The following is a 66,206-nucleotide window of genomic DNA, read 5'->3' on the forward strand; positions in this document are numbered from 1 at the left end:
TCCGTTAAGGGTTGCTCTGACGTTTTTACGTGCCCGGAAGCGAGTTTTCGTGTACGGATTGTGATGCGAAACTGCTAATAAAATCAGAATCAATCTCTCGGTTTAGTGATTCCCTAGTTATTTGTTTATTGTTGTTATTGATGTTCTAATCAGACTACTTGTCCGGTCGGGCAAGTAAAATTCTCTTTTACTTGTCCCTTCAAAAAAATCCACTTGTCCCGGACAAGCGTTAATGTCGAGCCCTGAATCTAAAAGAGGAAATAAAAACTGTGAATCGTAAATTTCTCCTTTTGTGGTGTGGAATGGGGTGGTGATGGCGCAATGGATAAGACACATGCCTTTGGTGTGAGAGACCCGGGTTCGAATCCACTGTTAGACACCAATGTGTCCCTGAGCAAGACACTTAACCCCTAGTTGCTCCAGAGGTGTGCGACCTCTGAAATATAGCAATTGTAAGTCGCTTTGGATAAAAGCGTCAGCTAAATGAATAAATGTAAATGTAATGTAAAAATGTAAATGTTTGAAAAAGAGAGAAAGTCATATGGCATTAGAACAACACCAGGGTGAGTAAATAATGAATTTCCACTTTTGGGTGAATTATTCCTTAAACAGCATGGGAAAAACACAAGGCCATTGGTTTATTTCCTCATTCATCAATAAATTAACTGTACGAAAAATGAAACTGTACGGTTAGATGAAAGAGCCAATTGCAGGCTATTTTGGTTAGTGTTGAAACACTTTTTAAAAACATTTAAATGTCAATATAACTTTGTAATGATCTACAAGCACTGCTAATGTCTCTGTCCATTACATGTATATGAACATGTTCACAGGAAGTGCCTATGATAATGCTTGATCAACGAACATGAGTTCAGACACAAGAAAGAACTACCTGAACTAGACTTCACCCACATTTATTGAAGTCTCTATATAAATACACATGCACATGTCAAATGTAAACCAGAGTGAACTCAAGTGCACGAAATCCCCGTATCATGCAAGGACGTCGGTTCAGTTTACAAAACCCACATAGGATTCAGCATCCTGTGAACGGATCCAAGCCACATTCAATGCATATTCTGCCTTCTTACATATAAATAAATAGATTTATTAAAAGCGCACTCACAGAGTGAACTCTTATGTACAGTATAAAGCAGTCAGTCAGTCAGCCGGTTCCCACAGAGAGAGATGAGAGACTGTGTTTGCCATCGCGATCGAGTACCGAGAACACTCACCGAGACCGAAGGCGAAGCGTGGGAACCGGGAGCGAGCGCGTGCACACCTGTGTCAGGAGCTCAAACCAGTGACGCACGTGTGCGAAGCAAAGGCAACAGTCGGAGAGTGCGGTTAAGGCTGAGGTGAAAGAAACCAGGAAAACCAAACTTCCCTCTTCAAGGACGGCTTGGAGAAACTGGCAAACGAGGGATTGTACAAAAAAACCTAGGATCCCTCCGTTCATTCATTCAGAGTTATTTACAGGATAAAACAAGCGTACATGTACATCTGTCCCTCGGGGACTCATGCGAACACTAAGGGCCGGGTGGGCTACATTGGCGCGGGTCCAGCTCTTCTTCAGCTGGAGTGGGCACGGCTCCGGGTGCGCTTCGCCTCAGCTGGTGTTCAGGGACCGGGGGGGCTCCGGCTGCTCCTGCTGCTGGTTGCTGTTGAGATCCTCTTCTTCTTCCTCGGGCTCGGTGCTGTCGGTGGGCTGGTCGGGAGTCTGTCGGTCCAGGGAGAAGTAGCCCGTGCCGCGCACCGTGTCCTGCCGCTGGTAGAAGAGCACGTACGCTGCTTTGGACTGCACACACACACACAGAGAGAGAGAGAGAGAGAAGGTCACTCGTCTGACTGCACTAATGAATGCTGAAGGAACGGAGGAGAGTCAGTGACGCGCTGGAGCTGCTCACCACGATCTGGTCCTCGCTGATGGCCGACACACTGCTGTCGTCAAAGCTGTACCACTTCTGCTCGTCCCGGCTCTCAGCGTACGCAGTGTCTGACAGGCAAACCAGTTACACTCAACAGTTCAGTTTCTGCTGCCGATAATATAATGTCATCTGTGTTCAGGCACTCTACTCACACTACACTAATACTGTACTCACACTCTACTAATCACATCATACTCACATCATCTTTGTTCAGACACTCTACTAATACTGTACTACCACTCTACTAATCACATCATACACACATCATTTGTGTTCAGACACTCTACTCACACTCTACTAATACTGTACTCACACTCTACCAATCACATCATACTCTCACGTCATCTGTGTTCAGACACTCTACTCACACTCTACTAATACTGTACTCACACTCTACTAATACTGTACTCACACTCTACTAATCACATCATACTCACATCATCTGTGTTCAGACACTCTACTCACACTCTACTAATACTGTACTCACACTCTACTAATCACATCATACTCACGTCATCTGTGTTCAGACACTCTACTAATACTGTACTAACACTCTACTAATACTGTACTAACACTCTACTAATACTGTACTACCACTCTACTAATCACATCATACTCTCACGTCATCTGTGTTCAGACACTCTACTAATACTGTACTACCACTCTACTAACACTGCACTAACACTACTAATACTGCACTAACACTCTACTAATACTGCACTAACACTCTACTAATACTGCACTAACACTCTACTAACACTGCACTATTACTCTACTAATACTGCACTAACGCTCTACTAACACTCTACTAACACTGCACTATTACTCTACTAATACTGCACTAACGCTCTACTAATACTGCACTATTACTCTACTAATACTGCACTAACGCTCTACTAACACTCTACTAACACTGCACTATTACTCTACTAATACTGCACTAACGCTCTACTAATACTGCACTATTACTCTACTAATACTGCACTAACGCTCTACTAACATACACTACTAACACTCTACTAACCCTAACACTCTACTAATACTGCACTATCACTCTACTAATACTGCCCTAACACTCTACTAATACTGCACTATCACTCTACTAATACTGCCCTAACACTCTACTAATACTGCACTATCACTCTACTAATACTGCCCTAACACTCTACTAATACTGCACTATCACTCTACTAATACTGCCCTAACACTCTACTAATACTGCACTATCACTCTACTAATACAGTACTAACACTCTACTAATACAGTACTAACACTCTACTAATACTGCACTAACACTCTACTAATACAGTACTAACACTCTACTAATACTGCACTAACACTCTACTAATACAGTACTAACACTCTACTAATACTGCACTAACACTCTACTAATACTGCACTAACACTCTACTAATACTGCACTAACACTCTAATAATACTGCACTAACACTCTACTAATACTGCACTAACACTCTAATAATACTGCACTAACACTCTAATAATACTGCACTAACACTCTACTAATACTGCACTAACACTCTACTAATACTGCACTATTACTCTACTAATACTGCACTAACACTCTACTAATACTGCACTAACACTCTACTAATACTGCACTAACACTCTACTAATACTGCACTAACACTCTAATAATACTGCACTAACACTCTACTAATACTGCACTAACACTCTAATAATACTGCACTAACACTCTAATAATACTGCACTAACACTCTACTAATACTGCACTAACACTCTACTAATACTGCACTAACACTCTACTAATACTGCACTAACACTCTACTAATACTGCACTAACACTCTAATAATACTGCACTAACACTCTACTAATACTGCACTAACACTCTAATAATACTGCACTAACACTCTAATAATACTGCACTAACACTCTACTAATACTGCACTAACGCTCTACTAATACTGCACTATTACTCTACTAATACTGCACTAACGCTCTACTAACACTCTACTAACACTGCACTATTACTCTACTAATACTGCACTAACGCTCTACTAATACTGCACTATTACTCTACTAATACTGCACTAACGCTCTACTAACATACACTACTAACACTCTACTAACCCTAACACTCTACTAATACTGCACTATCACTCTACTAATACTGCCCTAACACTCTACTAATACTGCACTATCACTCTACTAATACTGCCCTAACACTCTACTAATACTGCACTATCACTCTACTAATACAGTACTAACACTCTACTAATACAGTACTAACACTCTACTAATACTGCACTAACACTCTACTAATACAGTACTAACACTCTACTAATACTGCACTAACACTCTACTAATACAGTACTAACACTCTACTAATACTGCACTAACACTCTACTAATACTGCACTAACACTCTACTAATACTGCACTAACACTCTAATAATACTGCACTAACACTCTACTAATACTGCACTAACACTCTACTAATACTGCACTAACACTCTAATAATACTGCACTAACACTCTAATAATACTGCACTAACACTCTACTAATACTGCACTAACACTCTACTAATACTGCACTAACACTCTACTAACACTGCACTAACACTCTACTAATACTGCACTAACACTCTACTAATACTGCACTATCACTCTACTAATACTGCACTTACACTCTACTAATACTGCACTAACACTCTAACACTCTACTAATACTGCACTAACACTCTAACACTACTAATACTGCACTAACACTCTAACACTCTACTAATACTGCACTAACACTCTAACACTCTACTAATACTGCACTATCACTCTACTAATACTGCACTAACACTCTACTAATACAATACTAACACTCTACTAATACTGCACTATCACTCTACTAATACTGCACTATCACTCTACTAATACTGCACTAACACTCTACTAATACTGCTCTAACACTACTATTACTGCACTATCACTCTACTAATACTGCACTAACACTCTACTAATACAGTACTAACACTCTACTAATACTGCACTAACACTCTACTAATACAGTACTAACACTCTACTAATACTGCACTATCACTCTACTAATACTGCACTAACACTCTACTAATACTGCACTATCACTCTACTAATACTGCACTAACACTCTAATAATATTACACTATCACTCTACTAATACTGCACTAACACTCTACTAATACAATACTAACACTCTACTAATACTGCTCTAACACTACTAATACTGCACTATCACTCTACTAATACTGCACTAACACTCTACTAATACAGTACTAACACTCTTTTAATACTGCACTAACACTCTACTAATACAGTACTAACACTCTACTAATACTGCACTAACACTCTACTAATACTGCACTAACACTCTAACACTCTACTAATACTGCACTATCACTCTACTAATACTGCACTAACACTCTACTAATACAGTACTAACACTCTACTAATACTGCACTAACACTCTACTAATACTGCACTATCACTCTACTAATACTGCACTAAAACTCTACTAATACTGCACTATCACTCTACTAATACTGCCCTAACACTCTACTAATACTGCACTAACACTCTACTAATACTGCACTAACACTCTACTAATACTGCACTAACACTCTACTAATACTGCACTATCACTCTACTAATACTGCACTAACACTCTACTAATACTGCACTAACACTCTACTAATGCAGTACTAACACTCTACTAATACTGCACTATCACTCTACTAATACTGCACTAACACTAACACTCTACTAATACTGCACTAACACTCTACTAATACAGTAGTAACACTCTACTAATACTGCACTAACACTCTACTAATACAGTACTAACACTCTACTAATACTGCACTAACACTCTACTAATACAGTACTAACACTCTACTAATACTGCACTAACACTCTACTAATACTGCACTAACACTCTACTAATACTGCACTAACACTCTACTAATACTGCACTAACACTCTACTAATACAGTACTAACACTCTACTAATACTGCACTATCACTCTACTAATAATGCACTATCACTCTACTAATACTGCACTAACACTCCACTAAAACTGCACTAACACTCTACTAATACAGTACTAACACTCTACTAATACTGCACTATCACTCTACTAATACTGCACTAACACTCTAACACTCTACTAATACTGCACTAACACTCTACTAACACTGCAGTAACACTCTACTAACCCTAACAGTCTACTAATACAGTACTAACACTCTACTAACACTGCAGTAACACTCTACTAATACTGCAGTAACACTCTACTAATACTGCACTATCAGTCTACTAATACTGCACTAATGGTCTACTAATACTGCACTAACAGTCTACTAATACTGCACTAACAGTCTACTAATACTGTACAGACACTCAACTAATACTGCAGTAACACTCTACTAATACTGTACAGACACTCAACTAATATTGCACTAACACTCTACTAATACAGTACTAACACTCTACTAATATTGCACTAACACTCTACTAATACAGTACTAACACTCTACTAATACTGCACTAACACTCTACTAATACAGTACTAACACTCTACTAATACTGCACTATCACTCTACTAATACTACACTAACACTCCACTAATACTGCACTAACACTCTACTAATACTGCACTAACAGTCTACTAATCCTGCACTAACAGTCTACTAATACAGTACAGACACTCAACTAATACTGCACTAACACTCTACTAATACAGTACTAATACAGTACTAACACTCTACTAATACTGCACTAACACTCTACTAATACTGTACAGACACTCAACTATTATTGCACTAACACTCTACTAATACAGTACTAACACTCTACTAATACTGCACTAACACTCTACTAATACAGTACTAACACTACTAATACTGCACTATCACTCTACTAATACTGCACTATCACTCTACTAATACTGCACTAACACTCCACTAATACTGCACTAACACTCTACTAATACTGCACTAACACTCTAATAATACTACACTAACACTCCACTAATACTGCACTAACACTCTACTAATACTGCACTAACAGTCTACTAATCCTGCACTAACAGTCTACTAATACAGTACAGACACTCAACTAATACTGCACTAACACTCTACTAATACAGTACTAACACTCTACTAATACTGCACTAACACTCTACTAATACAGTACTAACACTCTACTAATACTGCACTAACACTCTACTAATACTGCACTAACACTCTACTAATTCTGCACTATCACTCTACTAATACTGCACTAACACTCCACTAATACTGCACTAACACTCTAACACTCTACTATTACAGTACTAACACTCTACTAATACTGCACTAACACTCTACTAACACTGCAGTAACACTCTAATGACCCTAACAGTCTACTAATACAGTACTAACACTCTACTAACACTGCAGTAACACTCTACTAATACTGCAGTAACACTCTACTAGCACTATCAGTCTACTAATACTGCACTAACAGTCTACTAATACTGCACTAACAGTCTACTAATACTGCACTAACAGTCTACTAATACTGTACAGAACCTCAACTAATACTGCAGTAACACTCTACTAATACTGTACAGACACTCAACTAATATTGCACTAACACTCTACTAATACAGTACTAACACTCTACTAATACTGCACTAACACTCTACTAATACAGTACTAACACTCTACTAATACTGCACTAACAGTCTACTAATACTGCACTAACACTCTACTAATACTGCACAGACACTCAACTAATATTGCACTAACACTCTACTAATACAGTACTAACACTCTACTAATACTGCACTAACACTCTACTAATACTGCACTATCACTCTACTAATACTGCACTAACACTCTACTAATACTGCACTAACACTCTACTAATACAGTACTAACACTCTACTAATACTGCACTAACACTCTACTAATACTGTACAGACACTCAACTAATATTGCACTAACACTCTACTAATACAGTACTAACACTCTACTAATACTGCACTAACACTCTACTAATACAGTACTAACACTCTACTAATACTGCACTATCACTCTACTAATACTGCACTAACACTCTACTAATACTGCACAGACACTCAACTAATATTGCACTAACACTCTACTAATACAGTACTAACACTCTACTAATACTGCACTAACACTCTACTAATACAGTACAGACACTCAACTAATATTGCACTAACACTCTACTAATACAGTACTAACAATCTACTAATACTGCACTAACACTCTACTAATACAGTACTAACACTCTACTAATACTGCACTATCACTCTACTAATACTACACTAACACTCCACTAATACTGCACTAACACTCTACTAATACTGCACTAACAGTCTACTAATACTGCACTAACAGTCTACTAATACAGTACAGACACTCAACTAATACTGCACTAACACTCTACTAATACAGTACTAACACTCTACTAATACTGCACTAACACTCTACTAATACAGTACTAACACTCTACTAATACTGCACTAACACTTTACTAATACTGCACTATCACTCTACTAATACTGCACTAACACTCCACTAATACTGCACTAACACTCTAACACTCTACTAATACAGTACTAACACTCTACTAATACTGCACTAACACTCTACTAACACTGCAGTAACACTCTAATAACCCTAACAGTCTACTAATACAGTACTAACACTCTACTAACACTGCAGTAACACTCTACTAACACTGCAGTAACACTCTACTAATACCGCAGTAACACTCTACTAATACTGCACTAACACTCTACTAATACTGCACTAACACTCTACTAATACTGCACTATCACTCTACTAATACTGCACTAACACTCTACTAATACAGTACTAACACTCTACTAATACTGCACTAACACTCTACTAATACTGCACTATCACTCTACTAATACTGCACTAACACTCTACTAATACTGCACTAACACTCCACTAATACTGCACTAACACTCTACTAATACTGCACTAACACTCTAATACTGTACAGACACTCAACTAATACTGCAGTAACACTCTACTAATACTGTACACTCTACTAATACAGTACTAACACTCTACTAATACTGCACTAACACTACTAATACTGTACAGACACTCTACTAATACTGCACTAACACTCTACTAATACTGTACAGACACTCAACTAATACTGCAGTAACACTCAACTAATATTGCACTAACACTACTAATACTGCACTATCACTCTACTAATACTGTACTAACACTCTACTAATACTGCACTATCACTCTACTAATACTGCACTATCACTCTACTAATACAGTACTAACACTCTACTAATACTGCACTATCACTCTACTAATACTGCACTATCGCTCTACTAATACTGCACTAACGCTCTACTAATACTGCACTAACACTCTACTAATACTGCACTAACACTCTACTAATACTGCACTATCACTCTACTAATACTGCGCTAACACTCTACTAATACTGCAATAACACTCTACTAATACAGTACTAACACTCTACTAATACTGCACTAACACTCTACTAATACTGCACTATCACTCTACTAATACTGCACTAACACTCTACTAATACTGCACTAACACTCTACTAATACTGCACTAACACTCTACTAATACTGCACTATCACTCTACTAATACAGTACTAACACTCTACTAATACTGCACTAACACTCTACTAATACTGCACTATCACTCTACTAATACTGCACTAACACTCTACTAATACAGTACTAACACTCTACTAACACTGCAGTAACTAATACAGTACTAACACTCTACTAATACTGCACTATCACTCTACTAATACTGCACTAACACTCTAATACTGTACAGACACTCAACTAATACTGCAGTAACACTCTACTAATACTGTACAGACACTCTACTAATACTGAACTAACACTCTACTAATACAGTACTAACACTCTACTAATACTGCACTAACACTCTACTAACACTGCAGTAACACTCTACTAACCCTAACAGTCTACTAATACAGTACTAACACCCTACTAACACTGCAGTAACACTCTACTAACCCTAACAGTCTACTAACACTGCACTAAGACTCTACTAATACTATACTAACAGTCTACTAATACTGCACTAACAGTCTACTAATACTGCACTAACACTCTACTAACCCTCACAGTCTACTAATACTGCACTAACAGTCTACTAATACTGCACTAACAGTCTACTAATACAGTACTAACACTCTACTAATACTGCACTAACACTCTAATAATACTGCACTAACACTCTAATACTACTGCACTAACAGTCTACTAATACTGCACTAACAGTCTACTAATACTGCACTAACAGTCTACTAATACAGTACTAACACCCTACTAACACTGCAGTAACACTCTACTAACCCTAACACCCTACTAACACTGCAGTAACACTCTACTAACCCTAACAGTCTACTAACACTGCACTAACACTCTACTAATACTGCACTAACACTCTACTAATACTGCACTAACACTCTACTAACCCTAACAGTCTACTAATACTGCACTAACAGTCTACTAATACTGCACTAACAGTCTACTAATACTGCACTAACACTCTACTAACCCTAACACTCTACTAATACTGCACTAACAGTCTACTAATACTGCATTAACAATCTACTAATACTGCACTAACACATTACTAATACTGCACTAATACTCTACTAACCCTAACACTCTACTAATACTGCACTAACAGTCTACTAACACTGCCCTAACACTCTACTAACACTGCACTAACAGTCTACTAATACTGCACCAACAGTCTACTAATACTGCACTAACAGTCTACTAATACTGCACTGACACTCAACTAATATTGCACTAACACTCTACTAATAGTATACTAACACTGTACTAACCCTAACCTAACACTCTACTAATACTGCACTAACACTCTCTCAGTACACAGACCAGTATACAGTATCAGAACAGTTCCTTGCCAGTTCCTCGCCTTTTTTGCCTTTGGCTTGCTTAGTTGGGGACATTTAATTTTATATTTAACAATATTATTACAACATTATTTTCCTGTTATCTCTGTAAAGCTGCTTTGAAACGATCTGTATTGTAAAAAGCGCTGTATAAATAAAGGTGACTTAACTTGACTATTAGTAGAGTGTTAGTGCAGTATTAGTAGTGTTAGGTTAGGGTAAGTACAGTATTAGTAGTGTTAGTACAGTATTAAGTGTGCCAGTACAGTATTAGTACTCTACTAATACTGTAATAAGACTAACTAACCTACTAAGACTACTAATACTGTACCGACAATCTACTAATACTGTACTAACCTTAACCTAACAATCTACTATCACTCTACCTATACTGTACTAACCCTAACCTATCACTCTACTAATACTAATAATCTACTAGTAATAACGATGAGTGAGGGCCGGCTGGGCTCCTGATACTCACAGTGTCCTCCCCCCATGCCTCCGTAGTGGTTAGAGACGGCGATGAGGTCATAGCGGCAGGGCCCGGCGTTGGGGTTGATGAGGAACTGGGACATGTCCAGATCACTGTGGGTCAACAGAGCAAAACCATTCACACACATGACTACACACACACACACACACACACACACACACACACACACTAAGCTGTCGCTGACGTACCGCAGAGGGAAATCCACCAGCGAGTCCAGTTTGTCCCTCATGTAGCGGCTGTAGGAGAAGCGCTTTAGATGGACCACCAGCACCGGCGGCACACTCCACAGGTCCAGCTTCTTCGTGGCCTGCTGGTGCTGCTTACAGGTGGGACAGTACCTGACACACACACACACACACACACACACACACACACACACACACACACACACACACACACACACACACACACACTGAGTCACAGCTAGAGTCAGAGCACCAGAGGCACCTTCCCTCTGATCAGGTCTCTGGATCTCGCATTGAGTCTCAGATATAGGCCCGTATCATGTTCTGTCACTATGTGAAGACTCGCTATCAAACTAAATGCTCAGAAAGCATCTCAAGTGTGTGCATTAATGCTGCATTAATACTAGGGCTGTAATGATACACGTATTCGCATTGAACCGTTCAGTACGAGGCTTTCGGTTCAGTACGTGACCAGTTTTTCCTGCAAGTGCAACCTTAAGTCCACAGATCATCAACATTCACCATGGATTTACTGTGGTAACACTCACTGTAACCATGGAAGTTTGGCAGAAATAGTCAAATGCTTTCAAGTACGTCACACATCTTTTTCCAGCACTTCAAAACTCAAATATCATATTTAAATGTTATTTTTAATGTGATGACCAAAACATTATTTGTTCATACTTCAAAGATTGTGTGAAGTCTATGTAGGGTTTTATTTTTAAATTTGTTCATTCCATTTCTTACTTGAATGGAATGAAAAAATAAAGCGCTGTTTATTTCGTTTGTATATTATGGTGTGTGTATGTAATGTGTATCTTTGTTCTCATTTTTTAATAACAAACCTTATCTTCGCCACTTTGCCCTAAATCTCTGCCATTCTTTTTATTTATACTTTGTTTTTAAAATAGGGAAATTAGTTTGGCTGTACCGCTCAGTCACTTGCAAAATAGAAAAACCAACATGAAAAAGAGTCGTGATTTTCCTGAAAGATTCGTGATATGATATTTTTGCCCTATGGCCCACCCCTAGAAGAAAGCTTGGCCTCACCACGGGTCTGCGGCTCCCAGCTTCTCTTTGGTGGTGAAGAGCTCAATGCAATCCTTCAGTTTGTAGAAGCTCTTCTTCTGGGGCTTGTACTCCATACTCTCGTGCTTATCAAAGTCCTGCGGAGGAAACGGTCAAGCATCTCAAAGATCTCACCACACCAACGACTTCCGACTGGAAGCAGGAGAGATTTACCTCAGCCACCGACTCGTTGAAGTATTTCCTCTTCGTTTCTGGTTCCCAGTCCAAGGAGAGATAGCATCTATCTGCACAAAAACAAGCAAAAGAGTCAGATGATAACTTTAAATAGCAGTGATCCTGGAAACACACGTTAGGCGTCTCCCACCGCTGAGTCTGGCGTGGTCCTCATCGAAGCGGATCTGCCGTGGCTCGCCTGCCCTGATGAAGTTGGCGTCGGTCTTCCCCATGTTGTTGAACTGGAATGTGAAGAGGCGCTGCTTCTGGCCATTGGGTGTCGGGGCTTTGCAGGAGTTCTCCAGCTCGTGGTCTCCGCCGCCCAGCGAGTCCTCCGACGGGCTGCTGTTGTCGTTCTCCGAGGGAAGCTCCTGGTCCTGGCTGGACTCGTCGTCCGGCTCGTCCGTCTCCATCTCACCTACGAGACAGACGAGCCACGCGCTTCAGTGCCTCAAACCTCTAAACCCACATCCTTCCCTCGCTTCAGTACCTCAAACCTCTAAACCCTCATCCTTCCCTCGCTTCAGTGCCTCAAACCTCTAAACCCTCATCCTTCCCTCGCTTCAGTGCCTCAAACCTCTAAACCCACATCCTTCCCTCGCTTCAGTGCCTCAAACCTCTAAACCCTCATCCTTCCCTCGCTTCAGTGCCTCAAACCTCTAAACCCTCATCCTTCCCTCGCTTCAGTGCCTCAAACCTCTAAACCCTCATCCTTCCCTCGCTTCAGTGCCTCAAACCTCTAAACCCTCATCCTTCCCTCGCTTCAGTGCCTCAAACCTCTAAACCCTCATCCTTCCCTCGCTTCAGTACCTCAAACCTCTAAATCCTCATCCTTCCCTCGCTTCAGTGCCTCAGACCTTTAAACCCTCATCCTTTCCCTCGCTTCAGTGCCTCAAACCTCTAAACCCTCATCCTTCCCTCGCTTCAGTGCCTCAAACCTCTAAACCCTCATCCTTCCCTCGCTTCAGTGCCTCAAACCTCTAAACCCTCATCCTTCAATCGCTTCAGTGCCTCAAACCTCTAAACCCACATCCTTCCCTCGCTTCAGTGCCTCAAACCTCTAAACCCTCATCCTTCCCTCGCTTCAGTGCCTCAAACCTCTAAACCCTCATCCTTCCCTCGCTTCAGTGCCTCAAACCTCTAAACCCTCATCCTTCCCTCGCTTCAGTGCCTCAAACCTCTAAACCCTCATCCTTCCCTCGCTTCAGTGCCTCAAACCTCTAAACCCACATCCTTCCCTCGCTTCAGTGCCTCAAACCTCTAAACCCTCATCCTTCCCTCGCTTCAGTGCCTCAGACCTCTAAACCCTCATCCTTCCCTCGCTTCAGTGCCTCAAACCTCTAAACCCTCATCCTTCCCTCGCTTCAGTGCCTCAAACCTCTAAACCCTCATCCTTCCCTCGCTTCAGTGCCTCAAACCTCTAAACCCTCATCCTTCCCTCGCTTCAGTGCCTCAAACCTCTAAACCCTCATCCTTCCCTCGCTTCAGTGCCTCAAACCTCTAAACCTTCATCCTTCCCTCGCTTCAGTGCCTCAAACCTCTAAACCCTCATCCTTCCCTCGCTTCAGTGCCTCAAACCTCTAAACCCTCATCCTTCCCTCGCTTCAGTGCCTCAAACCTCTAAACCCTCATCCTTCAATCGCTTCAGTGCCTCAAACCTCTAAACCCACATCCTTCCCTCGCTTCAGTGCCTCAAACCTCTAAACCCTCATCCTTCCCTCGCTTCAGTACCTCAAACCTCTAAACCCTCATCCTTCCCTCGCTTCAGTGCCTCAAACCTCTAAACCCTCATCCTTCAATCGCTTCAGTGCCTCAAACCTCTAAACCCACATCCTTCCCTCGCTTCAGTGCCTCAAACCTCTAAACCCTCATCCTTCCCTCGCTTCAGTACCTCAAACCTCTAAACCCTCATCCTTCCCTCGCTTCAGTGCCTCAAACCTCTAAACCCTCATCCTTCCCTCGCTTCAGTGCCTCAAACCTCTAAACCCTCATCCTTCCCTCGCTTCAGTGCCTCAAACCTCTAAACCCTCATCCTTCCCTCGCTTCAGTGCCTCAAACCTCTAAACCCACATCCTTCCCTCGCTTCAGTACCTCAAACCTCTAAACCCTCATCCTTCAATCGCTTCAGTGCCTCAAACCTCTAAACCCTCATCCTTCCCTCGCTTCAGTGCCTCAAACCTCTAAACCCACATCCTTCCCTCGCTTCAGTACCTCAAACCTCTAAACCCTCATCCTTCCCTCGCATCAGTGCCTCAGACCTCTAAACCCTCATCCTTCCCTCGCTTCAGTGCCTCAAACCTCTAAACCCTCATCCTTCCCTCGCTTCAGTGCCTCAAACCTCTAAACCCTCATCCTTCAATCGCTTCAGTGCCTCAAACCTCTAAACCCACATCCTTCCCTATATCTATATGGAGCAAATGAGCTGTGCTGCTGGGTCCTAAAGTCAGTTCATTCAGTATACATTCAGATGCACATGTAAACAAACATTTTTAGCATTTTTAGTCTGACTTTTTAGCATTTTTAGGTTTTTTTATGTGTACTGAAGCATTCCATTAATTCCGAAGAGGGTCAAATTGAGGATTTGTTACTTTTTAAAATTTCAACCAGAAATCCATTCAAATCTTTTTTTTTTGTCTAATCGTGGTTCAAGTGTGACAAAAATCCTAGGGTCCTGGACCCTCTGATGAACATTCAATTTTTTACAAAATTCAAAAACCAATTACGGGTCAAAATGACCCGAGGGAATGATGAGGTAAACAGGTCAACATGCGGTGGCGCAGGATGCATTGTTGGTTAGTGAATGCAAACAATGACATGAGTAAGAAGAGATACGGTCAAACACATGCTTACTAGGCCACCCCTCCTCCATTATACCATTGGTGGCGTTGCCGTTGATGGAGTGATGTTTGGGCGAGAGCGTCTCCTCAGTCTCCTCGTCCTCAGTGGCCGGCTGAACGAAACGACTGAAACGAATAAACATTCCCATCAACTTAACATTAGATGAGAGGGTCTGTTTTTGATACATCTATGTGTGATTTGGGCTGATTTCCTGATAACGTTAACCCTTACCGCGCTACGAAGACTCTAAAGGTATAACTTTACTAAAGGTGTACCATTTCTAGGAGTCTTGAACATGCGGCGCTACTATACTATAAAAACTATACCTTAGGAGGTTGTTTCAGATTTACCTTGAAATCAAGTCACCTTTTATATAGCGCTTTTTTACCAATATAGATTGTTTCAAAGCACCTTTACACTGATAATAGGAAATTCAAGTAACCGAGATTGTTTTGGCTTTACAGCAGCTCTAGAAAAAAAGTATTGTCCAGCTTAAGTTAGTTTTGATTGATTCACTTCCGTTGCAAAGATCATTAGTTATTAACTTAGGGGTCGCCTACACAACACCGTTCTAACAGAAAACCCTTAATGCACTCCGGTCCACTCATTCGCACAACAAAAGGGCCTGGTGGAAATAGGTTCCAAGGTGCAAGTTTTAAAAAGCATTTTGCCAAACGTTATCATCTCCGTGTAAACTTCAAAAACGTGAAATCTGTGAAAACGGTGACGTATTAATGGTAAGATACAGCTTAAGAACAGCGTAGCAAAGGGAAGGTTTAGGGAAACATTAACGGTAAGCTACAGCTTAAGAACGGCACAGCGTAGGGAAGGTTTAGGGAAACGCGTATTAGCGATAAGGTACAGCTTAAGAATGGCGTAGCATAGGGAAGGTTTGGGGAAACACATATTAGCGATAAGGTACAGCTTAAGAACGGCGTAGCATAGGGAAGGTTTGGGGAAACACATATTAGCGATAAGGTACAGCTTAAGAACAGAGTAGCATAGGGAAGGTTTGGGGAAACGCGTATTAGCGATAAGGTACAGCTTAAGAACGGCGTAGCATAGGGAAGGTTTGGGGAAACACATATTAGCGATAAGGTACAGCTTAAGAACGGCACAGCGTAGGGAAGGTTTGGGGAAACACATATTAGCGATAAGGTACAGCTTAAGAACGGCGTAGCATAGGGAAGGTTTGGGGAAAAACATATTAGCGATAAGTTACAGCTTAAGAATGGCGTAGCGTAGGGAAGGTTTGGGGAAACACGTATTAACGATAAGGTACAGCTTAAGAACGGCGTAGCATAGGGAAGGTTTGGGGAAAAACATATTAGCGATAAGGTACAGCTTAAGAATGGCGTAGCGTAGGGAAGGTTTGGGGAAACACATATTAACGATAAGGTACAGCTTAAGAACGGCGTAGCATAGGGAAGGTTTGGGGAAAAACATATTAGCGATAAGGTACAGCTTAAGAACGGCGTAGCGCAGGGAAGGTTTGGGGAAACATATTAGCGATAAGGTACAGCTTAAGAATGGCGTAGCGTAGGGAAGGTTTGGGGAAGCACGTATTAACGATAAGGTACAGCTTAAGAACGGCGTAGCATAGGCAAGGTTTGGGGAAACACGTATTAACGATAAGGTACAGCTTAAGAACGGCGTAGCATAGGGAAGGTTTGGGGAAAAACATATTAGCGATGAGGTACAGCTTAAGAACGGCGTAGCGCAGGGAAGGTTTGGGGAAACATATTAGCGATAAGGTACAGCTTAAGAATGGCGTAGCGTAGGGAAGGTTTGGGGAAGCACGTATTAACGATAAGGTACAGCTTAAGAACGGCGTAGCATAGGCAAGGTTTGGGGAAACATATTAGCGATAAGGTACAGCTTAAGAACGGCGTAGCGCAGGGAAGGTTTGGGGACACACGTATTAACGGTAAGGTACGGCTTAAGAGCGGCGTAGCGTAGGGAAGGTTTGGGGAAACATGTATTAACGATAAGGTACAGGTTAAGAATGGCATAGCTTAGGAAAGGTTTGGGGAAAGTATTAGCGGTAAGGTACAGCTTAAGAATGGCGTAGGGAAGGTTTGGGGAAACATGTATTAACGTACAGTTTAAGAACGGCTTAGCGTAGGGAAGGTTTGGGGAAACACGTATTAACGGTAAAGTGCAGCTTAAGAACGGCGTAGCGTAGGGAAGGTTTGAGGAAACACGTATTAACGGTAAGGTACAGCTTAAGAATGGCATAGCGTAGGGAAGGTTTGGGGAAACATTAACGGTAAGGTACAGCTTAAGAATGGCGTAGGGAAGGTTTGGGGAAACATGTATTAACGTTCATTTTAAGAATGGCTTAGCGTAGGGAAGGTTTGGGGAAACAAGAATTAACGGTAAGGTACAGCTTAAGAATGGCATAGCGTAGGGAAGGTTTGGGGAAACATTAATCGTAAGGTACAGCTTAAGAATGGCGTAGGGAAGGTTTGGGGAAACATGTATTAACGTTCATTTTAAGAATGGCGTAGCGTAGGGAAGGTTTGGGAAACACGTTTTAACGGTAAGGTACAGCTTAAGAATGGCATAGCGTAGGGAAGGTTTGGGGAAACATTAACGGTAAGGTACAGCTTAAGAATGGCGTAGGGAAGGTTTGGGGAAACATGTATTAACATACATTTTAAGAATGGCTTAGCGTAGGGAAGGTTTGGGGAAACACATTAGCGGTAAGGTACAGCTTAAGAACGGCGTAGCGCAGGGAAAGTTTGGGGAAACACGTATTAACGGTAAGGTACAGCTTAAGAATGAAGTAGCGTAGGGAAAGTTTGGGGAAACACGTATTAACGGTAAGGTACAGCTTAAGAATGAAGTAGTGTAGGGAAGGTTTGGAGAAACACGTATTAACGGTAAGGTACAGCTTAAGAATGAAGTAGCGTAGGGAAGGTTTGGAGAAACACGTATTAACGGTAAGGTACAGCTTAAGAACGGCGTAGCGCAGGGAAAGTTTGGGGAAACACGTATTAACGGTAAGGTACAGCTTAAGAACGGCGTAGCATAGGGAAAGTTTGGGGAAACACGTATTAACGGTAAGGTACAGCTTAAGAACGGCGTAGCGCAGGGAAAGTTTGGGGAAACAAGTATTAACGGTAAGGTACAGCTTAAGAACGGCGTAGCATAGGGAAAGTTTGGGGAAACACGTATTAACGGTAAGGTACAGCTTAAGAATGAAGTAGCGTAGGGAAAGTTTGGGGAAACACGTATTAACGGTAAGGTACAGCTTAAGAATGAAGTAGCGTAGGGAAGGTTTGGAGAAACACGTATTAACGGTAAGGTACAGCTTAAGAATGAAGTAGCGTAGGGAAGGTTTGGAGAAACACGTATTAACGGTAAGGTACAGCTTAAGAACGGCGTAGCGCGGGGAAAGTTTGGGGAAACACGTATTAACGGTAAGGTACAGCTTAAGAACGGCGTAGCGCAGGGAAAGTTTGAGGAAACACGTATTAACGGTAAGGTACAGCTTAAGAACGGTGTAGCGCAGGGAAAGTTTGGGGAAACACGTATTAACGGTAAGGTACAGCTTAAGAACGGCGTAGCGCAGGGAAAGTTTGAGGAAACACGTATTAACGGTAAGGTACAGCTTAAGAATGAAGTAGCGTAGGGAAGGTTTGGGGAAACACGTATTAACGGTAAGGTACAGCTTAAGAATGAAGTAGCGTAGGGAAGGTTTGGGGAAACACGTATTAACAGTAAGGTACAGCTTAAGAAAGCGTAGGTGTGGGGAAACCACTACACACCAGAGGCGCAGCAGGAGCAGGTTGTACAGCTTGTCCTCACTGAGGGTGCGTGGGACGCTGAGCAGGAACGGCTGGCCGAAGAGCGGCGTGCTGGTGTGGTTGAAACCCGACTGCTTGTACTTCTCCCGCAGATGAACAGGAATCACCACGTGATCGGTGTCCTGGCTGCCGGCCAGCTCGAACCTGCTCCACACGGACACAGACGCAGGGATCAGAAACACGCACTGACCTCTCACTCGCCTCAGTAACCACAGGAGCTCACACATAGATGGTGTCCCGCTCCATGATGCTGCTCAGGTTCTCGTTGCTGGCGAATATCCGATGAAACCTGTGGTTGTATATGTCCGTGACAATCATCTGGACAGAAAGAGGAAACACAGTGAATGCTGGGAAGTTGATCAGGCGAGAGGTTAGCTTCTCCATGCCCACGGTTACCTTCTGAGCCGGGACGCCCGACAGAGCCGAGAGCGACGCGCACAGGTCCGAGATGAGGCCCACTTTAGGCACCGTCAGCTTGTACTGAAACAAAAACAACAGCCACACCTGTAACACGTTTCAGCACTCCCAGGGTTTTTCCTGGATCAAAACGAAGCGGAGGTGGTAAAATTTTGGTCATGGCTGAAGAAAATACTTAACAAGCGCACATCCTGAATCTGCTGTTAAAAATAAATCATCCACACGCTAACCGCTCAAACATATGATATTCTCTGAATATCTGCAGCTGATCATCACATTACACTTATTCACATTCTCAGTGTTAAGCATGATAATATGAAAACAAATCACACTGAAGTAGGCTGCTTTTAAATGTATTTTAAATAAAAGTTCTTCTTTTTGCAAAATTACATTTCTTTAATAGATCTGTGCTGACAGACAGTACCTGCGTGGGTTTGGCCAGGGCGTCGAGCCACACCAGATACACCTCCAGCGTGCGCTCCTTCTTCATGGGCAGGGGCAGCGTCAGGTAGCAGAAGGGGTCGAAGGTCACCGAGACCTTGGCGCACACGGGACACACCAGCGTGGACTTGAACAGGCCGTGGAAGATGTCCACGATGATGGAGTCGTTCCTCTTTATGTGGTTCTCCCAGGCCTCCTCTGCAACCACCTGCAGGAGATCGAGTCACACACACCGTCAGCCGTCTCACTCACACACACACACACATGCACACACGAGGTACGTGAGGCGGGGAGGTTTCAACATCAAACATTCAGGTTAAAACTGAGATACAGCTGAGTGAAGGAAAAACTGCTTCTCAAGCTTTTATCTCTGTGATTTCACTGCTTTTCAGGCAAATCCATTTGACACACGAATGAACAATGTTTTTAGACCACAGGAGGATTTAAGCTACGATTAGCATTTGACCTTCAACAAACTAAATGGAGTCGACTGTAAGAATCGACTAGATCAACGATCAAGTTAAAACTGTGAATTTTTTGTATTAATATGACACATATCAGATTCAGTATTTGTGTCAGAGAAAATGTCTCTTTAAAAATTAGACTATTAACACTTTAGAACTGTGATTCCAAATAAACCCAATTCAATTCACATTTATTTGTATAGCGCTTTTCACAATACACATCGTTTCAAAGCAGCTTTACAGAAAATGCATGAGTCCACATTACAATTTAGAGTGCTCTGTTAACTGTCTTAGGTTATGCATTTCAGAAATGTAGATCCAAAGCAAAAGACCAAAACACTAAACACACTATTGTGGACCTGGTCGGGGCGTGTGTCGGTGTCCTTCAGCTAGATGTAGTGATGTGTGTGTGTGTGTGTGTGTGTGTGTGTGTGTGTGTGTGTGTGTGTGTGTGTGTGTGTGTGATGGACCTGGTCGGGGCGTGTGTCGGTGTCCTTCAGCTGGATGTAGTGATGTGTGTGTGTGTGTGTGTGTGTGTGTGTGTGTGTGATGGACCTGGTCGGGGCGTGTGTCGGTGTCCTTCAGCTTGATGTAGTGATGTGTGTGTGTGTGTGTGTGTGTGTGTCTGTGTGTGTGTGTGTGATGGACCTGGTCGGGGCGTGTGTCGGTGTCCTTCAGCTGGATGTAGTGATGTGTGTGTGTGTGTGATGGACCTGGTCGGGCCGTGTGTCGGTGTCCTTCAGCTGGATGTAGTGATGTGTGTGTGTGTGTGTCTGTGTGTGTGTGTGTGTGTTTGTGATGGACCTGGTCGGGGCGTGTGTCGGTGTCCTTCAGCTGGATGTAGTGATGTGTGTGTGTGTGTGATGGACCTGGTCGGGGCGTGTGTCGGTGTCCTTCAGCTGGATGTAGTGATGTGTGTGTGTGTGTGTGTGTGTGTGTGTGTGTGTGTGTGTGATGGACCTGGTCGGGGCGTGTGTCGGTGTCCTTCAGCTGGATGTAGTGATGTGTGTGTGTGATGGACCTGGTCGGGGCGTGTGTCGGTGTCCTTCAGCTGGATGTAGTGATGTGTGTGTGTGATGGACCTGGTCGGGGCGTGTGTCGGTGTCCTTCAGCTGGATGTAGGGCTTCTTGCGGATGCGGTTCAGGTCCTCGTGAAGCCCGTCCAGCAGGAACGCCAGCAGCTCGTGAGAGTCCTGTTGCTGATAACCCGAAAACTGAGGCGCAAACCGGCCCACCTGAGTCTGAACAAACACACACACACACACATTGACCTCAGCAACAACCCAACCACATGTGCTGCAACGTGCAACAGCCCAACAGTGGCCGTCAGGAAGACGGGTGGAAACGTTCACATCATAACACATGAAAATGGCTAAAATATCAGCTTTACAGAGACAATCAGGAAAAGAACAGAATCAATGATGCAAATAGAGTTCAATTCTCCTGTAAAGCAGCTCTAAAAGACAATAGTATCATTATTCCGTTCAGTTCATTTCATTTAATCAATTATGAAAATCAGTTTTCATTAAATAGTGTCAGCAGTTAAATCAACAATATGCTGGATGTCAAGTGTCTTATACAAAAAAGTTTCAAAAATTAACTAACTGAATGATTTTCTCTGGATTATCAGATGATGTTTTGATCTAGTTAGTGTTTTTGCAGCATGTAAATGTGCCGTTATGGTGTTCGTGCAGATGTTGGCTACGTTTACATGCACAACTTCTGTTTCAATCAGACTGAAATCATTCCGATTGATGAACCTGAAAGTAGTGTTTACATGAACGCTAAACATGTGATTGGGTTGATGTGTGTGTTTATATGTTCATTTTTCTGACATGCGCACACTGCACAAATATTCAGTTTCCCGATGTTTGCGCATAATAACTATTCTCCTACATTGGTTCTATATCTGTTTTAAACAGCAGACTTAATATTTATCCATTTCTGGTCATAATTAGGAGATAATGAGCGTATGAGCCGTTGTGCCTCTGCTGTGTGTGTGTGAGAGTGTGAAGCGAGCGCTGGTGGCGTCGTCCTGCTCCACTTCACACACGCAGAGAAAGCAGGATTATAGGAGGACGAGACACTCGTTTATACCACACTTTATTCATCAGGAGGACAGCTCGATCACCGCGTCATTCAGCTATATCTACGTCAGTACGCTATTCAACGTTATTCCGCTATATCTACGTCAGTACGCTATTCAACGTCATTACGCTATATCTACATCAGTACGCTATTCAACGTCATTCCGCTATATCTACGTCAGTACGCTATTCAACGTCATTCCGCTATATCTACGTCAGTACGCTGTTCAATGTCATTACGCTATTTCTACGTCAGTACGCTGTTCAATGTCATTACGCTATTTCTACGTCAGTACGCTGTTCAATGTCATTACGCTATTTCTACGTCAGTACGCTATTCAACGCCATTACGCTATTTCTACGTCAGTACGCTATTCAACGTCATTACGCTATGTCTACGTCATTAAGCTAATTTCTACGTCATTACGCCTTTTCAACATCATTACGCTATTTCTTCGTCATCACGCTATTTCTACGTCAGTATGCTATTCAACGGCATTACGCTATTTCTACGTCATTACGCTATTTCTATGACAGTACGCTATTTCTATGTCAGTACGCTATTCAACGTCATTACGCTATTTCTACGTCAGTACGCTATTCAATGGCATTACGCTATTTCTACGTCATTAAGCTAATTTCTACGTCATAACGCTATTTCTATGACAGTACGCTACTCAACGTCATTACAATATTTCTACGTCATTACGCTATTTCTTCGTCATCACGCTATTTCTACGTCATTACGCTATTTCTATGACAGTACGCTACTCAACGTCATTACAATATTTCTACGTCATTACGCTATTTCTTCGTCATCACGCTATTTCTACGTCAGTACGCTATTTCTATGTCATTACGCTATTTCTACGACATTACGCTAATTTCTATGTCATTACGGTATTTCTACTTCATCACGCTACTCTTACGTCAGTACGCTATTTCTACGTCATCATGCTATTCCTGCATCAATGGGCCATTTCAATGTCATTACGGTATTTCAATGTTATTACACTATTTCTAAGTTATTGCACTATTTCTATGTCATTGTGCCATTTCAACGTCATTACACTATTTCTATGTCATCGCACATGCGCAGTCGTTTCTGTTTTTAAACCGATCAAGTGTTTACATGTTCTCTCAATCAGATTAGAAAAGGAATAAACCACTCCTTTCAGTCCGATACAAATTTCATTGGGATTGAGCTCAATTGAACCGAGAAAGGTGTTACAAGAAGGCTTATACAAGCCGTCAATGCGGATTATTTGGTTGCATGTAAACGCAGCCCCTGAAACACATGGATGACCGTCTGTATGGATGGATGTCAGAGCAACTCCTGGTCTTCACCTTGAAGGGTCTTGGCGTGACGTAGCTGTGTTTCCCCGACCACAGCTGCTTGATGAGCTCGGCGTAGGCCTTGGCGATCTCGCCCTTCATTCCCAGAGGATTGTCCTCATTCAGCTCCTCCAGGTACTTGTCCTTCAGGAAGTACTCGGTCAGAGGAGGGACGTTACTCAGACACTACGACACACACACACACACACACTGAGCTCCTCTCTCTCGGTGCAGGCTGTAGTTCGATCAGGGATTATAGGTGGAAGGGAAGGTTGTGTTTCTGTAGGGTCACCTGTATGGCCGAGTTCATGAAGCAAGTGTTTCCCAGGTTGGAGAGGCCGCTGAGGCCGGGTTTCTCCGCACGCCGGCCCTGATCCGAGTGCTCGTAGCTACTGCTGCTGTACAGGCCGTAGCTGTTCTTCATGCTGCGGGCGGACACACACGTGAGTGAGAAGCCCAACAGGGTTACAGCAGCAGTGAAAGCAGATGATCAGGGTCATGCAGACACAGCTCAACACATGCAGGGAGAGCAGCGTAAAGCACACGCTCTCCAGAGGCGGATATCACTGTTCACCATCCCCGACAGATAGACTGTCTAACAAATTACATTAACGCTACACCATGGGTCTAACATTAAAAACAAGTGCTCCAACCGAAGAGGAAGGGCACACCTAACAGGGATCCAGACTGTAAGGCATTTACAGACATTTTTCGACCATTTGTCCAGCCGGTGAGAGCAAAATTTGATATAGGCACGACCACAATGCTGGACAGCATCGAATGGCAAACGTAATGAAAGCGGAACGAAACTGCGCTACTCATTTGTGCTTCACGGACCGTTTATTAGTTTGGACCAGTAATAGACAGCGCAGCGACACCGTTACTACACAGTGCTGGAGATCCAGTGAAGAAATCCATTGAATTCGCCACAGAATTAATAACATTGCTGCGAGATCCAGTGGAAACATTCAGGTTCAGCGCAGAGTTCTCTGTTATAAACTATAGATATCAGATCAAACAGCGCTGACGTGGAAACCAGGAGAAACATTGTGCCATGAATGAACAAGTTATAGAAGGCTTTAAGTCCACAGATCATCAACATTCACCATAGATTTAATGTAGCAACACTCACTGTAACCATGGTATTGTGACAGAAATAGTCTTAGGGCGCTTTCACACAGTGCAGTGCAGAAGAGAGAAATGGAGAAAACTGGAAGGTTTTCCATGACACTGGTAGTGTACCATTAGCCAAACTCATTCATAATCCCCTGCCTTAGCCCCAACAATAACCCCCTCCCCAAGCCCCGCCCACCAATAACCACTGCCGAGCCCTGCCCACATAAGCTCCTCTTCTTAGCCCCGCCCACCTGTAAGCCCCGCCCCCTGCAGGCTTACTTGCGGCCGCTGAAGCTGCTGTTATGATTGTTTGTGAGAGATGAAGGGCAGATCTTTGGTAAAGCAGAGAGAGAGGAAGCACCAGATGACCTTCAAAAGACAAGAAGAGCATGAGTTACAGGAAATGATGCCAACCGTCGGGAAGAGGTCAAGGACATCGAGAAAGCAAACAAGCCAGTGACAAAGCATCTGATGATCCATGTGACGATCCATTGGTCACACTGACTCACTTGAGCGCCGAAGAGCCGCGAGGCCACGTGCCGTCTTCATTCTTCTGTTCGATAACAAGAACCTGCAGACAGACAGAGGAAAATGGCCGACTCAAAAACCTCATTCCCATCACTGAGACAACAATGACGTCCTGTGGAAAGGTCAACGCAAGGCCTTTAAAACAGCGGCTCACCTGTCCCTGATATAGTCCGGCGTCCTGAATGGTGCTGTCCGGCTTGTTCAGCGGCTCAAACGTGTTGGTCATGTACTTGTTCCACAGCCGGGTTTCCTTCTCGTCGGGAATACTGAAAAGCTTCCGCATCTCTTGCTCAATGGTGTCTGTCAGGACAGATGTGTGCAAATCTCAACCAAACCACAGCCACGATTCAAAGAGTGGGTTAGTTCAGCCAGAAATCATCATTCTGTCATCAGTTACCCCCCCCTCATCTCAATCCAAACCTGACAGACTGTATGGTTCATCTTCAGAAACACAAATGAAGAGATCTGCCCACGCAACTACCAACGCTCATAAAAAGATCATTCACATTTTTCAAACAGGCACAATGGATTTTATTTTGATGCGCTCTGCTGATGTATGTCAATGTTTAAATGTGAATAAAAGCCTTAATTCAATCTGTTCATCATATAAGTCGATCTAGTCTATACAGAAAATGTTGACTAAACTGGTCAAATCACATTGATTAGTTTTACGATCTCTTTCTGAACTCTGAAGAGTTGGTTGCGTAGCTGTCAATGGAGGAACAGAAAGCTCTTAGATTTGATTAAAATATCTTCATTTGAGTTCTGATGAACTTTTTGAGAGATGAACAAACGAAGGTCTTATGGGTTTGGAACAACATGAAGGTGAAAAAATAATGACAGAATGATCATAATAGGCTGGATCTCAGACTGGTGTTATTCAGTACCTATGGTGTCTGCTTTACTGAACCTCCTGTAAAGCTTCATGTGTGTCAGTGATTGACTGAAATCAGACAGTGTCAGTGGTTCAGGTGGAGTCTAGACTGGTGTTATTCAGTACCTATAGTGTCTGCTTTACTGAACCTCCTGTAAAGCTTCATGTGTGTCAGTGATTGACTGAAATCAGACAGTGTCAGTGGTTCAGGTGGAGTCTAGACTGGTGTTATTCAGTACCTATAGTGTCTGCTTTACTGAACCTCCTGTAAAGCTTCATGTGTGTCAGTGATTGACTGAAATCAGACAGTGTCAGTGGTTCAGGTGGAGTCTAGACTGGTGTTAATCAGTACCTATAGTGTCTGCTTTACTGAACCTCCTGTAAAGCTTCATGTGTGTCAGTGATTGACTGAAATCAGACAGTGTCAGTGGTTCAGGTGGAGTCTAGACTGGTGTTATTCAGTACCTATAGTGTCTGCTTTGCTGAACCTCCTGGTGACGATGTTGTCCATGTTGCCGTCTTCACACAGCTTGAGCTCAGTGAGGTAGACTTCCACCTTACAATGTTTGACGAACATGCCCTGCTCCACCACCTGAGGAACACACACACACACACACACACACACATCAACAGACACAAGAGACCATAGCCATTCGTCACATCAAAGATTCGACTGCACTGCTAATATGATCAGATTGATCTCAATAATGACTTTATCGTCTTCTGTAGAGCTGCTCTACAGCTGATTTAATTAAGTTTGCATCATTGATTCTGTTATTTTCCTGATTATCACTGTGAAGCTGCTTTGAAACGATTTGTACTGTATAAAGCCCTGCAGAAATAAAGCTGACGTGTGCGCTGAAATCAGATTCATCTTCTCACACTGTTAAAAATCATGTTCTTCCTCAGAAATTATGTTTTTGTCTTGTTTTGCAGCACAAATATCTAAACATTCTTAAATCAAGATTTACTGAAGAAACAAAATGATTTAAGATATTAAATCTTGTTTTCTTTTTAAAAGTACGTAAATGAAGTGAGTTTGTGCTTAAAACAAGATGAAATATCTGCCAATGAGGTCAGAGAAAATCAACTTAATTCAAAGAGAAAACAGGTTCATTTTTCTGACTCCATTGGCAGATATTTGATCTTGTTTTAAGCACAAACTCACATCATTTTGCTTCTCCAGTAAACATCTCTTGATTTAAGAAGGTTTAGATATTTGTGCTGGTATACTAAGACAGAAAGCCTGAGGAAGAAGATAAATCCGAGGTTTTTCTCAGTGTGTTGGTAGAGGCGGCCGGAGAAAGGCTTATTTTAGCAGCAGCTGAAGCCCAACAGCTGAAGGATTCCAGACTATTTATTCCGTTCGGCCTGAAGCGCAGCAGGAAAACCCCACGCTCTCCTCTCTACCAGGACGACCGTTCCTTCCTTCACCCGGATTCCTCCCTCTCTGCCCTCGCCCGGCCTTCTCTGCACCCGCGGACCTCTTCCCCAAAGCCCAGAAGAGAGAGAAGGCGTCCGAACCTGCTGCATGTTGGAGTCCATGCTTGTGTGCGGCGGTCATGCGCTGCTCCGGTCAGCACAGAAATAACTCAGAGCCACCCGACACCCTCATATAGATAGGGGGGGGGGGGGGGGGGCACCATCAACACCGGCTGATCTGAGTCCAGCCGATTCACTGCTGCTCTTCCCTCTTCAGTAGATCTGGCCACTGACACACGCTTCACCACTACATTCACCAGCACGTGATTCCATGCCATATCTATTCATCTAGACACGTACACTGACGGCTCTATTCTAAGGGTCTAAGCGCATGGTCTAGAGCGCACACGGCGCAGGTTAGAGAGTACACTTTTGATAGTTTAACCATGGGGAAAATGGTTGGCGCTCCCGGCGCATGGTTTAAAAGGGTTGTCCCTATTCTCTTAATGAATAATGGGTGTGTTTTGGACTTAACATGATAAAACAACAGGAGTCTCATCTCCCATTCCCTTTAAAAGCCAGTTGTGCTCGCGCCATGGCGGATTCGCTATTTACATGAGGAAATTTGCAAGCGGAAAGATTGAACGCATCTCCAGAGAGCAAACGGATCTGCTCGTGACCGAGGTTAAAGCTGTGTGTGTGTGTGTGTGTGTGTGTGAGAGGTTAAAGCACAAGCAGACATTCTATGGGACAAGCCGGATTCCACCATATCCTTATGCACACAATAATAATCTTTTACATTGTAATCCTTTTATTTTAAAATGTTTTGGCATGTTTGTGTGCTGCTGCACGTACATGTGTGTGTAATAAGCAGAGTGTATGTGCGTTGTGGATCCGCCTATAAGCACACATTACTAATGCACTCCTTAAATAACAAAAAAAGAAACAAACAGAAAAAAATACTGCACCATTGACTTTAGTGCACTGTTACGTCCAGAGCCGAAAGGTTTTGTTTGTGGGTGCTCAAGCTGTGCTGTTTTTCCCTCTCCCCGTCTCTCTTCGTAGGAGAATGGTTTCCACCTGATGCCAATAATCAATGCCCTGCTGTGATTGGATGCTGGGAGGGGAAGGAGAGTATTTAAACTTCAACCATCCTCAGAGCAGTGGTGTTGGTGGCGGCTTGATGGTGTGCAACGGCTGTGAGGTCTTGTTGAAGCAAGCAGTTGATAGTGTTGTGTATCTCTACCTATCTCTATTTTTGGTGTTCTACTTATTGTAGTAGTTTCTCTCTTTAGTCCCTGTTTGATCACTCGATGATTGAGCTTTACAAAGGTAGAAGTGAGTGTTAAGTAGTTTGGTTAATAAGGAGTTAGATTGATTATGTTCATTGTTTTGGCAATACCCCCTTCTGAATCTGAGGCCCCCTTTTTTTCTTTTGTTTGATTTGTAAATAAAAACTACTTTCTTTAATGAAATAATTTTGTGTTAATTGAGAAACAATTCTGGGTCTGGAGACGGGGTGGCTTCATGCTGTTGCACAATCATTTCACCACCATCCATTATTTTTGCTGTTGCTTTCCTCCCCTAGACCAATCAGGAAAACGTAACACCACTTTTCAGTTAATCAATGGCTCAGTCTAATTCAGACGCCTCAAAATAGCAATGCACCAACAATGAGCCAGAACACACCTCGTTCTCAGACCAGCAGCCCATTGGTGCACAAATAGGCGCAAATGCATTTGGTGTTTAAACAACGTGGCGTAGGACATGAAAATGAATGCTAGCAAAAAACACTTGATATGGCCCTATATTGCCAAAAGTTTTGGGACGTCTTCCTTTACATGCATATGAACTTTAATGTCATCCCATTCTTAATCCGTAGGGTTTAATATGGAGTTGCCCACCCTTTGCAGCTATAACAGCTTCAACTCTTCTGGGAAGGCTTTCCACAAGGTTTAGGAGTGTGTTTATGGGAATTTGAGAAGCACATCAGGCACTGATGTTGGACGAGAAGGCCTGGCTCACAGTCTCTGCTGTAATTCATCCCAAAGCTGTTGTATCGGGTTGAGCTCAGGATTCTGTGCAGCCAGTCCAGTTCCTCCTCACCAAACTCCTCATCCATGTGTTTATGGTCATGCTTTGTGCACTGGAGCGCAGTCATGCTGGAACAGGAACATCCACAAACTCTTCACACAAAGTTGGGAGCATAAAATTGTCCAAAATGTCTTGGTATGCTGAAGCATTAAGAGTTCCTTTCACTGGAACTCAGGGCCCAACCCCTGAAAAACAACCCCATAATCCCCCCTCCACCAAACAACCCCACACCATAATCCCCCCTCCACCAAACAACCCCACACCATAATTCCCCCTCCACCAAACAACCCCGTACCATAATCCCCCCTCCACCAAACAACCCCACACCATAATCCCCCCTCCACCAAACAACCCCACACCATAATCCCCCTCCACCAAACAACCCCACACCATAATCCCCCTCCACCAAACAACCCCACACCATAATCCCCCCTCCACCAAACAACCCCACACCATAATCCCCCTCCACCAAACAACCCCGTACCATAATCCCCCCTCCACCAAACAACCCCACACCATAATCCCCCCTCCACCAAACAACCCCACACCATAACCCCCTCCACCAAACAACCCCACACCATAATCCCCCTCCACCAAACAACCCCACACCATAATCCCCCCTCCACCAAACAACCGCACATCATAATCCCCCCTCCACCAAACAACCCCACACCATAATCCCCCCTCCACCAAACAACCCCACACCATAACCCCCCTCCACCAAACAACCCCGTACCATAATCCCCCCTCCACCAAACAACCCCACACCATAATCCCCCCTCCACCAAACAACCCCACACCATAACCCCCTCCACCAAACAACCCCACACCATAATCCCCCCTCCACCAAACAACCCCACACCATAATCCCCCTCCACCAAACAACCCCACACCATAATCCCCCTCCACCAAACAACCCCACACCATAATCCCCCCTCCACCAAACAACCCCACACCATAATCCCCCCTCCACCAAACAACCCCACACCATAATCCCCCTCCACCAAACAACCCCACACCATAATCCCCCTCCACCAAACAACCCCACACCATAATCCCCCCTCCACCAAACAACCCCACACCATAATCCCCCCTCCACCAAACAACCCCACACCTTAATCCCCCCTCCACCAAACAACCGCACATCATAATCCCCCCTCCACCAAACAACCCCACACCATAACCCCCCTCCACCAAACAACCCCGTACCATAATCCCCCCTCCACGAAACAACCCCACACCATAATCCCCCCTCCACCAAACAACCCCACACCATAATCCCCCCTCCACCAAACAACCCCACACCATAATCCCCCCTCCACCAAACTTTACACTTGGCACAGTGCAGCCAGACAGAGAACCGTGATTCGTCAACTCTGGTGTGTGTGTGTGTGTGTGTGTGTGTGTGTGTGTGTGTGTGTGTGTGTGTGTGTGTGTACCTTGCGCGCGATGGGCTCCTGTCCCTCTGTCAGGTCATACCAGCTCACCAGGCGGCTCCAGCCATCGGCCGGCAGCAGGATGTAGTCCAGCTCGTCGATCAAGTGTTCCCTGATGCCCAGCGAATCCCCATCTGCAGACGGGGCAGAGCAGAATAAACATTCATATTGAACCGTTCTGGACGAGGCTTTCGGTTCAGTACGCATCACAAATTGAACGATTCGTTGGACCAGTGTTTCCTGCCGGTGCGACCAAAAATTGACAGACACAAACAATTAGAAGGAATCATGGTGTTCATTTGTTTCTTTTAATGGCAGCAGTGAACATATTAACTAAACAATTATTTGAACTGGACATTAAACTAAACATTGGAACATTTATTTTTATGTAATTTATCCGGAATACAGATATTCATACAGAATTCAGCACTGAACAAAAAAAAGTCCGATTTGAGCGGTGAGGGGAGTCTATCTTGAATGCTTGTGATTGGCCATTGCGTTCAAGAAATCAACACACGTCTGTGATTGGCTACATCGCTCAACGCTGCAAACATGTTATAAAAATAAACTATGGCCTGTAAATCGTTTCTATTTTGTTTTAGTTGTTCTTGTTGCTTTTCTGCAACAGATGAATAAAAATGTATTAGTTTTTATATGTTTTATTCATAGATATTTCTAGTTTGCGGGAGTCCCACAAATCGTTTTATTCTTCCGCAACGCCCGCACACACAGAGTGAGTGCATTACCGCCCGCGCTCGCCCTCGGCCATCACATCTAGTCCCGCGCCGCAGGGCCCGGCCTGAGGATAGTGACGGGAAATATCGGCCCGGCCCGAGGATAGTGACGGGAAATATCGGCCCGGAACCGGCCCGAGGATAGTGACGGGAAATATCGTCCCGGACCGGCCCGAGGAAAGTGACGGGAAATATCGGCCAGGACCGGCCCGAGGATAGTGACGGGAAATATCGGCCTTGATCGGCTCGAGGATAGTGACGGGAAATATCGGCCCGGCCCGAGGATAGTGACGGGAAATATCGGCCAGGACCGCCCCGGGGATAGTGACGGGAAATATCGTCCCGGACCAGCCCGAGGATAGTGACGGGAAATATCGGCCAGGACCGGCCCGGGGATAATGACGGGAAATATTGGCCCGGACCGGCCCGAGGATAGTGACGGGAAATATCGTCCCGGACCGGCCCAAGGATAGTGACGGGAAATATATGCCCGGATCGGCCCGAGGATAGTGATGGGAAATATCGTCCCGGACCGGCCCGAGGATAGTGACGGGAAATATAGGCCCGGACCGGCCCGAGGATAGTGACGGCAAATATCGGCCCGGACCGGCCCGAGGATAGTGACGGGAAATATCGGCCAGGACCGGCCCGAGGATAGTGACGGGAAATATCGGCCAGGACCGGCCCGAGGATAGTGACGGGAAATATCGGCCCGGACCGGCCCGAGGATAGTGACGGGAAATATAGGCCCGGATCGGCCCGAGGATAGTGACGGGAAATATCGTCCCGGACCGGCCCGAGGATAGTGACGGGAAATATAGGCCCGGACCGGCCCGAGGATAGTGACGGCAAATATCGGCCCGGACCGGCCCGAGGATAGTGACGGGAAATATCGGCCCGGCCCGAGGATAGTGACGGGAAATATCGGCCCGGACCGGCCCGAGGATAGTGACGGGAAATATCGGCCAGGACCGGCCCGAGGGTCGGGTCGGATCAAGTTCGGGCTTGGGCAGAGAATCTAAGATCTAAGTTACTTACCAAGATCAGTCTTGTACAGCCAAGGGGAGTATTTCCCCTCTGACAGCCAAGCTGGGTCAAAACCTGTCATCCGGTGAAGACTGGACTTTTGATGCCCGTCAGGGGCAGGATGCGCAGCACTGAGACTTGGAGCAGGAGAGCTACTCCGGCTGCTACTCGCAGTAGAGCGGTTGTCGCCATCTTCAGTTCCCTGTGAGCGTTTCAAAAACGCAAATATTTCCCGCCGCGCACTCTCTCTCCGCAAGTGCCCGTCTGTATGTGACTCAAGTGTTTGTGTGTGTGCGTGCGCGCACTCATTGGGATAATTGTAAACGCGCAAACACAGACAGAAAAGAAATGCCATCGTGGAAATAAGATAAATAACATATTACTTAAGGGCTATTTAGTTTGTTTAATAAAATAACAAATTGTAATCTGGCGCTTTAAAGAAAATCAAATCAAATTTACTTGACCTTTGGGGGGGGGGGGGGCGAGCCGTTAGGAGGGCGGGGCGCCCCCCTTATATAGTGGTAGGGGAAACACTGACAAATATAATTCACAAAGCACTATAGTTATACACTAACATATTTATTCACATGCAATAGCATGAATTAAATATTTTCTACAGGCTAGTTAATAGCGTTAGGAATAGAAAATCGGCTCTTCTTGATAAGTCGGGCTGTACACAGTAGGGCTGTGCAATTAATCGAATTTCGGTTTTGGCTCCCAATGATCTCCAAAATAGTACAATCGAGTAAAAACGATTATTTTGCCATGTTTTGTTTTGCAAGAACACTCTTATTTTGTCTTCTGTTCTGAATGACTTGCACACACGCACATCTGCCCTCCCAAAGCCATAAACTCTATACACAAATCCGGCGAAACACGGAAGTAAAGCAGCGCCGCCATTACTGCGTCCCTTGCTGCTAGCGGAAGTAGCGTTGGTCCCGTAGGCGGCTGTATGCTGTCCAGTGATGCCGGGAAGAGCGTGTTGTGTGGTTGGCTGTTTTAACAACAAATAAAACCTCTTGTGAAATTCACAAACCTTTGTTGCGCATTGACTGGCCATGTTTACGGCCACACGGATTACACAGACTTCCTGGTGTGGGCGGTAATACACTCACTCTGTGTGTGCGCTTGTAGGAGAGTAAATCGATTCACGGGACTCCCGCAAACTACAAATATCTATGAAGAAAACATATAAAAACTAATACATTTTTATTTATCTGTTGCAGAAAGCAACTTTTTAGGAATTATTAAGGGATAATTCAGTCATACCATGCACACAGTATCTGCTTGCTTTTATGTTATAACAGTGCTGTGGTTTGTGTGTTAATGCTTTAATAACAAATAATTTATCAGGAGCATTTATGCTGATGTGTATGATGGCACACGTAGGCTAACTTGAAACTATTTTTTGACGGTACAGAAAAAAAGTCTATTTTCGGCGGGAGAAAGTAACATACTAGAAAGTAGTTGCGGGGCTCTCAAGAGTCACGCATTGAGCGCGACAGTTTCGGTCTTTTGTCACGCTCTCCCGCCACACATTGTATTTCTCACGCTGAAAAACTATTTATAATATGTAATATGTGCAGCGCCCAAAATTTCTCTGGCCGCGCCGCTCTCACTGTGGAACCGGCAGGAATCAGGCGCGTCTCGAGGAAGTTCATGCAGTCGTGTCCTCATATAGGCAAATAAACAGCTCGAGCGTCACACGTGTGTGTGTGTGTGTGTGTGTTAAATGAAACTGCGTGTCGACTGCACCATTCATTCACACAGAACACGTAGGATTCGTATTTAAATAGTATTATTGCGGGGTACAGTATTATTACAAAACAATGGTAGGGGAAACACGGAGTTATTTGCAACTTGTGAAGCTTGTGAACATATTAGCAACACAGCTAGCAATGACAGCGTTTGGTTTTATTGATTGGCCATCAATTAATACACGTCTTACATTACATTTGGCTGACGCATTTTTACATTAATACATTATGTTGTCAATAAATTACCTTTATCGGTAAGCTTTGGCCACTACATGACCTTTCACCAGACATTTTGTTTCATGAGCAGGATCCGCTTTCATTGAAATGTCATTAGAGGGCACCGGTACCGTCACCCTTAGCAAGCACGCAGTAATGGCGGCAGGCAAGATGGTGGCGCCCGTAGAGTTCGCGGCGGACGGCAGCACGAGCGCACGTGACCTGATCATCTGTTCCGCTTTACAGCACGAAACACATCGAGAATGAACACAGGGAGCGACGTCAACACTTGTCTGCCTGTCCGGGAAAAGGGGACTTTTAAGTTTCAAGTGAAAGAGAGTTTTACTTGCCCGACCGATCCAAACGCGAGATGGTTTTGATCTTACACAGTCAGTGTAAACAGAGATCGGTAATGGATAGTTTCTGGAAGCTGCCTGTCTATTAGTGAGAGAGACATTAGTGGAGAAATCAAAACAAATCAGCCTAACAGCTCACACACAAACTCACAGAAGAAACATACAGTAGAAATGTTGAGGTTGTTTATATAGTTAAGTAACATAACACAACTAAGGGCTGTTCTATAATATCTTGTTTGCAAATGTTACATTGAGTTTAAAGTTTAATAAACAAGTAGCCTAGTTTATATGTAGTAACTTAGATTTTAGACACAATATTGACTGGTTTTGTTTCATTTCACTGACGAAAATAGTTACAAAAGAAAAGCAACACTAAGCGCTGTGTTTTGTTACTCAATGATTCATTATTTTGAATGAATCGTTTTAATGAATGACTCAATGATTCATTATTTTGAATGAATCGTTTTAATGAATGACTCAATGATTCATTATTTTGAATGAATCGTTTTAATGAATGACTCAATGATTCATTATTTTGAATGAATCGTTTTAATGAATGACTCAATGATTCATTATTTTGAATGAATCGTTTTAATGAATGACTCAATGATTCATTTATAAAGGCGGTCACTTGCCGCCACCTACTGATTTATTGTTTAAAGGTATCATTGATTTTATTTTATTTATTTTATTATTTGTTTACACATTAATCTCATAATATTTTTACAGTTGTAATTTTGCAGTGTAAATTAATTTGATTGATAACAGCCCTTTTTTATTAAAACTGAATTTGATCAAATGTAAGAATTTGACATAAAACATATATTTAGTAAGGTTTAATAAATTGTCCTTTATAAAGGTAAATAACGCCCTGGTGACCCCCTACAACAAATTACTTCGTTAACATGTCACCTTTTTCACCACTCGTGAGTTTGCAGGTCTGTTTAATAGTTCAAAAAGTACAATAAATGTTCAAATTTAGATTTTGTAAGAATTGTTGAAAGGTGTCTTTTAATAAATGCAACACATTCCCAAAGTCATGTGTAATAATCGTGTTACATAATCGTGATTTCAATACTGACCAAAATAATCGTGATTATGATTTTTCCCATAATTCTTTAAAGTGATACTTCAGCTCTGGGAAGACGAATGTGTATTTAATAGTATTTAATTCATTTATATAGTAGAAATGTGAAATTATTATTATTATTATTATTATAATTCTAGACTGAGAAAAGGCAGAAAATGTATTTTTTACTCATGTGGCTGAAAGACAACAACTCCCAGAATGCACTTGCTTTGCTGCCCAGGCTAACCACGCCTACGGTTACAGGCGGCAGTGTCCGAAAACTTGCTCCACACATTCTCTAGGCTAATACATACTCTAGTAACAGTAAAGGTTTATAAAAAGAACCACAACCAATGCGAGTTATAACTTTTAATTAAAAAAATAAGTAATATTAACACTTTTACACTCAAAGCTCTTGGGCAAAAAATGGCTCTTTGGAATTATATGAAATGGTAACACTTTACAATAAGATTACATTTTTAGCATTAATAAAAGTTGTAGAAGTATTATTCATTGTTAGTTTGTTAATTTCAACATTTACTAATGCATTTGAAATGGAGTTTTAATTCTTATTTCATCTGTTATGACCTTAGTTAATGTACTATAAACTAACATGAGTGATAAAGGTTCAACTGTATTGCTCATATTAATACATGCAGTAAAAACATATTGCATAATGCATATAGTTCATGAAAGCTAGCTAATACATCATTGTTAACAAATGCGACTTGCAAAGTGTTACCTATGAAATTTACGTATGTTTCTAGGTTATATCTAACGAAACTTGTAATATTTTAATGTTTAAATTATTTTCTGTATAGAGTTTGTTCTGTAGAACTTATTTTAATATATTCATATTTATATATTTATTTAATTTAGCACATTTCAGTTCAGCACTGTTTTACTTGTGAGTGTTAAGTTTGTTTTTAATCCAGTGTCCATTTTAAAAAATATCGGTTGAATTATCGGTTATCGGCATTTACGGTCAAACCTAAATATCGGTAAAATCCACTATCGGTCGACCTCTATTAGCAATGCGAACTATTTGCACATATACAGCATGCTATCATAGATGTAAATATAACAACAATAGCTCAGCTGACTACGCGTGAAGAACATTGTGATAATGCCGAGGAGAGTTTGGACAAAAAAAAAAGAAAGAAAAACAAAGCAAATACTCACTTTACAGTAAACCGTCCGTACAGGTATAGCCGCCAGCATCAGATTCGCACAACAGATCTTCGAAATCCCCTTCTGCCATTTCAACTTCAAAACTACCTTCCGCCATCGTGACTAGCCTACTACACAAACTTTCTACACAGAGCGAGAGCCTGTTAGCTTAGCTTCTACAGAAAGATGGCTGACACATCTTTACACTATGGGGGGGGCACGATAATTCGAAAATACTACATGTTTTCTACTGATACGAAGCTTAATGCTAAATCCTGAAGTATCCCTTTAAGCGTCAGTCGCAATTTATAGCATCAAATAAACATGAATAATCATGTTTCAGAAGAATTCAACATCAGAACAATCGTTGTTTCAACCTCAGAAATAAGTCAATACACCATTTTTCAAGTTCAAAATATGTGATCAGTCGGTCTTTTAACGGTTGAGAAAGAAAAGGCGTATGTCTGTTGAATCAGTGCACTGACAGCATATACTCATTAATGATCAAAGAATACAAGAACATTAAGCCTTAGTGTAAAATAACACTATTTGTTCACTGTAGAAATTCATATAGTTTCATATTTGTTAAAGCTGTATTTATGGCACAGACAACAGCAGGAATATTAGGTGTGTGCTGTCACTTTAAGAACGAATGCACAGACCGAAAAAACTGACAAACATCGGATTCTTTCTCAAATACGTGTCACTCATGATATAATACTTGACGAGACGGGGATTTAGACATAACTTTGTGTTTCTGTGGCGGTTCAAGGGCAAGGAAACGCGAAAGAGGAATCAATTCAGTGTTCAAACGCTGACTGAAACCCCTCTGTCTCTCTCCCTCGCAAACTTACAATAAAACTGGAACAAGATTAATCTTTATTTATCACTACTACAATATTACATGTCATATTATTATAAGGTTTTTGTTTTATATGCTGCTAAGAAGACACTTCAGAAGATAAAGCTCCATCAACGTTCAAAGCAACAAAAAAAAGATCATACTTTATGATGTTAGTTTTCATTAAAAAATAATTTAAAAGGACATTTCTCTGGCATATTTTCTTTTTTCTGTATCGAAAACGCACTGAACCGTGACACCAGTGTCGTATTGAACCGAACCGAGAGTTCTGTGACCCGTGACCCCTGACCCCTGTGACCCGCACCTTTGAGCAGCCCGCGGTTGTCCACCGGTCCCGGATACACACTCTGCTCGCCCATCTGGTACTTGTCCCAGCTGTCGAAGCCCACATACTTCTTCCACTGCTTGAACCAGTGACTGTCCACCAGGTACCTGTGGGAGACAGCGGAAGTGACGTCATCAGCTGACCTGCACGCGAGTCTCTCTCTCTCTCACACACACACACACACACACACACACACACTGAGGTATTCTGACAGAAACACGGTAACTGGTGGATCATCTCCTGTGTATCTGCAGGTTCACGCTGATATTCACGTGATCTGTGATGACAGCTCGTGTTGTTGCTGTTGTATGAGTGCGAGTGTTTGACGCACTGACGCTGTCTGGCGCGACTCATCAGCGCGTGTTCTCCGGCGCGTCTCACCAGGTGTCTGCTCTGCGCAGCGGCGTCTTCAGGAGCGTCGCGATCTCTCCTCTCTGCGTCTCCAAATCCGCCGCTCCGCCTTCCGCCATCTTCGCTCGCGCACTGCATGCCGGGAGCCGCCGTCAGCGCGTCTGTGTGACGTCATGACGCCTGTCACCTCGCGTCATCAGGATCTCTTGTGGTTTTCTTTTACTGTCTATGGTGTTTTTTACTGAAGGAATTAATACTTCCTAACACTCATGAACTTAAAGCAGTGCTTTCCCATATACAGGAGAGAAGTTAGATTTCCCACAGGTGTGTTAGAACGCAAGTTTAACCCTTAAACAGGCAAGAGTGGAATATGCTAAGCAAAAAATAATTTCATGTCATTTTCTATATCATCTGGACTTAAATCAAACATATCCAAAAATCCAATTTTTTTTAAATTTGATATATTTTGGATTTTATGAGTTGTGTCTCCTGAGACAGGTTGCCTGATTAGGGTATAAAAAAAGGACCAATGTTAACTGTTACTGCCACTGCATGTTTAAAACAACTATATCCCATACTACACCTGATCTAATGTTGAGAAATTATATATCATTCGAAAGCTTACTAACTCAAGATTCAGCCTGTGAACCCCGTTTTGAAATTGGACGTTGCGTTACCATAGAAACGGTACTCTAAATTCTTTTATCGGGCTCCTCCCCTTTTGGGCATCGTCATGTTTCATAATTTGAGATCAAAACCTTTTCTAATCTTGACAAAACACATATTGTCAGAAAGGTCTGAGTCTCAAGGTTCCATATTTTGTGACAGAAATGATATTTGGACAGAAATGTATTAATTTGTTACAGCAGAATGCATACAATTAAATTCAATGGAATGTAAGTCACCCGGTGGCTATTTTTGGTATCACGCCTAAACAAAATCTCATGGGAACTTCAATTTTTGTGATATCAACTTCAAATTTGGAACACAACTTGGTTAGATATATTGCTTTGATTTTATAGTAATTTTATAGTAAAAAATATTTAGTAAAATACATATTTTTATAAAAAAGAAAAAAATATTAAGTACAGTATATTTGATTTAAATTAAGTTTAAACTTCCATAACTTTTTCAGACTTTCATTTTTTTGAAGTGCTTTCAACAATAATCTGCTGACTGTTTTCTTTACAACAAGACCAAACTTAGGTCTATATTCCGACGCATTCTTGAATTACAATCATGTAAGTTTGAATAGTGCATTTTAAATAGAGCTAGTTTAATCCCTTTTTTATACCCTAAACAGGCAGCGTGACTCAGGAGACACATACATTTCAAAACGTGCTAAATAACAACATGAACAACATATTACTTAATTTTCTCCTTCAGCACCTTAAGACAATGTTCACAATTAATTTTAGCAGTATTCTTTTTTATTCAGAAGAAAAGTAAGTTTAATATATATTTTTATTCTTTTTTCAAAGCTTTGAATCAACTGAACAAAATGATTCAGTGTTTTGAAATCGTTTGAATCGCCACACGCTGGTGACTCCTGCTGGTCAGAACAATGGAAATGCAATAACTCAGGCCAATCATGCAGTAAAACAGCTTTTACAAACACATTACACGTGTTTTATTGATCATATAATCCATCAAAGGCAATGAACTAATCATCTAATAAGATTAAATATCAGGTGTCTGTATAATATCTGTTCTTTTATCAATGTTCAGGGCTTGTTGTGTTTCGAAGCTTCACTAGGAAACAGAGTCATTAGCTAAAAGGTAATGTTGCTTATTATAGCGCCGCCATGTGGCTGAATCCAGTGTTGGGGAGTAGTTAACTACAAGTAGCGACGCTACTAACTTAACTACATTTTTCAGTAGCTTGGCAGTAGCTCAGTTGCTTTTTAAACAGTAGCTTTTGTAGCTTTTCCAGTAGCTAACTACTTTTTGCAGCAAGTAGCGGTGTAGCGCAAGCAAAAGCTACATTGCGTTTTGTCGAGCCTGCGCGAATCAGCCATAGACATCATATAGAGACTAGATGTCCTATTGGGCGCTGTGGCGCAAGAAATGCGGCCGCCATCTTAAACCGGTCATACTCCTGTTTGCGTAGCATAGCAGCAGTAGATACCGGAGCACTGTGCAGCATATTCCTGCTCACATCGGCGGACCAGCACTCGGGGATTACTTTACACAAGTAAGATTTAACATTTAACATTACCGTACTATTGGTTGTATTTTGTGAACAAAATATTCAATGTGTCCTGTATCGTAGCTACGTGTATGACCTTTGCAGCAGAAAAAACCCCGCGTGAAAATCAGTTCGGTATTCAGTGAGATATGATTAAAGGTACAATATGTAGGATTTTTGCAGTGAAATATCCAGAAACCACTAGGCCAATGTTATATATTTTGTTTAGTAGATTACTTACAATATCCCAAATGTTTCAAAAATGTGTAAATCGTGAGAAAGTTGCGATTTTAATCAAGGAAACGGGGCGTGTGAGCAGGGGTGAGGAGTCGCCAGTCAATGACGTCATATCCGCGTTACTCTCGGTTTCCGCCAGGTTTGACCTCGCACTGCCATAGTAACCATGGCGACAGACGTTGACAACTGGCCCGTTATGCTTAGCAGGACGCTCACGCTGTTGTGGTTTTGTTCAAACATTATGGACCATGGCAAGCAGACTTTGAGACAAAAAGAGGACTAGAACGAAGATCAACATCTTTCGAGATGCCGAGAGCTCCACGTCAGCGACTAACTTCCACTTGACACAGACGCGAGTGTTGCATGTACTTTATTAGACAGGTGAGCAAATGTACATAAAACTATCAATGTTATTTAGATCAACATGATGAAATGTTATAATATGATCTGTATGTTATTCTAATGTTGATCTAGCTTAGTTAATCTCATACAGCCAACACACAACCTAACTAACAACATTCAACACACTCAAATGCAGTTTAGTGTGATAGTGTAACTGTTAGAGCGAGTGAAACAGCGCTGCGTTACCTCAAGTTTGATTCGTCTAATAAACTGACCTGTGTGAGTATTAATTCAGCACTTGCGTGTAGTTCGGTACAATGTATTCACTCATCTATAAAAGATCCATCAGCTTGACGACAAGATCCATAATTCAGCTTAATGTGGAATATACGTCATCAATATACGCCTTTGTTATTGTAAGAGGTTAGCGACCCCTGGTGGCGAAAAATCCTGCATATTGTACCTTTAATTAAATGCGCTGGCGGCTCATTGCACCTGCCAAACAGATTACACTGAGCGGGTGAGCGGGTTAAGATGGCGGCCCCACGGCTCGTCCGCGCCAATAGGCAATAGCAGTCGATAGGGCGTCTATCTATATGATGTCTATGGAATCAGCACGATGCAAGGATATTCTTCTTCTTGTTAGGTTACAAACAAATTTTTTGCCATTACCGCCACCTGTTGTTTAATCACGCATCTTGCGGCTAACGGTTCACTGACGTACAGACGTGGGTTGACACACCGCATGATGGAGCAAGACGTGGCGGCAGATTTGGAGGATGGAGAAACAACTAACGTTAATTACCCATGGCCTTATTTGTCCAAGTCTCTCAAAGAAACGACAAGTAAAGGTTACACTTTTGTACGCAATCTTTGCAAACCAAAGTTTAAAACGCTGTCTACGTCGAAGACCTCAAGCACAAATTTAAGGACGCACATATAGGTGAGTAATGGCCATTTTAAATGTATTAATTATCCTGCTTTATTGCTCTCTATGTTACATCAAATTTCTATTTCTGATTTAATTACAATGACCCGCCATGATCTGTCCGCCAGTTTGGTAATGAACATAAAAGACCACTAACGTTTGCGCCATCGTGTTTGTCAGTTGAACAAAAAATGTAATCTTAGTTTGTTTATCGCACGACAAAGGCTTTGATCTAATTAAATTGCTGTATAGATTTGTTGTGACTGGTTTCAGAGCGACCCGAACTGTGCTCACAACAGCAGCTGGTGATTCACTTCTTCTTTCTCAGTAGATTCTGCGAGCTCCATCTCTGCATGTGCGCGAGTTTAACGTTCACATAACTTCCAGCATTTGTGTGGGCAGCCAGATAATTACAGCATCTCACTCGATTTGTAATATAAAAGTGTTTTTAATGTTATAGAAACGTAAAGGTCTCGTCACAGTTTTCCGCCAAAATAAAAGCTCAAGTGTTTAATCCTTTCAGGTGGAGAAATTAAGACAAGTGTTGTCATTTAGCTACCTTAGTGTAAAATGAAAATTAATATAAAAAGGAAACATTACTTTGTTGTTGCGCAGTTGTATTATTAGTAGGCTTATGTATTTCTGTGTTGCATAATAATAATTTAAAAGTATGGTATTTAAGATTTTCTTTCTAATTTTTATTTTTTTTCCCTTTATCCGACGCCTATCCGAGACTGCATCCAACTAAACTGAATGAGTTACTGAGAATGCAGCAACAATTCAGTAAAAAGATAACGACACCCTCCATTCAAGAACAGAGTTCCTCAAGCTCATCAAGACCAATTCAGTACTTCATGAGGGAGGTGGCACCAGTTTCCCAGGGAAAATCCAACAAGCTGGTTCTGAACTTTGTTATTCAGGGGCTTCATCCCCTCAGTATTGTTGAAAGGGCAGAATTTAAAGAATTATTAAAGCACGTCCTGCCTTCAAGGCATGTGATGTCTAGAAAGACATTAGTCTATCAGTGCTAGAGGATCAATACATTTCCATGAAGGCAGATATGTGTAAAGTTTTGTCTGAGCAGGAATTTTTAGCAACAACCACAGATGCGTGGTCTACAAATCACAAGAGCTATCTAAAAAATGCTGGGTTGTTTTTTAACCCAGAATGCTGGTTTCTCAGCTGGGTTATTTCACGAGTTTTGCGCCTTTAAATTCGCTCCTAAATTGTCATTTTGAGAGGGCAAAGGGGCAAAGCAAATGGGTGCAACTGTTTTAAGGTAAGTTGATATAATGTTTTTTATTAATAATATTTTAAATATACAGTTCATGATTATGCACCACACGGAACCCTGAAATATGTGAATATCTGTGAAAACAGAGGAAAGAGTCGTTTCTGTCACTGACAAGCGAACTGAACAAAGTGAGTCGAGTCACTCAAAACAAAACAATTGAGTAATATGACTCGCTGCTCTTATGTAAAACAGTACAAGTGTAAAACGCCTGCAGTTGTCCACACCGACATGTAAAGACATAAAAAGTACGTAACATGTCGTGGGACCGCAGGTCTAAAAGAACCAACCATCCGGACCGGTTCAAATAAACCGGTTCACCAATTTTGAAACAAAATGATTCGCAGAAATGAATCGACTTATCAGCACCGCGAAAACTAGCTTTCAAAGCGCGTGCGTGCTTGCGCACTCCCGTGGGTTGGACCAGGGGATTTCATGCATGTGTGGTACAAATAATTTTTACATACATAAATTTGTTTTTGGTAAGTGATGTAATTCAAAATGTCGTTTTGTACTAGTCAGAAAAGCATATGGATACACTTCTGAGGGAAATCTCTTTGAGGGGCAGTTACCCAGTCTTATCGACAAGTTTAACGGTAAGTTAAGTTCATGTTTATTATACACTTTTGCTGCTTTTACATTTATAATTTACTGCGTGTGATAATCAACTCAACCAACGCATATAAATTTGATCCGTGCTATAGTAGCTCACAAGGCTGCAAACTTCTGAGCTTATAGCCATTTATAAGTTTTAAAAGGCAACTTTAGGTATTTAGTATCATTATTGCATATTTATTTGTATGTCTGAAGCTTATCGCACTAACTTTAGTGTATTGTTAGCTGGTCCTGTTTCTGAGGTGTTATGTTTGTTTTCTGCAGAGAATAGAAGTTGCTCTTTTGGTCCTTCCCTTTCTTCTTCCTGCCACGGTGTACAGAATTGGTATTTCGTCCATCTATTGATGAAGCTAGAAAGGCTTTCATTGATCTTCAACTAGTAAGTATAAAACTGCATAACTGCTATTTAAATTGCATTGTGACCTGACTGGAACTGCTTGTGCATTAAGCAAGGGTTACTGTACATCCAGCCAGTTGATATTTCAGCAGGGTAATCAACACAAAGTGCAGGGATCTCATATCACCTGGAAGGAGTTTATTTTGTGATGAAAACTGCCTGGATGTTCATTTAACTTTATTACCTCAAAACAATTCCTATTAAGCTGCTTTGATCCTAGACAAAAAAAACAAGATCAAACAAGACATTTAAGTAATAAAGTATACCACTTATTATATGGCTTTTCGCCAAATAAAAATATTGATTGTTGATATCATGATGAACTTTACACAGTTTTTGAACTGAATTGAATCAACACTGAACTGAGTTCAACTGAATAATGACACCGTTACCATTGAAACAATCTGGATTGTATTTACTTTCTTTTATAGGTTGGAACGAACATGGTGGACTTTCTAAACCGGGTCCACAAAAACCCGTCCCTTTGTCATGGCCATGGGAAACGCCCAGCAGATATCGCAATCCTTCATCATCAGCTGTTCATCTATGCTTTAAGTTTGAAGCATTCTGTAGGAGCCATTTTTATATAATTATATATCTGTCCATTGGGGGTGCTCTGACACTGGTATATTAGGAGCACATGTGTAATTAAGCAACAGGTGTATTGGTAGTGGGGAAGCACACAGTTTTTTGACCGTGTTGAGCCATGTTCAAGGACATATGGAATATGGACAATATGCGTGCGCTGAAGCTGCAAGGTATGGATATGCTTTGAACAACAAAGAACGAGACATCAGAGAAGATAATTGGAAGCAACGTTTATTCATTAGAGCACAAGAAATAAAAGACATTGTTTGCATCTTATATCTGTGTTCATGGAGTTTATACGCGTTAATCATCTGCTCACTCCTATTACCAATAACACAGCGGCTTAAGGAAAGCCGTTACATTAGTCAAAAAACTTTGTTTCACTAAAGCAGTGAGCATATTAAATGAACTTGCTTCCACTGGACTGTGAGCATAAACTGCATGTGGACGCCACTTCAGATACGAAGGCTTCATCAGGCATGAGTTCTTCAGGACGTCAAGGATTATATCGGATTTCATCCTGGAAATGTGATTCACTGTTCCTGTTGGATTCGTAGTGGATTTACCTCTCAGTTCCGGTTGGATTTGTACCGTATTTTCCGCACTATAAGGCGACCGGATTATAAGGCGCACCTTCAACGAATGACCTATTTCAGAACATTAACTGCATATAGGGCGCACCGGATTATAAGGCGCATAAGATACTGCAGACAAACGTTTGACTGGGTTTGCGTTATGCATCCACTAGATGTGCTATTTAATGTGCTATTAGTGCTATTAGTAAGTAGTATTAATAAAGATGCGTTTATTAGTAAGCGTGAGCGCGCTGGGGCAGCACGTAACTTACATTCGTAGCCTGACTCATGAGTATTCATGTGTGGCGACTCGCTGACAGCAACAGCTGCTGTATTGAATGAGACGACCCGGTTACTGTGAACGGGGAACGCTTTGTGAACATTCTTCTGTTAATGATTATTGAAATGGTCGACTTGATAGCACCTGATTTGAAAACCAACCAACATAAGACTATGTCTTAAGGGGACGAGAACACAACACATCCAGTAGGCTAATATCGGATTTGCAAATCAATTACTTTTTCAAATCAAGGCATCATTATTTATAACGTATTATACAATACGGATTGTTTCAAAGCACCTTTAAATGGATAAACAGTAAAATAATTATTCAAATATGCAAAGAGAATTCTATTCATAATTCCACTATAAAGCAGCTGTAAAGGAGATTTCCACCACTAGATGTCGCTGGAAAACTAGAAATCACTAGAAATCACTGACTTGTGTAATTGTTTGCTCTTTATATTTGTATGTGTATGCAAACCATCCCCTATAGTTGGGCGTAATAAGTTAATACTGAACAAAATTAATTTAAATGTCTATACCACACTCTGCAGAACACATTGCCAAAAACTGTGAATGTGTTCTTAAGGGTGTAACTGCATTTTTTTTAATGATTTGTAGCCATTTTTGTCTCATTTATATATTTTCACACACAAAAAAAGCCAGTTATTTTTATCTTTTGCTGTAGTGTGTCAGTAAGAAAATCAGTTTACATTTCTAAACATTCCTTTTGCTATTAATTGTTAAAATCCAGTGACATTTTTGTATGCACTAGGAGCCTGACAGCAGTGTCTGATCCACACGGAGAACTGATCTCAACATCGTTGAGGTTTTATAGGATTACATGTAGAAACAGAAAAAAACTGAGACTTAATCCAGAAGAACTGTGGCAATATATATAAGATGTTTGAAGAAACCTTCCTTTTGAATGTCATAATTAAGTGACTGGCCCTTACACATCTCTTTTATTGTAGGATTTTTCACAACCTGCCCCAGAAACTGAAGCCTCTTCCTCAATGGGCTACAGAAGGAATGTGAACAAGGTAATGCTTTAAACCCTTGACATAAATTACAGTCAGTCCTATGTTTGTAGATAGTCATGCCACTTTTTGTGATTTGATCAACCTCCAGAAAACTTGTAATGATCATGTTTGTGGTGGAATTGTTTCAGGTGGAAACAGACTCAGTCAGGGCCCTTTATAAAAGGAGCCTAGAACTAGACTGTGAGCTGAGGAGGCTCCAAATTAAAAAAATTAAATTGGAGATCAAACAGCTGGAAAAAACAGATCTCCGTTTGTGAACTTTTTTTTAAACAAGTAACGCTTTAGTATGAACACTATGAATGTCTATTAATGTAATTTTCTTGCTCTCTTTCTTCCTCCCTAGCCACATGACCAATAAAACAGTTTGAGTCCTATCTGCAGTGTCAGTGTGCTTTTATTAAGTAAAATATTGTGATGTGATCGCATCTCTGACAGCTGCCCCAGCTGGGTGGTCAAGTGTGATGGGGTCAATTTCATCAGGGAGAAGCTGGTTTTGTGGTGGTTCTCGCTCCTTTCTGATAGTGGCTATATTATGCAGAATGGCACATGCAGCCACTATCTGTGATGCCCGCTCTGGTGACACTCTTAAACGCCTAAGACAGTTGAAACGTGCCTTTAGGATGCCAAAGGTCATCTCGATCTTGACCCTGGTTTTACTGAGGGCCACATCGAAGCGGTTTTGTGGCCCTGTCTGGGGGTCAGGATAGGGCGTTAGCAAAAACCTCTGGCATGCATAACCTCTATCTCCTACCAACAGGCCATCAAAAAGCCCTGTCATAGAACAGAAAAGGGGAAAAATTTGTAAGTTTTGCCATTAAAATAAAAAATGTAAAGTGTACTGTACCAAATTTAACTTGCCTTCCTCAAAGCGCTGACACAAAATAGACTCACGGAAAATGCGTGAGTCATGCACTGAGCCAGGCCATTTGGAATCCAAGCTTGTGATCATGCATTCATGATCACAAGTCATCTGCAGATGAAATGTACAGTAAATCATTGTCCTATCTGTTAGTTACTATTTATTTAAAGATTGATCTCAATGCAAATAAAAATAATTTCACATAGGGTATAGTAGCCCTACCTGAACATTAAGGCTGTGAAAGGACTTTCTGTTCACATAATCTGCCTCATGTTCTCCTAGAGCTGTGGAGATTGCAACATGACTCTAGGGAATCCTATCATAGGAATTAAACATATATATTTAAAACATTTCTTAACAGGTAGCTACTGCAGACTATTGTATAATAGATTTCTAAGTGTGAATTTTTTTTTTTTGAAGAAAAAAAAAATTTGTGTGAAAGGCTACATTTGTTCATGTGATGTCACCCTATCAATATATCTTACCGGCAATTTTATAAAAGCCCTCTTTTATGGACATGGTGGATAAATGTCCAGGGAACACAATGAAGCTATTTATGTACCCCTGCAGAGCGAGGACCACCTTGCGAATTGTTCGACAGACCGTGTTTTTCCCTAGATTCTCTGCATCACCGACCGCATACAAGTATGTACCACTTGCAAAAAACCGCAACGCAATACATACCATTTGCGGTACAGTAAGTGCATGGCTTCGACGAGTCACATTTGTTATGTGTGGCTCAAGAAGTTCGCAAAGATAAGACATTCCTCCGCGGAAAATCTGTATCTTTCATACAAGTAAATATCAGGAAAGTCAAAGGGATTTTGTCTGTCCCTAAAAACTCTTTCTCTACGAAGTGCTCGTCTAACAATTTGCGCGGAGATGTCCACAGGATTTGGGAGAAAAGGTGAAGCCATTGCAACAGAGAACAGACGCCGGGAATCAGTTACGTCACCTATATGTTTCTTTGCTCACAGCTGATTGGTCAAACTTCAGTCTGAGATCTCGAATCCAGAACTTAACCTGCCCCGGAGCAGGCTAGCCGTGCAGCGTAAGATACCATGGCAACGAACACCGATTAAAGCCGAGCTGCTTTCATAGTACCTAAAACCCAGAGTTGGCGGAAACTAAGCTGAAACATAGCTGGCTAGCCACCTAAACCGGCTTCATGGTACAGGCCCCAGATCATATCTGCATCTTTATTTTTCTACACAGTTGTATGGATCTTTCTATTGCTGTCATATTAAAACAAAGTTCTTTGACTCATCCTTTACTGTACTTTGTTTCTGTTTCCATTAGGTGACAAAATAAAAAAAATAAAAAAACATTAAATTATGAAACTAAAGGGTATAACCTGCAACCTAGAAAAAACTAACATTTCATGTTTACACACAAAAACAATTATGGCATATTTTATAGATCTATAAAGCTAGAAGTTCTCTAACCAGAGGTCGAATGTTTTTGTAGAGTCTCAATGCCTCTGTGGCTGTAGATTATTCTCCTCCATAACAAGAATGCAGAGGTCATCGAAGTCATGATCACAGTATGTCTGATTTCCACAGGCAGACGTTTTCATGGATAATCACATCCAACTTTTCAGCATCTACAGGATTCAAGAAGTCTTTTGATTGATAAAGTTCTGGTAAGTTGTACATGAGGAAGGGTTTTCCATGTTGTAAGTCACGACCATTGCTACGTCGGATTCGATGGTTATTCCACATATTTACAACAGTGTCCAGTTCATCCTAAACAAACCATATTAGGGATTAATAAAAACAAATCATATCAGGGATTAATAAAAACAGCATATAATGGATTAATGAAGGGCTGAAGATGAAGAACGCGCTGAATCTGAGTTTAACTGAAGCGAACACGAATTTGTGTAGCCTACACTTAATCACAAATTTATAACGCAAAGTATTGTAGGAAAGCGGCTAAATGAATGCGATCTTTAAGACAATTTTTTTAATACTCGACGGGCCGGATTCCCGCGGGCCGTAGTTTGCCCGCCCCTGCTATAGCCATTAAATAAGCGCATTTAGTTTCATATTTGTTAAAATATTATAATGTTATTTATTCCCATGTTGATTATGAAAAGTGAACAGCATGAGTAAGATAAGATGCGCACATATGGGTCAGACATGATTTTGACCACATCATTAAGTTTTGTTTTGTAGAAAGCCTTTCTTTAAAGTGAATTTTGTTTTGTATAAATTGTATCTTAATTTTAATAAAATTTTCATCAACCAATTGCCTGGATTTAATCAATAAGAAGCAAATATAGCAGACAATATAATCCTTAGGACATGGAGGCGCCGGTGCATCACTTGCATTGATATGTCTTATTCATGTGTTCAGGTGGCTGCTAGGCGGTTGCTAGGGTTTTCTGGATGGTTGCTATGGTATGGTATTGTCTGAGGCTGTTTTGTCTGATGCCGCTTCGTAGATGCCTTTATGTCTGATGTCTTTTGTCTGAGGCTGTTTCGTCTGATGCCGTTCGTCCGATGCCTTTATGTCTGATGTCTTTTGTCTGAGGCTGTTTCGTCTGATGCCATTTGTCCGATGCCTTTATGTCTGATGTCTTTTGTCTGAGGGTGTTTCGTCTGATGCCGTTCGTCCGATGCCTTTATGTCTGATGTCTTTTGTCTGAGGCTGTTTCGTCTGATGCCGTTTCGTCCGATGCCTTTATGTCTGATGTCTTTTTCTCGGAGGCTGTTTCGTCTGATGCCGTTTCGTCCGATGCCTTTATGTCTGATGTCTTTTGTCTGAGGCTGTTTCGTCTGATGCCGTTTCGTCCGATGCCTTTATGTCTGATGTCTTTTTCTCGGAGGCTGTTTCGTCTGATGCCGCTTCGTAGATGCCTTTATGTCTGATGTCTTTTGTCTGAGGCTGTTTCGTCTGATGCCGTTTGTCCGATGCCTTTATGTCTGATGTCTTTTGTCTGAGGCTGTTTCGTCTGATGCCGTTTCGTCCGATGCCTTTATGTCTGACGTCTTTAGTCTGAGGCTGTTTCGTCTGATGCCGTTCGTCCGATGCCTTTATGTCTGATGTCTTTTTCTCGGAGGCTGTTTCGTCTGATGCCGTTTCGTCCGATGCCTTTATGTCTGATGTCTTTAGTCTGAGGCAGTTTCGTCTGATGCCGTTCGTCCGATGCCTTTATGTCTGATGTCTTTTTCTCGGAGGCTGTTTCGTCTGATGCCGTTTCGTCCGATGCCTTTATGTCTGATGTCTTTTTCTCGGTGGCTGTTTCGTCTGATGCCGTTTCGTCCGATGCCTTTATGTCTGATGTCTTTAGTCTGAGGCTGTTTCGTCTGATGCCGTTCGTCCGATGCCTTTATGTCTGATGTCTTTTTCTCGGAGGCTGTTTCGTCTGATGCCGTTTCGTCCGATGCCTTTATGTCTGATGTCTTTTTCTCGGAGGCTGTTTCGTCTCATGCCGTTTCGTCCGATGCCTTTATGTCTGATGTCTTTAGTCTGAGGCAGTTTCGTCTGATGCCGTTCGTCCGATGCCTTTATGTCTGATGTCTTTTTCTCGGAGGCTGTTTCGTCTGATGCCGTTTCGTCCGATGCCTTTATGTCTGATGTCTTTTTCTCGGAGGCTGTTTCGTCTGATGCCGTTTCGTCCGATGCCTTTATGTCTGATGACTTTTGTCTGAGGCTGTTTCGTCTGATGCCGTTTCGTCCGATGCCTTTATGTCTGATGTCTTTAGTCTGAGGGTGTTTCGTCTGATGCCGTTTCGTCCGATGCCTTTATGTCTGATGTCTTTAGTCTGAGGCTGTTTCGTCTGATGCCGTTCGTCCGATGCCTTTATGTCTGATGTCTTTTGTCTGAGACTGTTTCGTCTGATGCCGTTTCGTCCGATGCCTTTATGTCTGATGTCTTTTTCTCGGAGGCTGTTTCGTCTGATGCCGTTTCGTCCGATGCCTTTATGTCTGATGTCTTTTGTCTGAGGCTGTTTCGTCTGATGCCTAATTGTACGAGACCTGACACCTGACACTGTTTTTCCTGAGTGAGACCTGAAGCTTTTCAGTCTGAGACGCGATGCCGTTTTGTCCAATGACTGAAGCCTTTTAGTCTGAGGCATGATGCCTTGTCTTCATATGTCTGAGGTCTGAGGATGTACTAAAATGTACACCGTAACACCGTACGCAGGGTTTACTGAAGCAGTAGAACTTGAACATCAATTGCCATAAACTAGGCTACTTAATTGCAAAAAAACAAACAAAAAAAACTATTCAATCTGTTTCCAAAAACCATAATTGTCTAGTAGCATGTAAAAACATGAAATAAATTAAATTATTGGAGCTTAGCTTAAATCTGAGCGATATTATTTAAGTGCTGAATGCCGCGGTCTACTACTTCACTTTGTGTGTAGCCTACGCCGCAAATGTGATCACGAAATTCAGCACCACAGCAAACGAACAGCGACCGATCAACCAAATTTAAAAAATCGCGAATGGGAAAGAGATGAATTCACTTAAAAATTTATTTATTTATTTCAAATACATTAAAAATAGACTATTATTTGAACCACCTATTTAACTTAAGCATGTGCGCGATTAATTAAATTCTAATAGGGTTAGCCTAGCCTACACAACAGCCTTTATCATTGACCGCAAAATATTTTATATGTAAAGCAGATAATGCCTGATAAAAAGCAGTATATCTGTACTGAATAGCAGGCTATAAGAAGATAATACCAACAGCAATAATAATAAAGGTCAATTGGACAGTTGGGCTATTATAGACTGAGCAATTGGCCTGAACTTGCCAAAAGAGATGTGCCCCGTTTAAATTGTTTTGGACAAATGTTCAAGATAGATTAATAGCAGACTTAAGAACAGTTACCTGTATTAATGAGAGGAAACAGAACCGTATGAGACATTTGTCAGTTGCATCGCCTGTGAAATCACCAGTTGACTGCAGTTCTTTGAACGTATCCATCCAGTAATCTGCGTTTTGTCGTCTGTAGATACCACACCAACTTTCCATTCTCTGGTTTGATGGGCTTGTTCCTTGAAAGACACACGGTCCATGCACAGTTCCTGTTGAGTCTTCACGAAGATACTCTTGTAGCCTGTTGACGTGAACATTTTCGGTACCAAAATCGGATCTGATTATTTGAGGACAACCGACTCTTTCAGCAACAGCGCGGAAATAATAACCAGCAATTACTCTGGGATTATTATTGGTGAAGTAGGCTTGCATCCAGATGATGTGCCTCGAGAAACCATCAATGCACCCGTTAACTGCTATGCCATACGGCTTCAATTTGTCATAAGAATCCATATGCCATAGATAGTTAGGGCCTGGCACTCAGTAATGTCATCTCCGCAACCTTCTCCCTCTTCTTTCCTCCACACCTGATGGATCCAGACTTAACTGTACCTCTCTGACCATTTCTCTGGTCAGCCGCAAACCATTTAATCCGCATCTTTCAAACATCATTCTGTAGCCATGCAGACGTCCCGGTCCCTGAAGTTGGCTGGCAATGAAACTGACTACACGTTCAGGGTCGCTATATTGTCTTCTACGATAAAGTTGCAGACCTGACAGCCTCCTTCTCAAGTGTCGGACACTAATGTGGAAGTCTTCAATCACTGACAGACAGAGAGCGATTTCATTTTGAGTGAGTCCGTTATCAAAGTAAAAGCGAATGCGATCATCCATGATGCTGCTTTATTCTGCTTATTCTTTTCTTGCCAAGAACAAGTCGTGATCACAAGAAAACAACTTTTGTTATCTCGAGATCAGGAGAAAAACAAGTCGTGATCACGAGAAAACAAGATAGAAAAAAATAATATTCCATGGCCTCTTAGGGCTTCCGTATGTTTCTTATATAATTTTTGATATGTCATATTTGCATTAAAAATGTCATAATTGAGTGAATGATACTTAATGACAGTTGTCATAAAGATGCATAAACCATCCTTCATATTCATGACATATGTCATGTCATGATTATGAAGGTGTCATGCCAGTCTTTTGCACACCCCTTCAAGTAAAGAGTTACCAACATGGTATACCTACCCATGTACTTCCATTATGTCTGCAACCAGTAGGTTTACCATTTGTCGCCGTGTAGCATCCGTCAATGTCTTTGTTTTGTCATATTCGTGCAAGATTTTTTCACCCCCCGGCTTAGACTGGAGAACGTTTCTCACCAACTAAAAGATGAAGAAGAATCACAAAGGTAGTCATCATGTTCCTGCATTCCTGCAATAAAACCACAGCTCTTCTACAGAATCTTTGTGTTTGAGTATTAATAACTAATTTCATTTATTACTGAAATTCCACAATACCTCATTAGCTGATTCCCGCTCAATGTGGGTTCTTTTATATTTATTGTTTCTATCAAGAATCACTGTTGCATCTGATGAATCAGATGTCACAGAGGATGATGCGTCGGACACAAGCAACTCTGACGACGAATGTGAGAGATCTTGATTAAGCACAACTGCAAGACATTTAAAAGAAACATACACGTTTTAAATACCATTGTTTGCTCAAGAACCTCTAACAACTTCTTTTAGGCTTGAGAACCAAACTGTCTAGCATATTCGGGCACAACAGGCTAGTTCAGCTTTAATTGAACTTTGAAAAACAAACACTCTAATGGAGCAAAGTCTTACCTGTAGACTTTTCTGTGGACACATGGATGGTAAGATTCCCTGCATGTAAAAGCTCCTCAAACACATCCGCATCCACTTCTGTCCCAGATTCATCTGTGACATGCAGCTCGGTCTGCAATGGAAGACCTAACTTTTCTATGACTCAGAGAATATTAGATTTAGGAAAATTAAGAAAAACATTTTAAAACAAAGAAAAAGTGCATTTCCATTTATTATTAGTATTAAAAAGTATTAACAATTGGAGCATTCTGGTCAGTGTGCAGTGTTCTTTTTTTCTGCATTTTAGATTCTATATTTGGACTGCCTGAAAAGAACTGATTACTGCCCAACACAATAAACAACTTGGTGGCTGGGGCAATATAACCAGATTACAGTCCCGTTGTAAATGGAAAAGACATTTTAGTAAGTGATGTGTAATGAAATAATGCCAACCTTTCTGAAGAAATGTGTTGTAGTCTTCATAACCCTCTTCAGTTTGGGCAACTTTAACATACTTCTGAGTTCCACCAAATCTCACTTTAACCAACATGATGTGCTGTAAAAAAACAACAAAATAAAACAACATTCAGAAACGTAATGAATGAGAAAATGTGCACGTTACCATGACAAGCACCAACACAGAGAAAGTAAAGCTAATAGAGGCGAGTTAACATAACGTTTACATTCAAATTTCATAACATTTCCCTCGGAAATGTGATAACCTAAAAATAAAGCAATACACTTATTTACACGATTTTATTAGACAATAGTGACGCAATATCAACAATCATAAAGGTTCACATGAAACATGATAAAGGAAGCCTAAACGGTATCCTTAATAAATGAAGGTGAAAAAAACAAAACACGTTTTAAGCGAAATTTAGGCGAAAACCGTTGGGGGCCATCTTTTTTCAAGATATGTAGGCCTAACGTTATGTAGCTGCTATAATATCGGGAAAATAGTAAAATGGCAGCACGGCAGCTTTCTAGCTGGTTAGTAGGTCAATAACGTGACTCAAAAGGGAAATTTGTACATCTTACAATACAACTTACCAGGTTGTACAATCTCCTCACTAATCCTTACCAAGAGAGGTTTTTGTTCCTGTCTCGACGCGTGAATGAGACATATTCGCGTCTGCCGCGCTCATTTAACGTTACACACCCAAAGCCAGTAAAGTTAACGTTACATGTTCACCTGATTTAGTTGGTTAAGCTAACATTAGTTTAAGTTAGGTAACGTTAACGTTGTTTGAAACCCTCACATAAAACGTGTCGCAACTATTTGAACGTTAAGCTACCTTCGTCCAGCTGTAGACAAGGTGCAAATACAAATAAGTTACACCATGCACGTTAAGCATGTTAATTTATATTTGAAATACAACACGAAGTCACAAGCACCTAATATCCTAATATCACCAAAACATATCCTTACCCTGAAAAGAAAATGCTAACGTTAACGTTACTTAGGTCTAATTAGACTAACGTTAATGGACCACTTTAACGTTACTGGTTGTTCTGATTTCCCAATAAGAAAATTCTCACTGTATTTGTTCCATACATTGAGCGTTACGTGAAATTGTACACATAAAGTTACCCTTTTGAGCGTGGTAATAACTGTTGCATGGTGAACTGGTTAGCTAGCACTATCAAACTAACTAGGATATTATGCATAACAAGTGTTCTCTTCACGTAGTGCACGTGATCAGCGCTGGAGAAATCGCCCCAGGAAGGCGGGTCTCTGGAGCAGCTTAGCCAATCGCTGATTTAAGATATAAATGTTTGACATAAACTGTAGCCAATCAGCGAGCTCAAATCTAGTCAGCTATGGGCGATTCTACAGCGCCCATGCGCACCACTCCACTACTAAATAAAAGGACTTTGGTAATATTCCGATTTTTTAAGTGTTTTTAAGAGGTTTTTGATGGAGAGAAGGGTGGATGCTTGACGGATGTCTTGAGGAAGAGCATGCCACAATGCTAAAATACCCATGGTCCCATGATACAGCCCCACCTAAGATATTTTTCACCAGCCGCCCTGAAACATACACTGTAGAGTTAAACCATCAATATGAGATTTAACTCCCAGTGACAACACCAACTCTTTTTGAGGAATAAGTCTCTTGTAGTTAAATTAGATTTAAAAAGAGTTGAAATGATTTTTACTCTGAACTCTAACACTGAAAATCTAACACTTTTGATTTTGCTGTGTGAAAGGTTCCTTGTCCACTGGGCAAAACTTATGAAGGGTGTTTGTTTGCTCCTCTTAGAATCTATCACTTCAGAAGAGATCACAGAGGCTGAAAAACTGCTTAATGCATTTGTGCAGGAAGCAGAAGGACTTTATGGTGTTTGTAATATGACATTCAACATTCATCTGTGTCTGCATTTAGCCCAAAGTGTTAAAGACCGGGGGCCACTCTGGACTCACTCTGCTTTTGTTTTTGAAAGCTACAACAGAGAATTGTTTGAGATGGTAAAGAGCACACAGGGTGTAGCTTTACAGATTTCCAAAACCTTTTTGTTAGAGAAGGCACTTGCAGTCAAATCTTTGATGAGTTGTGCTCCCATTGAGGTCAAAGACACATTCAAGATGTTAACTACATCTTAAAAGACAGTTCAAATGGTAAAACAGTTTGAAGGAGTCACTGCACTTGGCAGACCACAAAGAAAATTGCTAGAACATGACGACTATCCGGCACTTCACTCTTTAAAGAAAGACATTGTCAACTACTATGACAGAGTAGTAGTTGATGGTCAAATAATACATGCATAGAGTTATGCCAGAGAGACGAAGAGAAACTCTCACATTGTCTTCCTTAAAGATGATGATGATGATTGTGCCTTCTTGGTGAGAAGGTTTATCTTTGCAGATTTGGGGACCGGAGGCATGTGCTATGCCATTGGTCACTATTTTCAGAAGCAAAAGCATACTTTTTTCTCATCCTTAAGCAACCCATGCCATTCTGTTGCTGTTGATAAAACTATTGGCCATCTAACAGCCATTCCTGCCAGTAAGATCAAACAGAAGAGTTTATTTGTGTGTCTACCAGGACTGAGAGTGGACTACATTTTTAAGTTTCTCAATCGCTTTGAGCTGACTACATAGACCAACACCGAAAGGAAGTGCAGTGCTGCTGCAGAAAGAGACAAAGAAATACTGGATTGAAAGGCATTTCTAGGAAGATACAACATAACCATTAAGAGTTTTACCACATCCTCCGGTTCCACCTCCACTACTGATGCAGGAGAGAGTCAACAACATGCTGTTGAAAGTGGTGAGCGGAACGCATTTTTCACATTACTACTGGCGTAAATGTATTTATTGTATTTTTTTCCATTTTCAGTTTAACTTTTGCCAAAAGTAACTCTTACTAGTGTAACTCAGTTAAAAAAATTAACAGTAATATGTAATCTAAATATATAGAGAGTCAACAACATGCTGTTGAGTAATATAGAATACACTGCGAACCAAACAATAGAACAAAATAAGAATCACTGGCACATAATATAGTAGTTAAAGAAGAATGCATCAAGCTTAAACTTCATTTGTTCCCATTTTGCAACATCAAAGTGTATTCTCTCTAGGTGGTAGTCTATTTCATATTTAACAAAGAAATCACACCAGGACATACCTGAGAGACCAAGCTGCCCCATTATTTGATAATGATGGGCATGATGGGCTTTTAATTTATAGCTGCCATCAGCCTGCTTGCAAAGGTAGGGACACTCTGTGAAGCTATTCTTGGAAGGACACTTAATTTCTAAAAGCCCGTAGTTTGAGCTTTCACTCCCTCTCTCTATCACCTTGCGGTCAGGTGACGTACCAAGGTGTGGGGCATTGGGATTTACAACAAAACCACATGGATACACTAGATGACTGTGAGCTTGGTGTAATGTATCGCTGCTATAGGCTCTTGTTCTATGCCTCTTTTCATGGCATTCGTTTGAACTGATCCTGCGCTCTTTAAACTTTTAGCTATTTTTTCATGGTCAGCTCTCCTAGAGCAGATTCTTTTAAAAGAAGTTGATGTGATTCGGCCAGACCTTTCGTTAAACCATAAGTTGTTTGTGCTCTGTTCTCTGGTCTCCTGTTCCAGAGCTATAGAATCAGGCAAAGAAATGCTCAGTTCTGTGTAATAATGCATGGCACTTTCATTCAGCACTGTGCAGAAGCCGGTAGGTTGGGATGGCAGGGGAAAGTTGGGCAGGTCATCTGGTTGTCTAACTGTAGCTGCTCCAGGGTAAACACAAGGCTCTCCAATTTGACTAACCAGTGGCAGCTGTAAAAGGTGAGAACAATAAATTATAATCATTAATGTGCAAACATATTTTTCTTTACAGAGAGTCCTGAGCACCCCCCACTTCCTGGATGCCAGCTGGAAAGGGAGCCTGAGGAGGAGCAGTCCTGTCAGAGCACTGAAAAGGAGAAGGAATTGGAAGCAGAAAACGCGGAGGTATTTGCCCAAAAAAGGTCACTGACACGCACGGGTACACCTCTTCCCGTCATGGCAATCTGTCGAGCTGGTCGTGTTTGACCATTTGTTTGTCGGACGTAGCAACAGTAACTAGCGGGGGTTTCGGCTTCGAGTCCATTTTTGCTGCGCTGCTCACGCTCAATTAAAGTCAAAGCACACTTTTGATGGACAAAATTAATATGATTTCACACAAAAAGTGCCCAAAACGCATAGAATTTGCATATCTAGTGTGTTTTAACAAGAACTGCAGTATGTCAGAAAAGGAAATGAAGACTAACATAAATAAAATAAAATTTTATGGAAAATGTACCCATCAAACTTGTTTTTAATTATACAGTTTGGGCTTTGAACAAACTTCAAATGTGTTTATGACCACCAACTTCTAAAAACAAAATTTTCAAAAGTCTTTGTAAAGAAATTATGAAACATAATTTGAATGAACATTGAAAAGTTCAAAGCACAAAGGAAAGACATATTGATGCGTAGTGTATTATACAGTATCTATCTATGCAATAGTTTATTGAGCCTTTTCCTTTAACAGTTTTAAATATCAGTTACTGTGCGCGTGAAGAACAATTATAGTGCTCTGACTCCAGTGTTGTGATCTAACAGACACACGGTAGAAAGTAACATGATTAAGATACAGCAATACAGTCCAGCAAGATAGTCATTTTATGTGAAACCATAGAGCTTTATCTACAGATCAAGTATAATAATATTAACATTGAATCATCTTGGAGAGAGTTTCATCATGTTGACTGTGTTGTAACCATAGACTGTAACCATTGACTGTAACCATAGACTGTAAAGCTTGTAAGGCGTAATTTACTTGTGTAAAACGTAAAGTTTAAAACTGAGAAAAAAATAGGCCTATGGCTAACGCGTCGAAAGCTAACGATGCTAACTTGTCATTAAGAACATTGTTTGATCGTAGTTGCATTTACAGAATAAATTAAATAAAAAATCCGTAATAATGCAGTTTTTAACTGTTGCTTACCCGTCGAGAGCAGATGGAGATTGGAAATCCCTCAATGATCGCTGGTTTTCTTCTTTCCGCGCATGCGCAGATTCCTTTCTTCGATAACGTAAATTTTACTCGATTTTTTAAAAATTTGCTTCAAGTACTTGATTAATGCGTGTAAATATGGCAGAGAGTCAGAAGTCAAATTTACTTGTCGGTTGGATGTATAATATTTACAAGTAAAAATTGAGTATATAATTAGGATTTACTTAACATTCCAAAGTTTTCATTGTTACAAAAGATACATGATTTTTCCTGCTTTATTTACTTTTCCATAAAATAATTTTTTACAGTATATTGAGAGTGAGGAGTCACGTGCCGATTTGGGCGGGGTCTGAGTCTGTCGGCCATGATGGTAGGAGATGCTATCGGTTGCCAGGGGCAACGCCTTCAGAACTTCACAGAGGCGCTACTAAACATTCCAGAGCTCTTTAATTTTCGCACATTTATTATTTTCACGCATTTATTATTTTGGGGGGACAGAGACGGATCTACGAATATGAGGGGAAAAAAGGAAGAAAGTAAAGCAATGCAAAAAGATAAGGCGAAAGAAAAGGGACCTTACAGGAACAAGCTCACATCAAGCGCAAAACAGCGGTATTTGGAGAAGTAGCATCAAGATATTTGTTCTTTTGCACTAATAACAGTAGGCCTATTATTATTATTACTTATGTTGTCCAAAAAATAAATATTCAGTTCTCAATAAATATTGTTAAGCCATATCAAGTTGTTTCAAGCATTTATTTCAAAGAAATAAAAAAGTAATGAACAAGTCACTCAAACAACACTTTTGCACATGTTCGTTAAGGCACAGCAGACAATCTTATCAAAGGCATCAGCCAACCAAGCAATCCAGCGTCTCGTCAGGTCAGAGACTTGCTTTCCCTGATGCTGTGTCCATTTCGGTAACCTAAAAAACTGTATTCCATTGTTCCTATGTTTTCCGTATGTATCGTGTGAGGTACTGGAGCAGTTTTTAACGCAGCAGTGACGTCCAGGCATGGTAAAACAGCGCGGAATTGCGAGAATCTCCTCTACTACCGAGTTAACAACACACGTAAACAATCATGTTTTCATTGTTTTGCCGCGGAAATCCTGCCAACATGGCGGAGAGGGGAGGGGCTCTGTACAATGACGACAACTCCTCACTCTCAATATCTTGCAGAATTGTGACAATCTCTTCCAGTCCTTTTGAGTGGAAATTGTAAGAATTGATCTTCCTGCTAAGACAAAAACTGAGATAAAACTCCTCCTGCAATAAAGCAATAAAACACACTCTGGACAGAAGATCGCAAAGAACTTGCTACCCCTACCCTTAAAAAGGAAACTTATAAAGTCCTTGCCCAAGTGCATTTAGAAAGCCTTTTTAAGCTAATTAAAAATCCTGCAATTTGTAAATATAAAAACATTTGTTCAAAACAGTTTTTATCAAATGATGGCAACCATTATCAACTCAGTTGAATGCGCATCTGTTATGTTAACAACAAATAAAAATATAAATGTAAAGGTTGCACACAATGAACATTTTGGAGCAAGAGTCAACAAGGCAGATCAGCCTATGAACATCCATGGAAACATTTCAAGCAAGCAGCTTATTTTTCAAAGATCGTACTTTAGGAGAGAGCTTCAGACCATCAAGATCCAGAAACAGTTTCTGGAAACCTCAAAAGTGTACTTCAGCTTGGAGGGATACTGAAGATTTTAGGCATATACCAGTCCCATCAGGAGAGCACAAGCTTTCGCAGTATTTCCACATTTAGTTAGGACCTTGCTTCCTTCAAGCACAATGGACACCACCGGCTCTCCGTCTCCGTTTCCATGGACGAGAATCATCAGGACATCTTCCGGGAAGTTTTCTTGATCGTCATCCTTATGCAATCCAGGAGGATGAGGGAAAAAAATTATTTAAAAGGTTAATACCCTCATAAGCTTTAATGTTGTATAAACATAAACATAAAAAGGTTTAGGACAATTTTACATCTTTCCACATGACAAGTTTGAGCAGCCTACCAGGCTTTGCGGTCTTGTGTCACCAATATGGGAATGACTGGGCTTCGGTGATTGGGAAATTAGTAATTTTTACTTAAGAAGCCATCAACAATTTCATCCAAAAATAGAAATTTGGAACTTATTCACCCACCCTTGTATTGTTTCAACATCCAATCAAATAAACATCCAATATCCAGTGTGTGTTGTGTGGAGTCAGCATCTACCCCTCACAAGGACCACTGTGCTCTTGAGCTGGTTGTCTTGATGACTGTTGGCAGGGGTGACACTGACCCCATGTAACACGCACTCAAGGAGAATGGCTTAAAAGGGTTAGTTCACCCAAAAATAAAACAATTCTGTCATTTACTCAACCTCATATTTTTGATGAAATCCGAGCTAACAATCTGAACTAACATTTTAGCTGTAAATATTTACTCTTTTCATTTTTGGGTGTACTATCTCTATAAATATGAATCTTTCATTTCTAACACTTTGAATATCTTATGTGGCAGATTGGATAGAAATTATTAGCATAACATGTCTAGGACTTACACTGCCGTCTTTGAAAAGATTCTCCTCCACCTCACCAAGATATTCAATGAGACTGCGGATCACGGCATCTCGTCTTTTCTCAATGGTGTGACCCTGGGAAGAGATTTATTTCTAATAATCAATACTAAATAATTGTCATTTGACAAACTTTTTCCAATTTGTATGACTTTTTTTTTGAAGGGTTTCAGTAAGTAGAATAGTCAGAAAGACAGATGGAGGGACAGATAGAAGAGTGTGGCGGAACGGGTGTTATCGAGCGGCATTTGTAAATGATGATCCACCACATTTTAGCAGCCAATACACAAATCAACATAACAGATTATTAACAGAGGTGTATAGTCCAGAGGTCAGAAAGTAAAAGTCCTGTCATATGTTTATTCCACCCATGAACTCAGCCAGCTGATTTCATTAATTAGTTATATCTCCTGGCTGGAAAACTGTGCTAATTAGCAAATCCAGGTGATTGGAACAAAATACTGAGGAGGACTTTTACTTTCTGAACCTGGACTTTACACCTCTGTTCATACAGCTACTTTTTTGCATACCTGAAGCAATGCACTGAGCCGTGACTGTATCCTGACTCCTGCAACACCTCCCTTAGCTTTCAAAAGCTCCAGGATTCTTGGTGTGTAGCCATCTAGTCTGTACATAAAGGTTTGCTCCAGGGACACAGCAGTAATTCGTCGGAATTCCTCCTTAATCTGTAAAGAGTTAAATAATCCATACACAAAAAATCATTATATGGACATCAAACAATCAAAATATAACACCTACAATAATGTAACTTACCTGTGCTTCTGTGAATAAAGCAGGCCATCTCTCCTGGCAATCTTTAATTGGTGGGCTGAGATTGACAACTTCATGTCGTCTGTATGAGAATGTTTTAGACATTTTCTCTGCAATGACTCTCTGATTGTCTTTTTTTAAAATTTCCTCCAGCAAAGCTTGACGTTCATTTTCTAAACTCTCAAGGGATTCCCCGTTAGGGTGTGGAGGAAGATAGTTCAGTTCAGCTTTTTTGACATTCTTGCTAGGAACTCTTTCATTTGGATGCTTCCTTTTCAGGGTTTTAACCACAAGCCCTGGGTAGGCTAGCTCTCGGTTTCTTAACTTTGAACGATAGTTGCCCATTTTTAATTTCAGACTTTGTTGCCAGCCGTACATCCCTGAAAAACATCCAGGTTCCTTCAGGCATGGATTCTTTCTATCAAAGCCTCTATGACCGACTGTATCTGGAGATTTGTGGGATATGCTGTGTATTTAAATATGGATTCAGAAAGCTTTTGCAGCATGTCAGATTTCACACTATGAATTTGAAGGAGAGTACCATCTTCAAAATATGCTTGATTTCCAGTTTGGAGAACTCTTTCAACATCAAAGGAAAACTCTGGAACTTCAAACTTTTCTGGCCACTTTCCGTGCGACCCTCAGATGGTGCAAATAGCAAAGTCTCTCTAGAACTGGTTGAGGCTTGGTCATCTGTAGAATACTGGGCCAAATCTCTTGGTGTAAAGATGTCAGAGTCACAAACAGGTGTCAGTGTCAAAATGACTGATGGATCTGCTACTTTTCTAACGATTTTGATTGAGCCCTTGTTCATAATGTCATCAGTAGCGGTCAGAGTAAAAAACTGACCAAAATCAGCGTCCATGTACATGAGACTGAAATGTTCCTCCAATTGAAAAGTCTCTTTTACAATTGTCAGAAGATCATCGACTGTGTTTGGAATCCCAGTTGGAAGGAACAATTTCCGTACGTCATGGTCCTGTAGAATTACTCGTAGTACAGCTGGGCTAGGTGAGGACATTGTTGATATTTTTCACAATCTCAATCTAAAAGGGAAAACAAAGAAAAGAAATAGATTTAGCTGCTTAATTTTAAATTCATAAATGCTACCACAGTGTCTCTTTCTTTCTCTCGCAAATATTTTACACACACAGTCATGCACTTGCACACACTAGGGGTTGAACCAACTAGTCGACCTAAATGCAATGCCGTGACGCTTTAAGCTTGACGTCGACTAGTCACGTTGATCATATGACACTATGATTGTGCTAATTTTGATACTAACATGTTGCAGACGACAACAGATGAAGAGCCCAGAGGAAAACCAGCAAGAAAGCAGCATTGGTACATCAAGTGTGTGTAAATACTTTACTAACCTAACACTAGATATTGTTGAAAACGAAAGTAAAAGCATGACGCAGGCTCACTGTTTTACCGGGAAAGGAGAGTTCAGTCTCTAAAATCATTAAAACATAATTATATTTATTTAAACATATTAATGATGTACCTCTAATTCACCCGCAATTAATTGGAAGATTATTTTGTATTACTTGGATCTGCGCATCACTAACGTGCAGATGTTAATTTTATAGCTTCATCCTGAATGATGATGAAAATAGCGGGCTATTTACACCTGGCCACTTCATTTGTTTCTGTGATCTGATAGCTATCCGATCGTGAAAAGACCAGGTGTAAATGCCCTCCGAAACGCAATCGAGACGGGTTTGAATCCGATCGCTCAAACCATTTCAGGAGGAGGTCTGGGCCGCATTACAGACCACCGCAGTTTGCATTTGAGAAATATTCTGAAATTAAGAAACAACCAATCAGTAAGCCGCAAA

General features: G+C 41.3%; 2 protein-coding genes and 3 long non-coding RNA genes across 25 annotated transcripts in view; 2 read left to right on the forward strand and 3 right to left on the reverse strand.

Moving 5' to 3' along the window:
- Positions 1-898: 898 nt before the first annotated feature.
- On the reverse strand, positions 899-39,769 carry usp15 (ubiquitin specific peptidase 15). 20 transcript variants are annotated; one of them, XR_013196306.1, is made up of 22 exons: positions 39,617-39,754; positions 39,215-39,342; positions 31,724-31,854; positions 27,234-27,360; positions 26,049-26,194; positions 25,876-25,937; positions 25,646-25,735; positions 24,543-24,675; positions 24,263-24,436; positions 21,911-22,069; positions 20,348-20,572; positions 19,903-19,986; positions 19,730-19,824; positions 19,468-19,650; positions 15,731-15,819; positions 13,008-13,274; positions 12,857-12,923; positions 12,665-12,780; positions 11,618-11,767; positions 11,418-11,521; positions 1,908-1,996; positions 899-1,798 (listed from the first exon to the last, which is right to left on the reverse strand). XR_013196306.1 is itself a non-coding variant. In XM_077209324.1 (22 exons), the coding sequence occupies exons 1-22, from the start codon at positions 39,703-39,705 to the stop codon at positions 1,610-1,612; spliced, it is 2,901 nt and encodes a 966-aa protein (XP_077065439.1). In that variant the 5' UTR covers positions 39,706-39,745; the 3' UTR covers positions 899-1,609. The 20 variants fall into 20 exon arrangements, 12 of the variants coding, with proteins under 12 accessions (XP_077065439.1, XP_077065438.1, XP_077065441.1 ...); XR_013196304.1 differs by having other exon boundaries at positions 15,707-15,819; positions 39,617-39,753; XM_077209324.1 differs by having other exon boundaries at positions 12,857-12,927; positions 39,617-39,745.
- Positions 13,297-15,230, reverse strand: LOC143718371 (uncharacterized). 2 transcript variants are annotated; one of them, XR_013196327.1, is made up of 4 exons: positions 15,035-15,230; positions 14,675-14,954; positions 13,875-14,634; positions 13,297-13,673 (listed from the first exon to the last, which is right to left on the reverse strand). It is a non-coding gene; the product is annotated as an uncharacterized LOC143718371 (long non-coding RNA). The 2 variants fall into 2 exon arrangements; XR_013196326.1 differs by having other exon boundaries at positions 14,995-15,230.
- A 5,192-nt stretch (positions 39,770-44,961) lies between the features above and the next one.
- LOC143718412 (uncharacterized) lies at positions 44,962-46,049 on the forward strand. The gene is made up of 3 exons (XR_013196378.1): positions 44,962-45,183; positions 45,462-45,566; positions 46,016-46,049. It is a non-coding gene; the product is annotated as an uncharacterized LOC143718412 (long non-coding RNA).
- Positions 46,050-48,242: 2,193 nt separating this feature from the next.
- Positions 48,243-48,446, forward strand: LOC143718408 (uncharacterized). Its single transcript, XR_013196374.1, has 2 exons — positions 48,243-48,321; positions 48,416-48,446. It is a non-coding gene; the product is annotated as an uncharacterized LOC143718408 (long non-coding RNA).
- A 12,716-nt stretch (positions 48,447-61,162) lies between these two features.
- The window catches only part of LOC143718359 (uncharacterized), a 12,418-nt gene continuing 7,374 nt past the window's right edge, over positions 61,163-66,206 (reverse strand). Inside the window, exons 2-5 of the mRNA XM_077209460.1 lie at positions 64,369-65,411; positions 64,125-64,280; positions 63,580-63,672; positions 61,163-62,907 (exon numbers count right to left, since the gene is read on the reverse strand). Of these exons, the coding sequence (XP_077065575.1) occupies positions 62,740-62,907; positions 63,580-63,672; positions 64,125-64,280; positions 64,369-64,743 (792 nt within the window). The 5' untranslated portion in view covers positions 64,744-65,411 and the 3' untranslated portion in view covers positions 61,163-62,739. The remainder of the gene's footprint in view (positions 62,908-63,579; positions 63,673-64,124; positions 64,281-64,368; positions 65,412-66,206) is intronic.

This window comes from Siphateles boraxobius, unplaced genomic scaffold (genome assembly GCF_051911475.1).
Source record: "Siphateles boraxobius isolate OS27281-9 unplaced genomic scaffold, OSU_SipBor_1 61, whole genome shotgun sequence".
NCBI lineage: Eukaryota > Metazoa > Chordata > Actinopteri > Cypriniformes > Leuciscidae > Siphateles > Siphateles boraxobius.

Coding starts and splice junctions, on each gene's coding strand:
- usp15 (XM_077209323.1), bottom strand. CDS start 39,705: ATGGCGGAAGGCGGAGCGGCGGATTTGGAGACGCAGAGAGGAGAGATC. Junction 27,361..31,723: donor AGGAGCCCATCGCGCGCAAG/GTACACACACAC, acceptor TGTGTTCCTCAG/GTGGTGGAGCAGGGCATGTT. Junction 15,820..19,467: donor CTGCTCCTGCTGCGCCTCTG/GTGTGTAGTGGT, acceptor TATTCGTTTCAG/TCGTTTCGTTCAGCCGGCCA.